At 32.8% G+C, this 71,399-nt stretch overlaps 8 protein-coding genes and 1 long non-coding RNA gene across 10 annotated transcripts; 5 read left to right on the forward strand and 4 right to left on the reverse strand.

The window, feature by feature from the left end:
- Window positions 1-8,814: 8,814 nt before the first annotated feature.
- LOC112787461 (uncharacterized) lies at window positions 8,815-13,280 on the reverse strand. Its single transcript, XM_025830369.3, has 7 exons — window positions 12,822-13,280; window positions 11,813-12,191; window positions 11,212-11,363; window positions 10,685-10,780; window positions 9,933-10,189; window positions 9,567-9,787; window positions 8,815-9,424 (listed from the first exon to the last, which is right to left on the reverse strand). Exons 2-7 carry the CDS (start codon window positions 12,164-12,166, stop codon window positions 9,056-9,058), a joined length of 1,449 nt encoding a protein of 482 aa, XP_025686154.1. The 5' UTR covers window positions 12,167-12,191; window positions 12,822-13,280; the 3' UTR covers window positions 8,815-9,055.
- Window positions 13,281-13,404: 124 nt separating this feature from the next.
- On the forward strand, window positions 13,405-14,239 carry LOC112787503 (uncharacterized). Its single transcript, XM_025830372.2, has 3 exons — window positions 13,405-13,551; window positions 13,642-13,804; window positions 13,960-14,239. Exons 1-3 carry the CDS (start codon window positions 13,427-13,429, stop codon window positions 14,095-14,097), a joined length of 426 nt encoding a protein of 141 aa, XP_025686157.1. The 5' UTR covers window positions 13,405-13,426; the 3' UTR covers window positions 14,098-14,239.
- A 364-nt stretch (window positions 14,240-14,603) lies between these two features.
- On the reverse strand, window positions 14,604-18,158 carry LOC112787487 (ubiquitin-conjugating enzyme E2 7). Its single transcript, XM_025830371.3, has 6 exons — window positions 17,917-18,158; window positions 17,672-17,774; window positions 17,056-17,153; window positions 16,886-16,986; window positions 15,707-15,784; window positions 14,604-15,099 (listed from the first exon to the last, which is right to left on the reverse strand). The coding sequence occupies exons 1-6, from the start codon at window positions 17,957-17,959 to the stop codon at window positions 15,022-15,024; spliced, it is 501 nt and encodes a 166-aa protein (XP_025686156.1). The 5' UTR covers window positions 17,960-18,158; the 3' UTR covers window positions 14,604-15,021.
- A 7,595-nt stretch (window positions 18,159-25,753) lies between these two features.
- LOC112787519 (osmotin-like protein) lies at window positions 25,754-26,875 on the reverse strand. Its single transcript, XM_025830373.3, has one exon. The coding sequence runs from the start codon at window positions 26,800-26,802 to the stop codon at window positions 26,029-26,031; it is 774 nt and encodes a 257-aa protein (XP_025686158.1). The 5' UTR covers window positions 26,803-26,875; the 3' UTR covers window positions 25,754-26,028.
- Window positions 26,876-29,262: 2,387 nt separating this feature from the next.
- LOC112787578 (uncharacterized) lies at window positions 29,263-30,105 on the forward strand. The gene is made up of 3 exons (XR_011876630.1): window positions 29,263-29,529; window positions 29,634-29,692; window positions 29,781-30,105. It is a non-coding gene; the product is annotated as an uncharacterized lncRNA (long non-coding RNA).
- Window positions 29,976-35,236, reverse strand: LOC112787552 (inner membrane protein PPF-1, chloroplastic). Of its 2 annotated transcripts, XM_072225758.1 has the most exons (12): window positions 34,624-35,236; window positions 33,893-34,003; window positions 33,567-33,641; window positions 33,377-33,437; window positions 33,051-33,124; window positions 32,840-32,944; window positions 32,446-32,553; window positions 32,260-32,363; window positions 31,771-31,920; window positions 31,515-31,638; window positions 30,670-30,782; window positions 29,976-30,484 (listed from the first exon to the last, which is right to left on the reverse strand). In XM_072225758.1, the coding sequence occupies exons 1-11, from the start codon at window positions 34,954-34,956 to the stop codon at window positions 30,684-30,686; spliced, it is 1,344 nt and encodes a 447-aa protein (XP_072081859.1). In that variant the 5' UTR covers window positions 34,957-35,236; the 3' UTR covers window positions 29,976-30,484; window positions 30,670-30,683. The 2 variants fall into 2 exon arrangements, with proteins under 2 accessions (XP_072081859.1, XP_025686161.1); XM_025830376.3 differs by lacking the exon at window positions 29,976-30,484 and having other exon boundaries at window positions 30,504-30,782; window positions 34,624-35,195.
- A 5,814-nt stretch (window positions 35,237-41,050) lies between these two features.
- Window positions 41,051-44,148, forward strand: LOC112787536 (heat shock cognate 70 kDa protein 2). Its single transcript, XM_025830375.2, has 2 exons — window positions 41,051-41,634; window positions 42,252-44,148. Exons 1-2 carry the CDS (start codon window positions 41,421-41,423, stop codon window positions 43,985-43,987), a joined length of 1,950 nt encoding a protein of 649 aa, XP_025686160.1. The 5' UTR covers window positions 41,051-41,420; the 3' UTR covers window positions 43,988-44,148.
- A 5,114-nt stretch (window positions 44,149-49,262) lies between these two features.
- Window positions 49,263-50,298, forward strand: LOC112787589 (WUSCHEL-related homeobox 4-like). The gene is made up of 2 exons (XM_025830378.3): window positions 49,263-49,745; window positions 49,830-50,298. Exons 1-2 carry the CDS (start codon window positions 49,481-49,483, stop codon window positions 50,165-50,167), a joined length of 603 nt encoding a protein of 200 aa, XP_025686163.1. The 5' UTR covers window positions 49,263-49,480; the 3' UTR covers window positions 50,168-50,298.
- Window positions 50,299-57,181: 6,883 nt separating this feature from the next.
- Window positions 57,182-58,778, forward strand: LOC112787605 (uncharacterized). The gene has a single exon (XM_025830379.3). The coding sequence runs from the start codon at window positions 57,481-57,483 to the stop codon at window positions 58,414-58,416; it is 936 nt and encodes a 311-aa protein (XP_025686164.1). The 5' UTR covers window positions 57,182-57,480; the 3' UTR covers window positions 58,417-58,778.
- Window positions 58,779-71,399: the final 12,621 nt, after the last annotated feature.

The following is a 71,399-nucleotide window of genomic DNA, read 5'->3' on the forward strand; positions in this document are numbered from 1 at the left end:
TTTTTAAAATGTACAATTTTTTTCTAATAATTAAATATAATAATATAAAATATATACTTTTATTAACATAACAAATTTAATTTATTTTTAATATTTTAACTTGTTACAAATATTTAATTTATAATTTTTTATATATTTCAAGATTAGTAATAAAATATATATAATAATAAATGCATTTTATATTACTATTTTTACTACTATAATAATATAAAATATATATCACTATTAATGTAATAAATTTTAATTATTTTTAATATTTTTTTATTAATCATAAAATATATACAAGTTTTTTAATTAAATATTTTGTAACAAGTTAAAATATTAAAAATAAAATAAAACTATTACAATAATAATAAAAATACATTTTATATTATTTTTTAATTAAATAGATTAAAGTATATATATGTTATTTAATTTTTATAGGAGAAGAAAGTGTCATTTAGACTTTTGATAAAAAAGAAGAAGAGTATTTTATTTCTATTTTATATATAAAAAAGTAGTAATTAAATCAATCATCTATATAAAATATATATCAAAATATAAAATATATACTAAAAATAAATTAAATACCACATGTATTTATACATAAATATAAAGTGACAAATTTGATGATAACGTATTTGTTGTGTGCCTAATATTTTTGTTATATATATATATATATATATTGAAACAAAATTACTAATAATCATTTTTATATTTAAAAAACCAAAATTTAATTTGATAATTAACTAATTATTTATGGTGTTAACATGTAAAAGTTATATTTTATTATAGAAGCGAGTATAATATAATAGGACATAGATATAACGATTTTGTTTTTTTTTTTACACTATAGATGATGAAAATATGGGACACAAGTGGTGCATAATTAAAAAAAAAACATATTATATAATCTAATTAAAATTATTTTATTAATTTAAATATTAAACTGATGATCTCTTAGTTTTAGTATAATATGTTTAGTATCTTATCTAATTTTAAATTTATTATTTATCATATTATTTATATTTGTGGTTCAATAGATACTATCTGTTCTAATCTTTTAAAGTTGCACACGAATCAAGTTGGATCAAATATAACTAAAATCTCTATCCGATCTGTACTTATCTCATCATATAAGATCGCGGCAAGCTGAGACGACGAACAGAGTCGAAGACCGCGCCGATGATGGAGATAACGAACCGAGACGACAGCCCCACCGATGTTGGAGACGACCACTATGCGGAAGGAAGAGACAACGACACAACAATAGAGACGGAAAAGTAGACGTGGTCTCAATAGTCTAAGATGACGACGGTGAAGACACGGTGACGGAAGTGAATGACAATGATGGATGAGGTGAATGGTGGTGATGGATGACAGGAAATGGGACTGGGTCTGGGTGAGACAGGAGAGGAAGAGTAGCGGCGTTTACTTGATAGTCAGGGTTAAGGAATTAGGATTTTCATTTCTTAATTATAGTATTTATATGATGGATGTGGATCCACATATATTATGGCAATATCCATACTATTCGAACGATGACTCTGCAAATCGAATAATATTTATAAAATGTGGATCGAATGCAGATAAATATTGCAGATATGCGAGTATTATCCAATTCATATGTAGTCCTAACTTGTTCAACCGTTTTTTTATTTTAAAAAAATATATTAATAAATTGTAAGAATGAGAATTTAAAATAAAAAAGAATTAATGAGAAAAAATAGAGAGAATCAAGATGGAAAAAATACTGTTATTGATAGAATTAAAAAAAAAAGATACAAATAATTCAATTCATAACTTTTTGATTCTATCACAACTATTCTATTTATAATAAATTTTACTCCTAGTGAAATTTTCCTAATTAGGGTCTTGGGCTCATTTTACTCATTACATAAATATATTAATATCTATTAATGCACTAGTGTATATGTATACATATAATATGCAAATCATGTTCATATTAGGATTTTATGGTGGTCTTTATTTAAAATTGTTATTCAAATTAAATTGCCACTATTCTCTTTAATTTCTTCACTCTTTAAAAGATTTATCAAACAAAATTTCTGTAAACTCCGAAAACAGATTCATTGAGATTTGAGAAAACAATTTAAATGCGGATGTTGTTTGCATTTGCATGCAAATACACAACCGAGAATTTTGTTTACATTTTTGAGATCGACGCATCATGCATGTTGCAATGGAGTCCCTGTATGTGTGAGTGTGAAAACACACTGGGGTTAATGGATTACATCAGCAATCAATTATATTCGTGTTTCTGATGTGAACGATTTGAAAGGTTCCTTGGACGGAGAATGCCACGACACACCATAAATGACTTATTTGGAAACTTCTTCATCACATGCATATTTATTGCTTGTGACATTTCTTTTTCTCATTACCACAAAAAATTAATTACAATCATTAATCACATCAAATACTTTTACTATTGGATTAGGTTAGGTAATTTAGCTAATGATAAGTAACCTTGCTTTTAATTTCGGATGTCTAGTATAGTTGATAAATAACCCATGTACGGGGTAATAAGAGAGTATAAGAAGGCAACCTTTAATTTAATGTTTTTTAATTAAATTAAAAGAATGATCCAACTTTAGTTAACTAATTAAGATAATATACTCTATAACAAGTTGTAGTTTGTTATTAAAACTGAAACCAAGTACACTTTAATTTATTTTATTGAGTCCACCCTTTAATTTGTCTTGTCGTATATTTGGATTCCATGAAATATGAACAATATTAAGCTTTACCTAATTAAGTCAAATCACAACAATATATAATGTTTCACATAAACCTCAAAGTGCGTTCTTGTGCGCGTTATTGGTGCCGTTTAGATCAAACCCCATTTTAATTTGTTACATATTAAGATTTTTTTTCGCCCGGGGGGTGGGGGGGGGGGGGGTAATACAAAGTGACTATCAAAATATAATCTACATCTAGATGCTTCATGCGCATGAATTTGTACATATAACTGGGTTTCGTAATATTCAACATTTTGCTCATTTTAATTTTTATGAGTATAATTACTTTTGCATAGCATTAAGGCCTTATTAGCGGTATGTCATTTTAACTAAAACATTTTGCTCTTTAGACACCAAAATTTCTCAATTTTTATAAACAAGCACTGTCTTAATAATAATAATAATAATAATAATAATAATAATAATAATAATAATAATAATAATAATAATAATAATAATAATAATAATAATAATAACGAAACTGAGCAAAAAAATTGGCTTGCTGATTATTAATTAAGGATAACTTCTCTAATAAAGTGAAGCAAAAATTTTTTTTAATGAAATAGTATAATTGAGCAATATACGAAAAGATTTTATTGTTTAACCAAATTTAGTATATTTGGTAAACGGTAAACCTTCAATAAGTTGGCCAAATTTGACCAAACAGTTTATATATTTAATTTTTTGGATAGACACTTTGATAATTAAGAGCTATAATAATAGACTCAAACCTTAAAAAAATGTGATAACCTCTCGTTTTCCTTAACCTAAAAAAATGCAATTAAGGGTAAAGAATTCATAATGGAATCAAAAGTGGGATTCCCCTGGATCTCCACTTAATTTCTTCCTTCAACATTTGTACTGAAATGTTTCCCTTGAGAAGACTTAAAGTAAGGGTCAAGAAGGGTGACGCAAACATTTAGTGCACTTATCAAATACAGTGCTCCTACATTGCCATATGTCTTAAACAATCTTTTTCTTTTTTGGGTGCAATTTCACAAAGGTAATGTTAGGCAACTAATAACTTTTTTAAATAATATAAAAAATTATTAATCAAATCAAAATACATTATATTTTTAAATTATTTATCTAAATCTTAATATTAAAAAATTATCTACATACTTAATAAAATAAATATCCAATATATTTATTATTCACATTATTTAATATTTTTATTGTCTTGCTATAGTTTCATTTTATAATTATCAGCAAAAGATAAAATTCTAAGGCGTGTCTTTTGAGCTAATTTTTTAGTTATACAGATTCACGACGTGTTATGTCTAATTATAAAAAGTGGCGTATTTCTTATGAATATAAAAATAATTTTTTTTAATCAAAAGCTCATATTTGGTTGAGATACAAAATCTAGGATTTGATTTATAATAAAAAAAATCTTAAATTTGTGGGTGAAAATTTTTTTTATGTAAAATAAATTAGAAAATTTAATTTGTATATTTATTTTTTATGTTAAAGCATAAATATGATCCTCCAATTTTTAAATTCTTTTAATCTCAAATCTAATTTTTAAATTTGTGATGTTTATATAAAAAAAATACAATTTTTACATTATGAAAAAATATTACCTGAACTACCATATAAAAAACAAGAAGCGGTGTCTTTGTGCTTACACTAAGAAGCTTTTTGTGCTGACCGAATAGAGGCCATAACCATGCTCTCAATTCAGTTTTATTAGGTTAAGATCGGTCATATTAAACCATGGTCTGCAGCCGAGATCTTGCACCAATGGCAGCATCATCTATTTCGCTGGGAGCTATACTCGGATTCGAATCTTCCGTGAGAATTATAGAATTCATGTTAGTAGTATACTCATGTAGTGTGTGTGAGTGTGTAATGCATGAGTATAATAGCTTAGAATTGAGAGTTGTTCAATCTACTTGACCAAAAAAAAATCATAGTCTCGTCTTTTTTCGTTCGTAGGAATTTCTTACACTGCGCTTGATTATGAGAATAAGATAAGATAAAATATAAAAAATAAAAATAATTATTTTTATATTTTGTTTATTAATAAATTAAAACAAATGTTTTATTTATTTTTATTTTTTTCGTTCAAAAATTTAAAAAATATATAATTATAAAAAATTAATAAAAATAATAAAAAATAAATTATATCTCTTATTAGTATTTCTATATAAATATTAATTTATTATCTCTAAACATAATATTTTTATCTATGTTTTATTTGTTAAATAAATTTTTGTATTTATATGTCTCGTATCTATATGTAGTTTTTGAAGGGCACTAGGTCATGCCTGACTTGTAATTGGAGTTTTGCAATCTCTCAATTCCGCTATGACGGCAATAATATTTTTAGTTTTCCAATATATACCATGCTAATATTCTAGTCTACAATTACTCATTGTATTAAGGGGGATTGAGAATGAAAGAAAGCTACCAGTTAGTCGTTGCTTCAGAATCGAATGAGATCAGAAGTAGGTATCGGTAAGAACTCGACGATCAATTCAATTTAAAGTCTAAGAAATACAAAAATTAGGGTTAAAAAAAATACATTAAAAATATATAGTCTTTGGTGGTTGAAGATCTGAAGAGAGAATCTCTATCTAATTTTCTCATGATTCATAAAATGTATTATTGATTTGAGCATATGTAAGACTGTACATCTCTAAATAGATTGATTATTTATGAACCTAACCCAATTTTAAAAATTGGCCATAACAATAGGGTATCAAGATAGGAAATACATCAAACTTATAATTAATTTCTATCATATATATGTATTTGACATGCGGAGCAGTGTAATAGTCTTTTTGTAGTATATGTAATTAATAATTTTGAACATTTTAAGTGACAAAAGAGGAGTGCTACACATACAAGTCATTTGGTTTACAAGTCATATAAGTTGGAAGAAACTTAATAAAAAGTACGCTTGTCCATATAGGATTTTCATGGCGTGCTTTGCGTTCCTCTTTCTCCTCCTCCTCTTCGTTCTTCTTCTCCTTTTTCTTCTCCTACTCTTCTTCTTCTTCCTCTATGAAAACAAGTTTCTTGTCAAATTTATTCGATCTCTTTCGTGCGTTCTCTCTTTGCCTTTTCATTAGTTATTTTATCTGCGTTTATCATTGGTATTCTTGCTTTTTTTTTTTTATTTTCATGGTTTCTGAAATCAAGCTTTGAAATCGTTTTGAAGATAATGGAACTTCAGAAATACACCCAAACGATTACAGAAATACACCCAACCGATTACAGAAATACACCCAAAGGATTACAAAAATACACCTAAAGGATTTAAAAAATACACCCAAAATTCGTTGAAGTATACCTTATGCATAATTCAGAATTCTTCTTCTTTCTCCTCCTCATCTTCTGCTTCTTCTTCTTTATTTTCTTATTTCATATTCTCATAATTTTTTTTGGGAGAAAAAAATCAAACAAAGAAGAAAAAAAATACATAATGTTGCAAAATCAAAAGAAGAACAAGGAAAAACATGACGATGAAGATGAAACACTTCAAAAACAGGACTTGTATGAAAAAAACGCTTGTATGTGAAGAATTTATCGTGACGAAAATATTGAGCAAAGTATATCATATCTTAAAAGTTAAAACATAAATAAGTTAAATTATTTTCCTTGTGCAATGCATATTATGGAAATGAGAAAGTATGGGAAAATAATAATGTGTATGAACAATGTGAATAATAAATTAAAAAATGAGATTTTTAATTAATTATTTAATTTTAGAATTTAAAATTTAAAAAATTAAGTTTAGCGATTATGCACATTCATATTATGTATGGTTACATTCAATTTTATCATAATCTTCCAACTTCCGTTTTATCCCCACAACTCACCGCTGTCCCTAGGCCTCGAGATTGTGTCGACACCGCCGCACCCACACATCATACCGTTGCTGCCTGGCCGCAAGTCGCTGTCCATCCATAGTCCTTGAAGTCACAACGTGAATAGCAACCCAAAACTTGCCGCTGCCAGCCCAGCCGTTGTTTCACTTTCTCGCTCTTCGATCCGACGATGTCCAGACTTTATCACAAGCGTCGAGCACAAGCGCCTTCTCCGTCTAACCATTGCTCCGATGACCAGCCATGACGCCTTGTCAATGTATGTTGGTCTCATAGAAGATATTTTTATCAAGACTCTTCATGAGTTGAGCGTAAGGACAGACCTTTTGAATTCCTGGTTGAGATGAGGAAGCTCGCATTCAAGGTTTTCACCGCCATCTTTTTTGGCTTTCATGATCATGATCATGTTGACCTTGACATGGTGGACAACTTGTACACAATCTTAAATCTAGGAATGAAGTCCATGGCCATCAATCTTTCTGGCTTTGCATTTCACAGGGCACTCAAGGTCTCTCTCTCTATAAATTCCTTTTGCCGCTGCACCCACTCCGCCAGCCGTGCCGACGCCACCTGCAGTCACAGCCGCACCTACGCCTTGTCCTCACGTGTCCATTGATAGGTGTTCAGTAGATGATTATTGTAATTCTTACGAGAATAGTTAGTTTATATATATATAAATAGTTAGTTTATATATATATATATATATATATATATATAACAAAGGTTGGATGTTCATTTTATTGTTATTTTAAATAACTACCTAGATGGTTGTTTGTTGGATTTAGATTTATTTCAAATTTTTCAGATGCCGTGAGGTTAGTATCCGACAGGTGAAAGAGTGGCAAATAGTTTGAAGAGAAGAGCGTATTTGGATAAAATATTTTGGTAAATTAGGATTTAAAATAATTAATTATTTAAAATAACCGTGTGAGTTTTTTTATTTAAGTAATTTAGGAAGTATTTGTTATTTTTTTTTCTTGTATTAAGTCAAATTTGTGATTTTTCATTGTGTCTCTAGAATTTAAATGGAAATTTTTTGGTGATGATATACATGCGTTACGATCTCTCCACTAAAAAACTTGTAGATATACTATGCGTCTACCCACCCAGGCCCCAGCCACCACGCAGTCACCAATATCGCCTTTTATGGGATAGATGGCTGACATTGACGAGATTTGACGAGATTTATTAGGTTTTTGATTTTTTTTTTTTTTTGGGGAAACAAAGAATTAGAAACGAATCCTTCAATTTTTTCTAATGATTAATATTGTAATATGTGATCTCTAATCTTATTTTTTTTAAGTGGAATTAAAAAAATAAATAAATAATATTATATAATACAAAATCAGTTTTAACAACATCTCTTAATAAAAAATTTAAAGAATTCATTCGTGTTCCAATATGGCCATATGTGTAATGTGTTGGAAATAATAATAATAACACATAAGGGCTGTGGGATCCTACGTAAGAAAGTAGTATACTACCATATACCACTGTCTGTACGTACTACATAAAATACTACAACTCTTCAACTCGTGTGTTATATTACTTATATCTTTAATCTTTCGGTTAGCTTCGCCGCTCTAGATCAGGTTCAATTTCTTATAATTAGTTTTCAAAAGGTGGCACTGGCAGCGTGCACCTAACATTCTTTTCTGCAAAGTGAATGCTACCTCGGCGCCTATCGATCACATAGTGCTAAGTGCTAACATATTTTAGGGTCGTCCTTGAACAATACTTGTTAAGTAAGGAATATTATACTGTTTGTTAATTAAACAAATCTTAATTCTCAATTTATTATATTTTATATCAATTATCGACCTACACTTGTACTTTTTTCCAAGCACATTAACATTCGTCCATATTTTGTCACCTTATGTATACTCTTGTAAAAGATTAACGACATGTTAATGAATACTCTAATATAAGGCGAGGAAAATGTATTGTTATACCAAAGATGAGTTGTCTCATATATATAGGCATACAAACATACGAGTTTTCATCTCCAAAGAGAATGAAGTGTTATAAAAACAAATTACTTTCAGATTTGAGATCATGAGAAGATATCCAAAACCCTCTTACGGAAGGAAGAATCTTAAACGCGTCTTACAATTTTTCAGTTGAAATAATTATTTCTCATCCATTAATATAAACTCCTTTAAATTACTAACAATACCGAATACCATTGATATGAAGGAATGGCTGTACAGGTTAAAGATAACTACAGTATACCATGCAAATAACACCTTAATGCAATCTAGTATATTCAAAATCCTTTTCACCAGTGAAAACAAAGAATCCATTTTTCTACTATAACGTGGAACCTTTGATATTATTCTAAAAGAAAAAACACAAAAATGTGTTATATAAGGAACTAGTACAAGCTTAATTGGAGATATTTCTATCTGAAGACTCCACCTTTTATTTCAAAAAACACTTGGTTCTCTAAAGATTTTATTCATCTAGATGAATGAAGGCAATTTAGACCAAACGATTTTCAGGAGTGTATATTCCAGCAGAAATAGCTACCAAAACCCAAAATACTAGAATGCTTATGATGGCTGTTTTCAACAACTGGTCATATTTATTGTTCTGCTGCTCATCCAAGTCACTATTGGATGATGAATGCAGTGATGAAGAATCCTCATTGTCACTGATATTTATCTCCCTATGTATGCTGCTGGTTCCAGTTGCACCAGGTTGGAGCACATTCCTCTTGCCAATTCTACAACATACAATGCAAGTGCAGGACCCTCCAAGGTATGCTGGTAGTGTCGGCAGATTATCCCGAAGAAATTTCTGATGAATCTCTCCTATTTTCAACTTTTTCCTGGTAGTTGACTTTAAAACCTATATTCATTTAGGAAAATCAGCTAATTCACAAAGATGATTATACAAAATGTACCATAAGAGAATTTACAGAGGCTATTTCTGGAGCTAAAAAATTGTACTCAAGCAAACAATCTTTCGTTGAAATGTAAGGGCAGTTTACCGAAATAAATGTCTGGGCAATGACTCGAACGACAGATGGTAGTCGTATGACAAACAAACCACCAAGTCGATTAGGAAAGTGATCTTGCAGAAGGGAAGAACAAGATCTCAAGGTTTTCATGGGAATTCTCAACGGAGATAGCCCTTCACAGTCCACCAATACTGTAATCTGAGGGTTGTGCGCACTGACCAAGTGCAAGACTCCATATTCAACCTGTGATACTGAGATAAAGACAATGCAAGTGATTAAACTGAAGCATGAAAGCAATACACCTAGAGAACCAAACTTGTTATACAGAAGGAATTCGCAAATGTAAGAGAAGAAGGAGGAAGGTATTTTTGGAAAAAGAAAACAATCAAAACATACTAACTGCCTGAGCAAATTGAGGTCTATCACGAGACACCAATGATCTACAAGCTAGGCCAAGCCTTACAATAAGGCAAGGTCTTTGCATCACATCAAACCCATGCCAGAACACCAAACTTGACCAACTCTCTAGCTCTTCTTCTGACAAAATTTTGTAACTCCCCCGCCATTGAATTGTCTTCTTGATTGCTGTAAAGAAGCTTGAAACGTCATTATTACAAGCTGAGTAAAATCTGTGGAGCTCATCGTCATCGATTCTGCATAAACACTACTAAATCATGGTCTGCTGCAACATGAGACACCAAGAAATATGCTATTGCTATTAAGGCAACTCTGGCCAGGATTTCAGAACTTGTGTCAAGAAAATCAATTTAAAACCAAAATGACAACTAACAATTGCCTTAAAGCTACCAACTATATAAATGGAATATCTAATACTTCACTATTGTAGAAGTATGAACTTCAAAAAGTAAGTGATGAATATCAAAACTGAGTACACCAGACTTAATTTTCTATACATTTTTTTAACATACTCAACACTTTGAAAAGAGACAAAATGCATGCTGAGAAATTAATAATTTGTCCTGCTCCTTTTCCCTCAAGACAGGAGAAAGGGGCAGATCTACTCCGCCACAATAAATCACAGAATGACTGTAACTGCATGAACATCCAATAACCAGGTTTGAAATGGAATTATGGAAACATCTTGACATATTGTTGGAACTACGCAGATCATAGTAATCATCAAATACCTTTCTGGCAAACTAATCCCTTGAATTTCCAACTCTTGCTTGAGCTGAATCAACCATTTCTCATATTCTAAAACTTCAGGATCGCTCTCGCTATGACTGCAAAAAGATAAAAAAAAAAAAAACTAACTTAAGTACTCAAGAAACGAAATGTATAACATTAAGAACAGAGAAGTAGCATGGCAAAGCCGGTGAATCAGAAGTGCCTCCAAGAGTTGGTTTGGTTTTTGTATAACTTATTTGTGAAGGTACACAAAAAAACTGCAATTTATCAATTCCCCAACAGATTAATGTCAGAGAACCATACATCTTCTAAGTAAATAGTAAATACCAACATCTAAGTTTGATAACCCTCTAGCAAGAATAAGCCAAATAGTTAATAATAAGTCAATGAGCAAATATATCCACTCACCACAATTCTTAAATGGAAAATACATATATTAGCAATGCAGCCATGAAACGGGATTAAATAGCACCGATTAGCACAATTCTTAAATATAAAATACATATTAGTGATCCAAATCATATACCCTATACTTGAATTGGCTGGGACTGAAGACAGATCTGCAGATGCTTCTGAATCATGGGGATCAGTAATATACTCTGGTGTCCCATCACTACATTGTGATTCGTCTGTAAAAACAGTTGCAATGGAAAGGACTAATAATGGTCTTGATAGTACCTGGTTGCAGAGATACTTATTAGTTACTTACTCTTGTGAATATAGTAAAACTTGTAAGTTAAGGGAAGAGGTAAGACAACTTCACATGAAAAAGCAAATCAAAAATACTAAATCAGTTTGATCTAAGGTAACCATAATAGTCAAAGGGGCCCGAGGAAATACTGTATGCTATATCTCTGATTGCCAATGGTGAAATAATAATATAAGCATGGATAGATTTCTCAAAACAACAATGTTGATCATTCTTTAAACAAAACAAAAATAATTTAATTTTGATACACCTTCTATGTAAAACAATTTTAAACCGACATTGCACCAAAGCTCATAATACAAGGAAGAATTATTTTTGAGAAATGCATCAAACAAATATGAAAAAATTTCACGAAATGCATCTCAAACAAGATTCCCTAGAAGCACACGGATATAGATGAATTGAGTCAATTACAAACCTGCATACTTCTGACCAAACCCTTGAAGGGTGACCATCTCTGAATCCATTTAAATGGTGGATAGACAAGGATTTGTAGACCCTGTAAACCTCGCCATACACATGGACATCTACTCTTGGATACCCTTCTTACGGCCTCTAGTGCCGCAACTTTGATTAGAAAAAATGTGAGACGGCCTACAGGGCTGCTTCCAAATCCATCACGGGTCAAAGAAAGAAGGTGTTCGGTATTTCTGTGTTCAAAATCTTTGGGGCGAGATGACACCAGAGGCTTTTTGTAAGTTTTCTTCTCACTGATAGCATTGTTCGGTTTAGCAGTCACGCTCAAATTAGAACCTTCCACCCTCTCTCCCATGTAAATCGATGTCAAGTCAATGTCTCTGGAAGGCAGCAGAACCCAACAAAAAAGAAGAAGCAAAAGATTATCTATCATATACAAGATTAAGATCAAATATATCCAAATAAATGTCTTGACAGTTGAAAATGATATCTGTTACTATCAAGCAACCATGAATTATGAATAGCACCTCAATATTTTCAAAAATAAAGCAAATAAATAAAACAAACATAAATAACAGTTTCAAGCACAATCGAAGAGACAACAAGCATGAATTTCACATCAATTTAGCAATATATATATATAACAACTAGCAAGTGCATCATCTTCAACATCTATTCTTTTTTTTTCTATTTAATTACAATAAGGAACATCAAAATGAACATAGAAAAATACCAATAAATCATCATTTTCTCTACACAAGACAATTCTGGCACAACTCGTAAGCTACAAAAGCAACTACAAAAGCAGAAAATCAGTATGATGCCGATTGCTGAGTTATAACATCTGATTTTAAATCTGGCACCAAATTGATATGAGAACGTTACAAATTTGGAAAGAAAAAAGACAAAATAAAAAATAAAAAAACAGAGCAAGGTGTTGATGCAAACAAGGGAGAAAACAGTAAATAATAATAAACATTCTGAATTCGGAATCAGCTGGAAAAATTGACCTGAAAAGTGAAAAGTGGATATGAGCTTCGAAATGGATCGCTGTTGGTGGTAGTTGGGGGATGGAAACAAAATGGTGCTTGTTTCGTTAACTTTCCAAGTTACATCACATTCGCGGATCATTTTAGTTACTGACAATGGAAGAGGAGGAGGTGGACGAGGTGGAGGAGGAAGAGGAATGAGAGGAGGGACCGTAACGTGTTACGTGGACGGTTGAGATCGTTTGATTGAGACGTTAACGTGCATCCAAGCGTTGTTATTTACGGATCCAACTCATCTTCGAGTCTTGGATTTGGCCCACCCATGGACCCTTCCCTTACTACTAATGACATGACACAATTACCGAACTCCTCATTTAATTTGTTTCCTTCCGAATAAGTCATTGTTCTGTATATTTATCAGTTGGGCTTGTGGCCCAATTGAAATGTTTTTGGTGAACAAAAAAGGCCAACTAGGTGCATGAAGAACACGTGGCAGGTGGGGGCAGAGGATGAATTGCCACGTTGATGGAGAGCAATCAGCGACGAAGTTGAAGAAGAGGAAGGAGCGGTTGTAAGCATAAGCATCTAGTGTAATAGGAGGAGATCAAGATCAAGAAGATCGATCAATGGCGTCGAATCTGAGTCCTGCGTTCGCATACACGGTTCTGTACGTGAAAGACGTAGCAAAGTCCGTAGCCTTCTATTCGAAAGCATTCGGCTACACTGTTCGTCGCTTAGACGAGTCACACAGGTATGTGTTGAGTGTTGTAGTGTTGAATTCTATTCATTTTCATGTTCATGTTCATGTTCATGCGATCCACACACACCTTTTTTGAATTAGATGGGGAGAGTTGGAGAGTGGAAACACAACAATAGCATTCACGCCACTGCACCAACACGAGACCGATGATTTGACTGGATCCGTCCAAGCGTCTCGATCCGGCCATGAAAGGCCACCTCTCGAGGTTTGCTTTGTTTACTCTGACGTTGATGCCGCTTTCAAGGTACATACGTATACTACGTGCATTGTGATTTTCATTTTATTTATTATTATTCCAATAAGGAATGGTAGTTAATCTATTTTATTGAACACAAAGCTTTAGACAGTAATAGAAATAGTGAATGAAAGAGTTAGGAAATAATGGAAGTGATGTTGCAGTGGGCGGTGGAGAACGGAGCGGAGGCGGTGAGCAAGCCAGAGGTGAAGGAATGGGGACAGAAGGTTGGGTACGTCAGAGACAGAGACGGCATCGTCATCAGAATGGGTAGTCATGTCAAGCCACCGAAACAGGATTAATTACATCATTCATCAACCTCCATGCCCACCATCACCATATATGATATGCTTTTCATTTAGGACTCTATTGTAATCATAAATACAACCCGTCACTTAAACTTAATTAGCTGCCAATAATAAATGAATTTACTACTTGCTTGTATACTTGTATTCGTAGTCAGGACTCGAGAGAGAAAACCAACTTTAATGACACAGCAATTAACACATTCTCGTAATAAAAAATCGATGCCTTGCAATGCAATCACTAGAACCAAATGCAACCGCAGAATCGCAAGTTTGCACTTAATCGTTCATACTCGAATTAGCAAGAATGGCAAACTTGATTAAATGTACATTTGCTACCTGAGAATGTGTTTAATATATAGAGAGACAACGTTAACATGAAAAATAAAATGGCAACAAATCGGTAAAGATAAAGCCACTAAATTTTGCAGTTTTAATTTTGGTGCAGAGAATTCATTATGCTTACCCAAAATTGTATATGTTAAAAATGTACACATTTAAAATTTTCAAATGATAATAGAACTGATTCTCAATACTCAATATTGCCAGCACCACATATTGACCATGTTTTTAACCAATGCAAAACTCAACCTCTTAGAAATCGCAATCATAATAGTAACATTCAAAAGAGTATACGACCAAACTTGGCACCTAAACTTCAATTTTAATCCAAAAAATAAAAAGGTTATGACTTGAACAAAGTATAATTTCAATCAACTAGTCAAAACACCGGCCAAGACACTTAGAATACAGTTTGTTTTCCAAGTCAGGACTAACAAAGGGCCATGTAGTGAAGAACGACATGGAGCTGAAGAAACAAGGATGTTGATAACTTCCAAGCCAATTCATTACACATTTTAAGTTATATGTCCTTCATGGTTCACAAAAGCAGGCAAGAGGCATGGTTTAGGCCACCACCAATCACAACATTTCTTGTGACTTCCTTACGCATCGACTAACCTTCTTCTTGAAATCATCTCTCCTCTCTCTCCATTCCTTCTGCAAAATATTAGATCACGACTTAAAACAGACTAAAAAGGGCATTCAGATTATCAAGGATGACCAGCACAAGAGGCCAACCAACATTAATAAAGACAATATAAGAATGCATGATTGGAAAAATTACAGAACCGGATGTTAAACCATGAGTACAATATGTAAATAAAGACAATAAAAGTAACAATTCTCAAATTTGTCACTCTTATGCTTCGTAGTTAAAACATAAAAATGCTTGATTTTCCTCATTTTTATGCCCGTTTAGTAGCTTGTTGGAATCAACAATACCTGCCAAACCACCATTCTTTTTCAATACCCCCCCCCCCCTCTTTTTCTTTCACTTCAATTAGTAGCCATACACAACATTTGCATGATGTAAATCCAATACAGCAGAATCTAACACTACTGTTAAATAGGAGAAAATAACTACTAAAACAAACAGATCATATAGGAGAGGATCCAAACCATCTAATGACATAAGACTTGCATTCTAACATAGAAAATAGACTACAAAGGCAATCCAATATTTATTAAACAAAACTCTAATGAGAGAAGGGAGAAGGTATTAATAAAACACTGCAAAAGGTAAAACAACAGCGGTCAAACTTACGGCAGCTTCAACGTTTGCTGGAGATTCATCATTGGGGCTCGAAAGCATTGATATAATACTCAGCACTATACTCTCTACCTGCAAAATAACAAAAAAAAAAAATATTCTTAAGTGGGGATTTGAGATAGTTTCACAAATACATAAAATCATTGATTGTAGACAAGATGTGGCATAACAATTCTAAGAAAGTCCATCAAATTTATGAATTGCAAACCAACCTATGTTTTCACTTTAAAGCTATAAAATCCATCACAAACTTAAAATCGAACTACTAACTTGCATTTCAATCTAACCACATTGAAAAACTGACTACACTTGTAAAACATGAAAAGTCTGGATTTGTAATCTAGTAGTTTGACAAATCCCTTATTGTTTAGCAGTGTAAAGTATCAATAACTCCATCTTTCCATTACTAGTTGATCAGCCCAAATGCAATGGTGATAATGCAAATTCAAACAAACAAAACATCCACAACATGACATATAATATAGAGAAGAAAAACAGGTAAATCTAACTAAAATACCACAGCATAAGATTAGCTTCTTTAGGAGAACACAAGGTGGTGGTGTAGTGCTATTAAGTTAAACAATGCTGGGTTTCAATATTATAGCTGTTATAGTGTTATATGAGGTTTACTAATTGTGGAAATTTGAGCTTTACAATGCTTGTTGTATTTTCAACTTCAGGCTCCACTTTTCTTGATAAGAAATGTAAGATATCAACATTATCTACCTATTCTTTTAAGGGGGTAACAAGAGAAGTGGGGACAAGAGAAGGAAAGATACAACGGCAAAGATCTCCATACTACCACAACTTATTAAACCAACTTTAAATGAAACGCAGATATTACACGAGAATATTGATATTCAAAACCCCTTTATAGTATGCATATCATGCATAGGGCCAAACCACAAGAAGAAAAATGAGTAAGACAACTGCTTCATATGATTAAAAAAAAAAAGCAGGAGTTGGGAGATACCAAGGGTTTTTTTTTTTTGAAAGAGATACTAAAGTTTTAACCAGAAAAATCTAAAACGATATTTAATTGGTCATATCAAAGCCAAGCTATAATTTTAATGACGAAAGCTCGAACTCTCATTAATTCAAAATGAACATCCTCCACTCTTGCCAAAGCAAATTAAAACAACTATGCTAAAAGGTGTTTATATTCTCACATACCGTATGAACAGGATTCCAGCGCTCACTTGCAAGCTCATAACCATTTGGATCGTCACCGGGAGGGTGAAGAATTGATATGCAAACTCGACCATCAGGATATACTGCAAATTATACAGCAAGCTTCAGTCTCATGTAGTTCAAATCAAAACGATACCACAAGTAAAACTAACCATTTGGGTGCCATATCTCGGAAGTGAATTTCACTGTTGGTGGGCTGTTTGGGTAATTGGATGGAAAGCTCATGATGGCATTGAAAAATCCCCCCTCACTGTCAAACAATGCAAAACAGCAGCAGTGTCAGTAAAATCCCAATGCTAATAAAGAAAGAAAACAAATAATAATCAAATCATGCAATGAATGGAAAGTAGATTGGTTTCAATCAAGGGCATCTTCAATCATTCCAATAATAAAAGAGAGGTATGAAGATAAGCACAATGTTGTGCTATCAAACAACCCAATCATGAAGGAAGGGTCTAAGAATTAGGGCAGGCAAAACACAAGCTCGTTAAATAAAACACCTTTATCAACCAACAGAATGAATGAAGAATCCAAAACAATCAAATTGAATACATGATCTTTAACAAAAGAAAAAGAAGGAAAAAACCCTGCCCTTGACTAAATCCCTCATGAAAACACAGTTCGCAATCCAATAATCAAGAACCAAAATAAAAAACCCAAACTTACAATCGAAAATCACAAATATTTCAAGTAGCAGGGCATCCAATTATCGATTACAACAATCATAGAACAAAATAAAAACATTAAATTTGATTAAAAGGAGCTCACTAGAGAGTATCGGGAGGTCCAATTACGGTTACACTCCATTCAAAGATGTTGCTTTCATCGACCAAACCCGCGGAGAACCCATCAACAGGGTTCTTGCAAAGATCTGCAACCAAAAGGAACAACAAATCAAGACATAGCGGAAAAACCACGCAATAACAAAGCCACCGCGGCATCAATTAAAAAATATATATATATACACACAAAACAATCGAAGATTGTAGAAAAGGGTGGATAGGGTTCTGAACCTTTGAGCTGTTTTTGAAGGAGAAGGCTAGCCTGAGACGCCATCAAAAGAAACGATTAGAGAGAGAGAGAGAGAAGGGTGCCAAAGAAAGGAGTGAGAGAGAGATTGCGAAACAAAACCGAGAACTTGAAAAGCCGACACTTTACGAATATTTATAAGGAGAGCGAACAAGTGGGATTTAGAAGAGAAAATACGCGAGTTCTTGTTATTTTGAGTTTATATAACGATATGATAAGATATTTTGGGTTCGGATTTTCGGGTTTTACGGTTCAAATAATTAGTCTGTTTTTTTCAGTTTCAGGGCCCTTTCTCTTCCTATGCCAGCGGGCCGCTATTTTTCTCTTTTTGTTTCTAAGATTCTGGTTAGTTCCCATAAAAGAAAAGGAAAAAAAATGGTTGAAAAATTTAGTATCTCTATTAGGCATTAGCTCATCTCGAACTTGGATTTTGATATGATTAAATTAGAAGAATTTTTATAATTATTCAATTAGATATATGTTTAAATAAAATTTTAAAAAATAAGATTAAAAATAAAAATATCACTAAATATTGATTTAAAATCGGTCATATCATAGTTATAGGAAATAGTGTTTGATTTTTAGACTATATCAATTATCAAGTGGATCCTTGCAATCAATAATATCTTCACGAACCTATATCATTTGTATATTTTTTTTATTCTCAAAGCTATGATTGTGATACATAGGATCCTCTTTATTTACGGAGACTTGCTACAAATACAAGTTTTTTTGGTATATAATTTTATACAAGTTAGTCTAAATTTAACAAAAACAACTCTCAATTTAAAAAGCGTATAAATATGCACTTTCTCAACTTTGAATAGAGCAAAATAAAAAAAGGTTCTTCTTCAACATCTGTATTCCACGTTTCTTCCTCCTCCGCTTTCTCCTTCTTCTTTACATTCCTCCTCATTTTTCTTCGCATTCCTTCTTCTTCTTCGCGTGTTTCATCCTCATCGTAGTTTTTTTACTATTGTTATTATTGCTGCATTTTTTTCTCCTCATCTTTCTATTGATTTTGCAATATTATGTATTGTTTTATTCTTTATTTAATTTTTTCTCCTAAAAAGAATTATAAGAAAACGAAATAAAAAAATGAGAAAGTAGAAGCAGTAGAAGATGAGGAGGAAAAAGAGGAACAGTTTTAAATTATGCAAAAGTTATCAGAATACAAATTAACCCCAAATATCTTCATACAAATTAACCCCAAATATCTTCGTGTTACACTCAAATTTACTGCAAATACAGAAAAATACTTCCTCTAATGTTGCATTTTTTTTCTTCTTTTTTTCCTTATTTCTTTCTTTCTTTTAGTTAAATGAATGTATGTTCATCTTCTTTCAATTAATTTTACAGCATTATGTATTTTTTTCTTCTTTGTTTGACTTTTTTTTATTCTTATTAAGAGAGTAAAACAAAAAGAAATTTAAGAAGGTAAAACAAAAAGTAAAAGATGAATAAGAAAAAAAGAAGAAGAAGATGGTGATGATGATAAAAAAAAAAGAAGAAGCAGTAGAAGATGAGGAGGAGGAAGATGAAAAGTTTTGAATTATGCAGAACTTATCAAAATAAAAATACATCCAAATATCTTCGTGTTACACCCAAATTTACTGCAAATATAGAAAAATACTTCCTCTAATACTATGTTTTTTTCTTATTTCTTTCTTTATTTTAGTTAAATGAATGTACGTTCATCATCTTTCAAGTAATTTTGCAGCATTATGTGTTTCTTATTCTTCTTTATTTGATTTTTTTTGTTTTTATTCTTGTTAAGAGAGTAACAAGAAGAAGTTTGAGAAGATAAGACAAAAAGGAAAAGATGAATAAGTAAAAAAAAAAGAAGAATATGATGATAAAAAAAAAAGAATAAGCAGTAGAAAATGAAAAGGAAGAAGAGGAAGAGTTTTGAATTACGTAGAACTTATCAGAATAAAAATATACCCAAAATTCTTAAAAATTCACTCAAATGTCTTCGAGTTACACCCAAATATCTTCGTGTTACACATAAATTTACTATAAATACAGAAAAAATTTTCTCTAATGCTACATTTTTTTCTTCTGAATTGAATCACTCAGCCACTTGATTGGATTCAAAACAATAAAAATAGGAAAAAAATTCAAATGAAAAAAGAAAGAGGAAAAGAAGGAGGAATATGTGGTATTGATGAGAAGAAATTCTAATGAAAAAAGAAAGAGGAAGAGGAGAAAGAATAAGAGGTAGTATTGATGACGACGATAACGAAAAAGAATAATAACAAAGAAGAACGTTAACAGCACAAAGCGTGTAAATATAAATGACTTATAAAGACTTATATAAAAAAACGCTTGTATGTAGAGAATAATTCTTATTTTTATATTTTTATTTTTAGTTATGATTCATAGATAAGATTTCTTAAATAAAATCAACAATAGTAACTTTTGGCAATGTTTAGCTAATATTTTTTTATTATAAATATTTACATTACATCTTATGATTTTTTTTTTAATTTAAGTATCGAAATCTTTTAAAAGTATTCTCATACTCCAAAAACTTGATACGAGCTCTCCAAAGATCTTTGGATCAGAATGTCCAAGCCCATTGTTTAATTTTTTTATTTTAGATAACACTTTGAAATATATAATATTTATTAAAAAAATTTAAAGTCAATAGAAATTTACTAAATATAGTTCAAAGTCATTTTATTTTATATTTTTTAATTATCATTTATTTTATATTTATTAGTTAATGTTAATATAATTAAATAATATTAAATATAATAAATATAAAATTATAAATATTATACGTATAAAATTATGGACATTAATATCTCTCTATCCCTACCAATAAAACTTTTATGAAAAAAAATTATGTTAAACTTCGATCAATTAGTTACATTTTAAATTTACCTCTTACAAATTCAAAATATATATTACATTTTTCATATTTCTAATATAATATTATCGTACAAATGTATTATAACTCAAATAACATAATTTTTTTATATTTATCTAAGATCGTAAATTTAAATTTCTTTATCTTTGATAAAAAAAAATATAATATTATCACGCGTGCTTTCAAAATTAATTATTTACATAAAATTTATATTTCTAAATAATCTTCATCAACTTTAGTATCGGAAATTACATGGATAAAATTTATTTACTGTAACCCGTCCAAAAAGAATTATTGTTATTGCTGTCACAACGTATTGCGACAAGAGCCATGGAAAAAAAAAAAAAAGCATTGAAAATTTTGAGAGTGCCAATTTATTATGAAAAATACAAAAACCTTTAATTTTATAAAACTAATCTTTTAGAGAGTCTGGATATATAAAATTTTAAGAATAAACATTCCGTCTAATGAATCCTTTATTTTTACGAAAAGTAAAGTAATTTTTATTTTAAAAAGATAATAACAGAAATTAATTTTATTAGAATTTTATTTAATTTGAAAAGAGAGACCTCCAAAAAATTGCTTTTAATAATAGAACTAATTATCTGTCATTATAATCTTTTTTTATTCTTGTTATTATAATTTATATTTTTTATTTTTATTATGTAATCATATTTTATCATTATGATTTTTTTTTTTACCATCATTAACACCAATATCAGTATCATTAATATCGCCATTCTCTTCTCTCATTTCTTGTTTGATTCTATCTTTTTTTCTTTAAAATATCTCTGTACTACAATTACTTTTCTTTATATGATATTACTTTCAGGACATATTTTCGAGAAATAAGATTGTTTTGAAGGAGATTTAAATAATCATATTGAAAGAGAAATGATAGGATATGGAAGAATCTATGGAGGTCATAGTTTTGGGATGGTTAATATCGAGGATAAAACTATTTTAGACTTTTCTCAACTTTTGACCTTTTTATCGCCATACATGTTTTAAAAAGAGATACGAACATCTTATAACCTATAGGAATGACATGACAAGCTCTCAAATCGACTTTTTCTTATCGAGGAGAGTCGACAGAAAAATTTGTATCAATTGTAAAATTATTCTAGGAGAGAGTTTAACAACACAATATAAGATGTTCGTCATGGATTTTCGCATTGAGCAAAAGTTGAGAAAAAATATCATACAAAAAGTCAAAAGACAAGGTGGTGACGGATAAAAGGTGGAGAACAAAGAGGCTTCTTAAGACGGGTAAGAGAAGAGGCAAAGTGGGAAGGGATAGAAGCGCGGAGAAAATGTGGAGGAAGATGACAGAAGTTATTAGAAGAACAGTAAAAGAAATTTTGTTGAATTTAGAGGGATAGGACCAAGAGACAATGAGTCCTGGTGGTGGAATACGAGTGCACAAGAAAAGATAAGGACAAAAAGAGAATACTTTAAAGAGTGGTCTTTGTGCTACAATACAGATAATTGAAAAAAATATAAGGCGACTAAGAAAGAGACAAAGTGGCTCTAAATGAAGTAAGAACAATAGCATACGAGGGTCTCTGCCAGTCTTTGGGTACGGAAGAATGAGAAAAAGGTATATATAGAATCACAAAGAGCCGTGAAATAAGAACAAGAGATTTAGATCAGGCTAAGTGCACGCATAAAGGATAAAGACGAAGAAGTTTAGGCTCAAGATAAGAAGATCAATGAAAGGTAGAAGCGCTACTTCTACGAGTTATTTAATGAAGAACATAAGACTCTTCCGAACCTTGGTCGGTTACGCATTAGGGAAGAAGATCAAAACTTCGACTACTATTAAAGGATTTGAGCCTTCGAGGTAAAAGAGGCTCTAAAACAGATGAAAAGTGGTAAGATAGTAGGACTCGGTAATATTCCGATTGAAGTTTGAAAGATCTTGGAGAGAAAGATATCAAATGGTTAACCAAACTTTTTAATAAGATTTTAAAGTCAAAGAAGATATCAAATGAAAGGAAAAAGAGTATCTTGGTACTCATGTATAAGAATAAAGGGGATATACAGAGTTGTGAAAATCACAGAGAGATCAAACTCATGCGCCATACCATGAAGTTATGGGAAAGGGTGATAGAACAGAGGTTGAGACAAGAGACACAAGTAACAGAGAATCAATTTGGTTTTATGTCAGCGCAGATCCACCGCTGAAGCTACATACATGTTAAAAAGGATGATTAAGATGTATCATAGTAATAAAAGGGATCTACACATGATGTTTATTGATTTAGAAAAAGCGTACGATAAGGTGCCAAGGGAGGTCTTATGTAAGATTTTAGAAATGAAGAGAGTAAGGATCTCATATATTTGTGCAATTAAAAACATATATAATAGGGCTACAACTAGTATGAAGATTTAAGCTGGTGTGACAGAGAAATTTTCTATTGGTATATGATTACACCAGGGATTATCCTTAAGTCCATACCTTTTTCACATTAGTCTTGAAAGTACTTACAGAGCATCTCCAAGAGCATGTGCCATGTTGCATGCTTTTTGCCGATGATATCGTCCTTATTGAAGGGTCAAGAGAAGACCTAAATAGAAAGTTGAATTCATGGAGAGAAGCTATATAAGTGTATGATCTGCGTATAAGCCGTAGCAAGACAGAATATATGGAATGTAAGTTCGCACCACTGAAGAAAACCCCAATACAAAGGTGAAGATTGGAGAAAACATCTTACGAAAAGTTAAAAGTTTTAAGTATCTTGGGAGTATCATAGAGGATAATAGAGAGATTGAACATAATGTAAATTATAGGATCCAAGTAGGTTGGTCAAAATGACGAAGTGCGTCTGTTTTTATATGTGAAAAAAAAAGTACCTTTAAAACCTAAAGGTAAATTTTAGCGCACTACAATCAGACCGGCTATGCTTTATGGTACAGAGTATTGGGCGGATAAAAGAGAGCACGAACATAAATTAAATGTGGTAGAGATGAAGATATTGATATGAATGAGTGGTCATACGCGATTGGATAAAATAAGGAACGAAGATATAAGAGAGAGAGTTGGAGTAGCACCTATTGTGAAAAAGATGGTAAAATCGCATCTCAGGTGGTTTGGACATGTGACAAGAAGACCGACAGAATACACAGTCAGGAGGGTGGATGAGATGAAAGATTGACAAGGGGTGAAAGACAGATGAAGACATAGGAAGATCATCCATGAGTTGGTCAAACGAGATCTACATGTAAATTATCTCTCTATAAACATGATATATGATAGAATTCAATAACGCTGTTTGATCCATATAATCGACCACACCTAGTGGGACAAGACTTTATTGTTGTTATTGTTGTTGTTGTGATATTACTTCCAATAATGATCTTTCTCTACTTAACTAACAACGGTGAATTAAATTTTTTAAAAATATACTAATACTTTGTGGGATTTAAAATTGTGCATACCATGACTCAAATAAAAGTTAAGGTCTAAATAAACTAATCCAACTCCATAAGGGATCTAAAAAATCCCAACAAATTCGCACGGGTCAATCCACACGATCTACTCGGAGCACAGGTTCCTCAAACCGTGACCAATCTAACTTACATTGTAAGTAAGACATTCTCAAACCACAACAGATATTCATCCACAGCTCATCCACTACTCAAAACGTGGGATAACTCCCTCAATATTAGAGAGAAAAACACCCACTATCTACAAATGAATGAAATAATAACCAAGTCATCACTTTTAGCTATAAATACCCCGTTAAATTCAGGTATTTCTCAATTCCAATTCCTTTAAAGATGCTTAAAACTTTTGCTAATATAAGTTAAGTATCAGAATTTATTGCAGATTTTTCCACCATCGTCCAGTCCAACACTCAAGGTTGTCGGACAACTTTATCTCTCTATAAACAAGTCTGAGGCTTACTTCGTAGGAGTTTAAATTTCACGTCTAAGTTTATATCACATTGTTTTCAGGTATTCTCTTGCTTGAAACAAAAATCCTAAAAAATTATAAATAAAGCTTTTAGAAAAAGTAATTTTTATTATTATTTGACAACTTTTTAAGTAAAGCAATTGTATTATTCCAAAATAAAAAAATTGAGAATCAAATTGTTCTTTTTATTAGACATAGATCACATTGTTTTTCGTAAAAATAGACAAAAATAAAAATTGAGTCTTTGTTCAAATTTTAAATTCTTATAAAAATTAAAAGAAAATACAAATTATTCAATTAGTATTCAATGTTATGTGAAATGTATAATAAAAATGTCTATACATTAAAAATACAATATAATTATAATGTTAAATTAACTTTAAAATGTTTAAATGATATTTTAATCTCTAATATTTCAAAATATATTCTGACAGCTTCTACATCAAAGTGAAAGGTTCCACTAGAATTTATTGTGCACTTCAGATTGTAACTCGGTTCAATCTTGTTAAGAAAGCGTTTTCTTATTATAATTGGTAGTTTTGCCAACTCAAGACACGAGTATTAGAAGACACCTAAATTGGACACATTGCATTATGTGTAAGATTATTGTGACTTTTCATTTCCCCGAAAAGAAGATAACATAACACCATTGGATTCATCCATATAGCTTATTACTTTTCATCGTTTCATCAATCGGTGGAGGTAGGTCTCACTCATTATCCTGCTAGGACATTACTACTTTGAACTCTCTTTTCTTTTTATCTTTAGAAGAAGATAAGGAAAAAAAATTGCCATTTGCCACTTGTATTAACCTTTTGTCCTTTTCAAAAAAGTTACTAGAATTATAATTTTCTTTGAATTTTGACATCAAAAGCGGAGAAAGCCAAATGAGCAAACACGTGACAGTCTCAGCACTCAGCAGTGCTGCATGCAGCAATTAATAATGCAATTTTGTGTCCACGTAGTATTTTCTATTTCTAATAAAAAATTTTAGTAAAAAATAAAAGGAGTAATAAAAACATGGATATAACATAATATTTTTGAAATTCAAAATATTTCGAATTCTCGATACAAGAGCCAAACAATGTAAAAAGCATTGGTCCGTTTGAAACTGGAGTCTAAGCAGTAAATTTGACAGAAAGTACCAGAAATAGTAACCACTGTACCCTTGATCAGTTCATCACGTGAAGCTCAGGCACAAACTCCATACATAACATTTTTGACTCAAACATTGTTCACACTTCACACCCTAAACAAAGCACTAAACTTGAAAATGAAATACACATAAAAAGACACAATATTCTAATGACAGAAGATGACCTTGAGTTCACGCGGAGAAGAACACTGATGCATGAGAGAAGGTGTGTCGTGTGCGAAGGTAAAAGCCTGAGGGCACGCGTGCTTGAAGAAGGTGGAATACACCGAAGGCTTGCAAGTTTGAGGGTTGTTGAAATGGTTCCGGCAACACAAGTCGTCCGTGTGAAAAGCTTCGCACCCACTCTTGCAAGCAACCACGGGGCCATGACCAGAAGGCACACGGTGTTGCAACGTCACGGGACACGTGGCAACCAGATCGCTCCGACAACCTACGACGGGACAAACGCCTTTTCCCTCGTGAGGCGTGATGGTGAAAGGGACGTTGAAACCGTCCACCACGCTCACGCCGTACGACGAGTAGTCGCCGGCGCCGTGGTGGACCTCGAACTGGGCTAAGGTGGCGGGAGCGGACCCTCCGGCGCCGTTGCACTGGAGGCGGCCGGAGCAGTCGCCGGTGGCGCAGGTGAGGCGGTTACCGGGGTAGGAGGTGCAGCCGGTGCGGGCCCAGACGCGGCCGGACCAGTGGGTGTCCGGGAAGGGGATGGAAGTGTGGGTGAAGTGGTGGAGGGGGAAGCCACCGCCGGCTGCGAGGACGGGGTGGCCGGAGTTAGGTTGGATGGCGGGCCAGACGGTGTAGTTGCAGTTGTTGACGAGAGTGAGGATGAGGGAGTTAGCGGGTGTAAGGAGGAAAGTGGTGGCAAGCATTATTATGAGAAGTGAGTAATGAGTTGAAGAAGAAGAAGAAGAAGAAGGAGCCATTGCTGCTTTTTGTTTGTTTTTGTGGTTGTAAGGAAGACAAAGCAGAGAATGGTGTTTGTGGTGTGTTTGGTTGAAGGTATTTATAGGCACAAAGTGCAATGTTATAAAATTTGAAGCTTTAATAAATGAAAGAGATGTTTGCAAGAAAATAAAAATTAGCCTAAATTAATCTATACATAAATTGTATTATTTTTAAAATAAATATATAATATTAAATAAAATAATTTTAAATTATTATCTTCTTTACATTATTGTAAGGTCAATTATATGGTGCCTATGAATTGATACCTAAATTTTGCCTAACTTATCTTTTGTAGTAAGTTTTGATTTTTTAAAAATTATTTATTGTTATATCTTTTAAGTTAAATATTATTTTTTAACCTTTTTTAATAAATAGACAACATCTTTTAGACAACATAACATTCACTTTATTGTAATTGAAAATACCACTCGGTCACTCACACTCACATTCTCATACAAGTTGTGTTTTCCTACTCTTGTTGTCTGTGTGCTTGATAATTGAGCAATATTAATCGTCTCTTGAATATATTTGTTTATTCCTATTGTATTTATCTATCCTCACCTTGAAAGTACTTTTTATTAATTTAATTTAATTGAACAATATTCTAAACTTGTAGTGAATGGCTTTCTCTGTGCACATTAATATTTGCCGTTTGAAGCAACTTCTGCAAAGGCTGTCAAAACCCACAGACAAGACTCGTCAGTCGTCATCAGCCCAAACAGAAATGCAAAAAACTATGTGAATGCATTACTTATATCTGACTCAATTATTCAAGTTGATCTTATAATTTAAGTGCAGAGTTGGAAAATTAGTTTATAAACTAAACCAACTTCTCCCTTAAATAAAGTTTGTTTTAAGTTAAAATTATTCTGTAAATTTTTATAATTTTTATTCAATTTTCAATATCTCCAAGTTATCGACAAAAAAAGTGGAACATTCTCATAGTAATTGTTTTAGGCTAACAAATTTTATATGTGATATTTTTCATAGACTTTCCATTTTATGGCATTTTCTATATTACTAAGCCTATATTATTTTCACATTTTAATAATTATTTACTACAATTTGATAACCAATAAATGTATAAATAATTTAAACCACAATTTTCTTAAATACTATATTTACCACAGTACTAAACTACTAATCTTATTTAGTACATAGAAAATAGAAAGTGATTGGCCACGACAAAAACGTTGGCCAAGTATTCCAAGAGGGGAAGAGGTAAGAAGCTCTGTTTACGAGGTCCATGTCGTCCAATTTTTAATTTCGACATGTTAACAAAACTTTCAGGACTAACAAAAACAAAATTGATCACATTTTATTCTCATATATCACCAAAATAAAAAAACACTCTTAAAATATTTGTGTACTAAATCTTGAATTGGACCATCTAAAACAATTATGATGATCTTCATTTGAAAAAAAAACAAGTTCTTGTATCTAAGACTCTTAAGTTAATTTCTGGTGAAGGCGAAATCAATATTTTTGGTATCTGGGCAAGAAATTAGATCGGGTTTTTTTCCTTATAATCCATGGTTTATTTTGGCTCATATACAAGTGAATGAAGTGATTTCTTAGCGTTGTTTTTATGGGGCTTCTCTATGCCCAATGAATTGAGTAGCGCAACTTCTTAAATCTTTACTTGGTTATGTTTTTGGATTGCGCAAAAACAGCCTGATTATTTTCATTTGACCCAAAAAGAAACAACTATTAAAAATAAACTTGATTATTTTATCACCAATGAAATTATTTGTTTTTTTTTTCTATTCATCATCATCATCATTACTATTATTATTATTATTATGCATAGAAAAATAGTTATTAATTGAAGAGTATTGGAGAATATCTCCAGAGTTTTTTTTTTTTTTCTAAATTAAGAAGCTCTCCTTAGTTTCAGCTTTATCATTGTAAGTCAAACCAAGTAATAATTGTTCCCCAATCCCCACTAACTACTCTGCCTCCTCTTAAGTCTAACGTTGTAAGTTAAAAGCATAAATTGGTTTATTAATAGCAAATATACAATGCTAAGATATCCAACAATCAACAAGATCAATGAATTTGATGGTGTTCTTAAGTTTTACGAGCCGCGTAGTTGATCGTTTAATTAGAAGACACGCATTTTGGCACGTTTGTTTTGTTCAGCATTAGAGTCTTTCGGTGATTTGATTTAAAATTCTAAATTTAAGCAATCATGCTATATGTTGGAAACATAGAATCTTCGGTTATGGGGGAGAAAAAGTGTCAGAGGAAGTCCTTTAATGATCAATTAATAAATAGGTTCAGGATGGTCATAGATTGGGAAAACACTCGAGGAAAAATAATAGCAGCTACTTTGTCAATGGTAAAATTATGGAAGCAATGATAACAATGAAATGATAGCAAATAAGAAGTCAATTCCATAATGATAAGGATAGTTAGAATGAAGGTGGCAATGGCATAGGATTCCAAGACATGTTGTAACAAACATTCTCACATAAAAATTCAAGTTCGGTCATCATTATATATAACAATAAATGTAGCAGGTAACTGCAACCCCATTAACAGGGAAAACCTTGTCTTCATAAACTCAGATTCAATAGCTAGAAGGAGAAGCATGCCAAAGATGAGAAGACAAATCGTTGTCCTTATTCTCTTTACACTCCTCATGATGCTTTCAGATTCTGCACTGAATCATGTTACTGCTAATGCTCAGGATATTCAGCCAGGTATTTCACATTCTCAAAGCAAATTGGTCTCAATTATTTTGCTCAATGTAAGTTTATATATTTTTTTCCCCTAATCACATTGATCTTTGTTTATACTCACACAGTTCAGTTCAAGCTAAAAACCCTACAGCCTATCCCACGTAGTGAACATATAACTTCATGGGTTAGTAACTAAAATCATTAATCACTAATTTCATGTTATAATTTTACACCTGGCGTTTTACTCAACAATCATGTTAAAAATATCACAGGGTGAAGAAAAGAGGACTCACAGAAAGCACCCATCAGGGCCTAACCCAGTAGGGAATCATCTCCCACCGACTAAACCATAGAGATGGAAATTGGAGCCACTCCTTTGGAATCAGTTTTCAGTAGAGACATCAATGCTCGCTCTTACTTCCGAGTTTCGACTAAGTGGGGATCAAAACATTTATGTACACTGGAAATTTCTTTTAGGAACATTGTGCCTGTAAAATATCCACTAGTGTATGTTGGGAAATAGGCAGTGCCATTAGCACCATCGTACCAGGCACTTCTAGTAGGGATTGGACTCAAGCTATTCTACCTGATTTTACAGCTCTGATCTTTCTATCTGCAGCACTCTTTTCGTCCACTAGTTCTAAACTATACAATCAGTTTCATGTTAAATTTATAATAAAATACGGTCATCCTTCAAATAAGAAGAGCTGCAAATAGAAAACGCATTCTGCTCAATACATTTTATTTGATGGGACGATGAGTACCCATAACACTATTTTTCTTGTACCCATCGGATACTTATCACTCAATCACCATAGGGAGGATGGTATATTATGGTAATAAAGTGATATGTAAACAATCGGTACAAGAAAAGCAAGCCACAAATATTTTGTCCACTGAGAAATGCTGTTATAGTAGCCCATGCCCCATCGTATTAGTTTTGAAGCTCCCACGTTTCCAACAATAAGGTTTTTGTCTGCAAGATAATATTCAAATTCTCAAAAGGCTAGATACATTTGCTTTAGCTAAAACGTGAAACATCACTTAAACAAAACAGATATTTTGCAGGATTAAAATTACATATTCAATTGAATGGCCAATCCAAAAATGGTGCAATGCAATCTATTGAATATACAAGACTAACTATAAGCTACAAACAACCTTATGTGGTCCTTTTATACAGCCCGCTTCCGTTTCGAGCGCTTGCTTCTTCTTTCCCTAGAATCTTTGCCAACTGTAGAAGCATATGCTTCTTCTTGTGCAGCTTCTGATCCCTACATAAACGCGTCATGGGATTGAATAATTTTAGTAAATGAGTACAAATGAAGGTTCCAATCAACACGTATGGATTATAACCAAAGCAGCATTAATAGTTATGGCAGTGAGGGAAAAAATATATAATAAAAAAATGCAAAAATATGGGAAAAGGGGGAGGAAGATGAAGGACTTTACAAAGATTTGGCCGACAAACCCTTCATTTACATCATGCTACACCTAATAACTATCTATGTCATAGAACAAGGACTGCCTCAATTCGCCTGGAAGTAACAACACTTTTGCTAAAGTCTATGATGTAAACATCATGGTCCTTTGTTAGTTGTAAAGCAAGACACTGACACCGACATTCTTCATACCATCTTAGACACGAGTGAAATTAAGGATAGCGTTGTTTTGTGTATAGAGTTTAATTTTGATGCACTGACAATATAAAACATTTTACACAGTCGTGCAATCATATCCGTTCTTTTGGATGATTATTAAAGCAATTAATGTAAAAAGTAGTTATTTTTACTGATGTAACATTACGTAATTAGATGCACGTGTAAAATTATTTTACACTGACAGTGCATCAAAATTACTTGTGTATAATACCAGTTAGCTTATTATGAAGGTTTCTGTAAAAATCATATCAATATGATATTTTTACTTTATTTAATTTGTTCCTCTCCAAAAGATAACTTAACTGCATGAATTTGTGACCAAGAAACTGAATGTTGAATGTTTACCTTGTTACTCTCTTCATCTGAGCCATCATCAGAATCAGTAGTAGATGCCAAAGGTTGAACTTCTTCCACTGGTAGTGCCTTGCTTGACTTTTTCTTTTTGTCCTCTTCTTTTAACTGCCTAAATCTGCAAAGTATGATCTCGTCACAAGAAAATTCCAATAGGAGTAAACACTTAAGCTGCATCTTGTTCCGAAAAAGCGAAAAAGAGAAGAGAAGAGAAGAAAGAGAGAGAGAGAGAGAGAGAGGGGGTTCTGACCTTTCACCAGCTTTAGCTGGCTGGGAAGCTGATCTTTTAGCACGTCCTGCTGTGATAATTCCACCAGCATTTTCATCTACAACAGGTTTTGCACCTCCTAATTTGCGCAACCATACTTGTTGAGCTGTGCTCAGGACATTGTTTGTAAACCTAATAAAGAATTAGAAAATGAACCAGTAATGAAAAATTTTCTTCTGTCTTAGTGCAACAAAAATGTTGTCATAACTCAGAACCATCTAAAAATATAACCCACAAACTGATCATGATAAAGCATTTACTTGATGAATATATTATTCCCTACAGAAAGAAGAATTGCAGCAGACATATTACGATTATGACTTTTAACCAAGTTGGACTTGCATAGAAAAATGATGCAGTTGCCTTCCATGCTATATAACAGCTAAAAAATGTTTCACTTATGGCAAATACGTGAAAAATTAACATTATTAACTAAAAAGAATTCCAAACATATATTTGTGAGAAACTAACCAGTAAATTGTTAGCCCGGATGGAACAGAGAGAGAGAAGTAACCAATCATGAGTGGAAGAAACTTGAAAATAAGAAGTGTATTCTTTTGGGTAGGATCATTCGTCTGTCAAAAGAAGTCATCTAGGCATGCATTGCAAACCAAAAAATAAAAAATAAAAAAAATGACGGAGATTTGATATGTTTACCTGAGGTGGCTTCATGACTTCCATGGAGACGTATTGAGAAACAACAAGAAGAATAGGTAAAACAAGATATGCAGCAGTATCGTGCCAACCCAATGGTGGATGACCATCCTGCACAACAAATGTTTATTATGATAGGAAGAAATAAAATGGAACAAATGGATGTAAAAGATATGATCCTTGGCACATGATGTGGAGAACGCGGAATACCCAAAAACATGATGAATTCCAAATTACTACAATAGCTTTTATCAAAATATGTATTACAGTCATATCCAACTAGGACTACAATGGCTGTAAGGACTGAAATGTGTGCCACTGTCAAACCATAATGTCAAAAAAAATAAACAAATGCAAGCTATCATTTCACCTTTGAAGTGCAAGATAGATTTCTTACCACAAAAGGGAAAAGCCAAGAAATTCCAGCTCCACTTTGTCTAGCAGCTATGGTAGTAGGACCTCCAAGAGATGGGATCCAAAAGAAACCTTCTGTTAACAATCCCTTCATATCAAAGGATTTTCCATAATTAGCAAAAATCACATGTTATGTGGATAATTTGTCTATCAAATATTCTACTCAATTTACAAAGGTTTATAACATTAATTACCTCATTTGCAACATTTGATAAAGCTTGGTAAAGACCAATCCATACTGGAATTGTAGCCAATGTTGGTAAACAACCTACACAAGATGGTGAAATTGCAATTGAAGCAAGAACTGTATGTCAGTATGCATATAGAAAATTTATGAATCATGTGAAAACATTGTTGTCAGTATAACTATCTCTCTTTTAAAATTATATTATTTGAATATTTGGCCATCATATGGTGGTGCAACTGATTCATGATAAGGTAAGTACTATTCATTTCATATGTCAAGGCACCATACCATCAGAACCAAGAAAAAGAGAAGCAAGAGGAAGACAAAAAGCACCTGCCAATGGGTTAACCCCAGCCTGCCTATATAGCCTTGATGTCTCAAGTTGTATTCTTTCCTTAAAAGAAGAAAAACAAAAGGAAATCGTTTAGAAAAACCGTGACATTATGATTTTAAGGTAAAATAAAGCAACATTTACCGGATCATCTCAGATGATTAATAAGTAAGAACCAAAAACATCCCTCACCTGATTGCCGGCATATCTTTCTTGAATGGCCTTAATTTTTGGTTGAAGATTTTGCATAGCGAGTGTTGATTCAACCTAATAATATCAAATAAAATCAACAATTGATTTTATATAATTGAAAGCTCAAATTCATTCATAGTTTGTTTATAATGTTTTGAATAATAAGTATCTTAGTCTATCCTTGAATAACAAAATATTACAATTACTTCAGCATGAAGGAAGCAAACTGTTATACTATTTTAGTTTCCTTTAGGGAAATCACATAATTGAATGGTTTCAAAAATTTGCATTCAATAACCACTATAGACTGTTATAACTTGCCCAACCTGTTGCTTTGTCAAGGGAAGTGTAGCAGCCTTAACCACAACTGTGAGCAATATGATAGCAAATCCATATGCATAAGGTACATGCACAGCAGAAAGACCATCCTTTAACACCTGAAATTTAAAAATGATAGCATGAAATCTGGAACAATAATAAACACGTAAATTTCCAATTATAAGCTGCTAAGTCCAAAGAAATTTTCACTCGACAGAAAGATACGAAGAAATAACATGGAACAAATGTGCTTCCATTCATCACTTGGTTTGAGTTCTACTCCTCCCTTAAAAAATCTCCTCTTACATTTCAACCGTGTAACAAAACCACAGAGGACCAAGCGCATTGTGCAATTGGCGAACAAGGAGCCACTACAGAGCGCAGGAGCACTCCTCTTTTGAACTCCAAGTATAGCTTCCCAACACAGCAACACTTTCCATATAGCATAAAACCAAGGTTCAAGGATCGTCATAGAGTGACCAATCTTTGGAATCGGATATAGAATAGTCAATATTAATCGGTAAATAGTCCTACATAATCTTTAAAATTTCCAATCAAATTCGAAGCTGAAAAGTTACATTAAACACTAAACAAGCATAACAGGCATACTAATAAACACTTAATCAACTCTAACTGAATAATTAACTCAGCTCTGATTCTTAACCAACTCTAACTGAATAACTAACTAACTAACTAACCAACTTTCTTTCTAACAGAGTAGTGAACATTATTATGTTACCTTGAGAACAAACTCCATGGCTTCGGAGATGAATCCGAACCAGCCTCCGTTCTTCTGCACGGTGTCGGCGGCGGCATCGGTGGAAGTCCCGGTGGCGGTGGCAGCAGAGTCGGCGGTAGCGACAGCAGCGTCGGCGAGCGTGTAGAGAAGGCCTTCGGCTCTGGCGACGACTTCGTCGAAGTGGAAAGAGTGGGTGAGGGAGTGGATTGGTGGAATCTGGTGGAGGCTGAAGTTGACTTTGAGTCTGGCAGGGCGGTGGGGGAAGCGGTGGCGATAGAGGGAGGGGAGTGGAGTTCCGATGAAGGAGGGAGAGGAGATGAGTGTCTTAGCCATGGAGGATTATTGATGAGAAGCTTTGAGCTTCTGAGAGACACTACTTTCTCAGCTTCTCATGATAGACTCCGATTTGAGATGAAGAGAAATATTGAGATGAAAGAATATTTCCCAATTATCCGTATTTTAAATAAATAAATAAATAATAATTATTTTATTCTTTATTTTGCGAGCGAAAATGCGAAATGAAATACGCACCAGCAGATCAGCAGAAATCGCAATGGGTAGTGATTGATTTTCTTTTTGTAATTGGGCCAGCCAGTGAATGACACGTACTATCATTAAGGGTTGGTAGATACGTCAACTAATGGTAGTTTTCCTTAGATTTTCCTACGAATTTAAATTTTAAGTTTTTAATATTTTTATATAATATTTTTATTGAAAAAGTATCAATATAATGTTTATTATCAAAATTTTAATTTTGATAAGAAATATGTTCAATATTTGCTCAAGACACGTCAAATACACAAATTTAAACCGACCAGCATATACTAATATTTTTACCCATAATAATATTATGAAAATATAAATTTTTTAAAATTACGATATATTTTATTCTAACAGTATAAATTATACAATAACATAAAAGATTTATAAAATTAAATTACTTTTATAAAAAAAAGTCATAAATTGATAAAAGTTTTTGACTAAAAAGATTAAAGTGTCTGTAGATAAAAAATTAAATAATAAGATTTTTAGTTATTATTTTTATATGAAAAAATCTAATTTTTTATTAATAATTAATTTTAACTTTCGTTATCTAAAATTTAAAACAATTTAACGTGTATATTTTTACATTTAATTAGGTGTTAACTGTTAAGTCTGTTGCAATATAAAAATAATTAATTTTTATACTTACTATTTAAAAATAATATTTTTTCTCTTTATGTATATAAAAATATAATTAGATATTAGTATAAAAAAATTATACTAATAGTTATAAAATTAACTCAAAATTAATTTTTTTTTAAATAATTGAATCTTGATTCTAACTTTTAATTATAACATTATTATTCTCTCAAAATTATATGTAATAAATATTTGAAAGAAGAGAAATGAAAATATAGATTAAAAAGATAAGCGGTGAAAATTTAAAACTAAATAAAAAAACTAAAAAATTATGTATATAATAACAATAATAATAATATTTTTATTCAAATGATATTATTTTGTTAATTTCATTTTCTATATAAGAAAAAGATAGAAAAATAGAGAATGAGAGAAAAGAGAGATAAAGATAAAGATGAAAAATGAGAATGAGAGTGAGGTTGTAAAATTAGTAAGGAGGAGAAAAGAATTCTTTAATTTTTGAGAAAAATATTTAATTTCAATTACAATTAGAGAGTGACATGTGGTTCGAATTATGCATGCATCTTGTACTAAGGTAGTTCTCATACTGATTCGAATTAAGTAAGGAAGCCAGACATAGTAGTTCGAATGAGGTTGCTTCGAACTATACATATATAATTCGAACTTCGTTGTTTCGGATTATGAAACCCCAGACGTGTATAAATATGGTGTGAACGTGAATTCCTCTCATTAGAGTGAAACACAATGGCTAATGAGGAGAGATTTTTATTGTTGGTGCATTATAGATGGTCAATTAAGAAAAAAACACGTTCAGGTGTTAAGTTTACCGATAAGGATCCCCTTAGTATTTTTCTGAAACCTACAACGAGCTTCGCTGACTTCTTGAATTCTATATTACAGAAACTTATGCTGTAAGGTGTGAAACGGGTTGAGAAGTTATTCTACCGCATTTCGATCTCAATGCTACGTGAAGACGTAAAATACGATTCGTTTGTCATAGGGAGTGACGAGGATTTGGAGGTCCTGTTCCATTGTCGTCGCCAGTTTCCCGAGGTCAAGACACCTGAGTTGTTGGCAAAGCTAGCTGATGTGGTCTCTAACTCAGGTAGTTCGAACTGGAATACCTAAATTCCAGGCACGGTAGCCTGTTCTAGTTCAAGACCTATTGGTGCATCTTCACCCGTGCCTGTGGTTGCACCTCAGGACGAGTATGTGGCCTCCTTGTCGTTCGTCGTTGATCTCAATCGCAATGGCAGGGGAGAAATTGGTATCATTGATAGGGCGCCGATTTTATTACAGTGTGGGGCATCGGCTGGTATGGACGATGCATTGCCGGATGATGATGACGCTAATGATGTGGAGCCAGACATCGTTGCTGATGATAGTGGTGATGACATAGCAGCGAGTAATCCATGTGGGGCTAACGGTGGTTTCAGCTCAGGGATTCAACAGTACCCCCGCATTTTTCATCTTTGAACTTGGATGCCATGAGACAGAAGGGAGTTCCTGGGGAACCTTTTGAATTTGGTGCCAGAGATATTTATCGTATCAGAGGCCTATCAGAGTTTAAGGTTAGTCAGCAGTTTCAAAATAAAGAAGAGGTTGTGTTAAGCGTGGAAACGTATAACATCTGACGGGGGTACAGTACAAAGTGGTGGAGTCCGATTATCGCAAGTACCTTGGGAAGTGTATTGAATTTGGCAACGAGTGCACATGGTTGATTAGGATCAGTCTCCGCCAGCGTAGTGATACTTGAGAGGTAAGCCGTGGCACAGATTTACGGAGATTGGGATGAATCATACAACGAGCTGCCGCGATGGGTCTTAGGTGTGCAGCTGACGATGCCTAGTAGTGTTGCAGTGTTGAGGATGTGTCCTGTTCGAGTGGGTGGGTAGGTGGACGACTCGCAAGCCTATTTTTACCGGCTTTTCTGAACATTCACACCGTGTATTGAGGCATTCCGTCATTTCAAGCTATTGGTGAGTATTGACGGACCCACCAGTACAGTAAATACGGGGGTGCGCTGCTCGTTACGATTGCACAAGACGAAAACTCCAACATCCTGCCTGTTGCATTTGCACTCGTGGACGGTAAAAATGATGAGTCATAGTCTTTTTTTTATCCCATCCTTGCCAGCACGTGACTCCGTTGCTGGGTATCCTGGTCATATCAGATAGGCACAACGGTATCAAGGCCGCACTTGAATCTTCCGATGGAGGTTGGCTACCACCTGCTGCATACCGTGCATTCTGTATTCGACACGTGGCCTCAAATTTTGCCCTCACTTTTAAGGGCAAGGATGAACGGAGGCTTCTTGTAAATGCAGCATATGCCAAGACTGAGGTGAAATTCGATTACTGGTTTGATATTCTCCGAACTGAAGATCCTGCCATGTGTGATTGGGCTAACAGGATTGAGTATGTAATGTGGACTCAGCATCAGGATGAGGGTAGGAGATTCGGCCATATGACGACGAATATTTCAGAGTGTGTTAATTCCATACTGAAGGGAATCCGGAACCTTCCGGTGTATTCACTAGTGAAGGCCACTTATGGGAGGTTGGCCGAGCTATTTATTCGCAAGGGGAGAAAGGCAGAGGCCCAGCTGGCCACCGGACAGCAGTTCAGTCAACATCTGGTGAAGGCACAAAGTAAAAGCAAAGTGAAATCAACTAAGGTTCGTAACTTAACCTTACAACTAAATACTCATGAGTCATCAGAATAGATGCGACCCTGTGAAGCAGCGTCGGGGGCGCTGGATCCTCTGGCGTCGGGGGCGTCGGATCCTCTTGCGTCTCTAGGCAAGCGGCACCTCGTCCTCCTCTCTGTCTCTGTCTGTATCATCCTCCTGTGCTGGCTGCGGAGTGGTACAAATGGTCTTGGGCTCCTGGGTCACAATCTGGGGGTGGCCTAGATGGTCTTGCTACAGCCCCAGGCAACGGTGTAGGTAGATGGCGGAGTACCACCCAAACCAAAATACTCATGTGTCGGACCTGACGGAAGCTCGTTTAGGTCCACATCTAGGTGGGCCTGGGTCCCGGTGGCGTGTGATCTCTGATGTGATGCCTCGTCCTCTTGCATGATGACGCTGATCTCCTCCAGGAAGTGTGATCCTCCGAAACGTGTGTGTCTCCGGACGCCAGCGCTCCACGAAGGCACTAATCAGGGGCTCATCCAACCTAAATAATCTCTCGTTCAACCTCGCTAGATGGTATAAGCCGGCCATATGCAATTACGAGATGTACCTCTCGTCCAGGCGCATATCCTACTGCCGTCGTATGCTCGAGATACACCGGTGGGGTTGCAAAAAGAATGTATCAGATTGTCTCTTGGCTCGGAACATATTTACACAACATCGTTCACTAATGCATATCTTAATAAAAAAATACAACTTCTACTCTACCAAAGTATGTTACGTGTTAAGATGGAAAATAATATCATATACACGTCAAACTGGGCCTAATAAAACAATAGTGTCTTAAAAATATTTTATTAACAATAGTATAATTTTAACATAAAAAAGTTATCCCGGATATCAACCAAAAAAAAAAAAATACTTACTCTACATAAGTTTCACCCGCCGTTATCCTTAGTGCTCATACTTTTCTATTAATTTTAAGCCACTAGGTAAAAAAAAAAACACTAACAAACCTACTAATATAACAACTCTATCTAACTTAATCACGGTAAATAATGACGACCACTAAAACAAAAACAAAAGGCAAAAATATAAAAATAACACATTAAATCCTATTTTAAAATGAGAACTGCGCACTAACCTCTTAGTTGTTGACACTAGCTATGTGGGTGACCTCATCCAAATGATATAGTCGGTCCGGGTTATTAACTATCAGTTGAATGTGATGTTGAACACGTTGTTGGAGTTATGCGGAAAGAGTTTTTTCTGAATTTGGTGAGGTAGAGATATGGTGTTTTAGTTCGAATGAACTCAATTCGAACTCTATTTATAGGGTAAAGCTTTGCAATTCGAACGAATTTCCTTCGAATTACAACGTGCAGCAAATTCTGTGGGTAATTCGAATAAACCTGTTTTAAATTATTATCAGTGTGAAAACAGTAGGCTAGTTCGAATAAGCTTAATTCAAACTAGTGTGAGTCACATTTGCATGTAGTTCAAATTAGAATGATTCGAATTACTCATTGAATTAATCTATACATAATTTGAATTACTTTAATAGGGACTAATTTAAATTTAGATGATTCAAATTACTCTTGTTTTTATTAGTTTGAATTAGTTTAATTCAAATTACATTAAAGTATATTTTTAGATGATTCATATCACATTTTTAACATTGATAGAATCATGTAAAATCTTCTTTCATTTGGTTTAATTTAATTTTTTATCCTAAAATTTATTAACCAAAGCACACAAATTTTTTGGATTAGTTTAGACCTAGAGTATGTGTAATCGAATTTAGTTAACTACATTAAAAATATCAAACGATATATTAACGTTGAGACAATGTCACATTATATTATCCATGTAGACATTTTTTTATAGAAAAATATTAGGAGTCAGTAATTTTTGTAATTTGTATTCATTAAATAATTATTAATAATATTTTTAATAGTATAAAATTTCATTCAATAATATGAGATTATTCATTTTTTTTATAGTTACATACTGACTAAAATTTAATAAAATTACTCTTTCTAGATTTTTTTTTATATATATTATATATATTTGAGCGGGGGATCTTGTATTAAGCTTTCTTGTATTGAAATGTTGTTTCAATTCATATATCATTATTCATCCCCAATAGTGTATATCAACAAATTATTTAATGGTTGATGATAAATAGGTCTACATAATATCTAGTAAAAAATAGTACAAACTTTCCAAAGAGAATAGCATTCTACTTTTTCAAGAACAAACTGAATGAATAGGAAAAATCATGGACATATATATATACTACTATTTTTTATTCCTTTCCCCCTGACTGAGACCAGGTCTTGTAGATTAAGTAATACGCAAACTTAAAAGGACAAATTTTAATTGGTTAATTAAACTAACTAATGATATTTCATTTCTGCGGCTAAATCACGTTTCATTTGCTGGATAAAAAAGCTGGTAAAAGAAAAGGAAAAGACTAAGAAAGAAGCGCGAACTCGCTTAGAAATTGGTTAGTTATATAAACGCGCCAACGACGTCGTTGAAGCTCGTCTAATCCATCAATCCAGTGGCCAATGGGGCGCGGCCGCGCGGGATAGAAACCGCCAACACTAACTAAAAAGAATTAAAGAACCGCTATACATCAACGGTCACTAATGCTTTACCTTTAGCGCGTGGAGCTCAAACGCACGCTCCGAAACCGTTGATTCGTGAACCGAAAATTCTCGAATCACCTAGACTTCTGAAGAATCATCCAGTAAACCCCAAAAAAGGAAAAAGTAAAATATTTTTGTTGAAACCCCACACCCAACTCCTGCACATCGGGCGGTCCAATTTTTAGATCCAACGGTTCACACTTAAAGGTCCGAACCTTCGAGAATTCGAATTCTTTTCTTTATAACGAAGACCCTCTTCCCTCTCTGTTTCTCAGTTTAGCTTCCAAACACACGGAAAAAAAACAAAAACTGTAATTCTCGTTTGTGGTTAGCGTTCGGCGTTTGGAATCTATATTGTGTGAGATTATGGCTGGAAAAGGCGAAGGTCCGGCGATTGGAATCGATCTGGGAACGACGTACTCATGCGTCGGTGTTTGGCAGCATGATCGTGTTGAGATCATAGCCAACGATCAGGGTAACAGGACAACACCTTCCTATGTGGCTTTCACTGACACGGAGAGGTTGATCGGAGATGCCGCCAAGAACCAGGTGGCTATGAACCCTACCAACACCGTCTTCGGTGAGTACTCTTCATTTCATTTCTTTCTTTCATGTTGATTCCATCTAGTTTGCTCTGTTACAGTGATTTTGAGCTTTGTAGCGTTCATAATTTGATTTGTTAAAATCAATATTGGTTAGTGCTGTGTTTGTGTTAGTAGTTGTTAATTTTGAGAGGAGCTGGTAACTTATTGTTTATCAAGGTACGAGACAGAAGAAAATTGATGATTTCTTTTCAGCTATAGAATTTTTGTGCCCGCGCATGGATCTATATAATGATAGAAGAATTTTTACTACTATGCGTGAGAAATAGGATTTTAGTATTATTTATCACCTGGCTTGAGTAGAGTATAGTTGAGCTAAGTTATTTCCACACGTGCAGTTAAGTCGTTAGAGTTTGTTATTAGTTAGTTATCAGTTAGTTGGTTATCTCAGAGTTAGTTATTAGCCAGTGTGCATGTATGACAACAATTCTTGCCATTTCTCAGGAATTGAGTCACCATTCCAATTTCTTTTCTCTCTGCTCTCCCTTCTCACAATTCTCACTCACAAAAACCTTTATCATGATTCATGCAATTAAGTTAGGCACCTTCTTAATGGAAAATTGTATTTGCTGATTTGGATTTGCCACGGGTGCAGATGCGAAGCGTTTGATTGGAAGAAGATTTAGCGATGCATCGGTGCAGAGCGACATGAAACTGTGGCCGTTCAAGGTGATTCCAGGTCCTGGCGACAAACCCATGATCGTGGTGAACTACAAGGGCGAGGAAAAGCAATTCTCCGCTGAGGAAATCTCCTCCATGGTTCTCATGAAGATGAAGGAGATTGCAGAAGCTTACCTAGGCTCCACCATCAAGAATGCCGTGGTCACTGTCCCTGCTTACTTCAATGACTCCCAACGTCAGGCTACAAAAGATGCCGGCGTCATCTCTGGCCTCAATGTCATGCGTATCATCAATGAGCCTACTGCTGCCGCCATTGCTTATGGCCTTGACAAGAAAGCTGGAAGCAGCGGCGAGAAGAATGTTTTAATCTTTGATCTTGGTGGCGGTACTTTTGATGTTTCGTTGCTTACAATTGAAGAGGGTATTTTTGAGGTGAAGGCTACAGCTGGAGATACTCACTTGGGTGGTGAGGATTTTGATAACAGGATGGTGAACCATTTTGTCCAAGAGTTCAAGAGAAAGAACAAGAAAGACATTAGTGGGAATGCCAGGGCTCTTAGGAGATTGAGAACTGCTTGTGAGAGGGCAAAGAGGACACTTTCTTCCACTGCCCAAACTACCATTGAGATTGATTCTTTGTATGAGGGTATTGATTTTTACACCACCATCACCCGTGCTAGGTTTGAGGAGCTGAACATGGATCTCTTCAGGAAGTGCATGGAACCTGTTGAGAAGTGTCTGAGGGATGCTAAGATGGATAAGAGTAGCGTCCATGATGTTGTTCTGGTGGGTGGCTCTACTAGAATTCCGAAAGTTCAGCAATTGTTGCAGGACTTCTTCAACGGGAAGGAGCTTTGCAAGAGCATCAACCCAGATGAGGCCGTTGCATATGGTGCTGCCGTTCAGGCTGCCATTCTCAGTGGCGAAGGCAACGAGAAAGTGCAGGATCTCTTGTTGTTGGATGTCACCCCTCTCTCCCTTGGTTTGGAGACTGCAGGAGGTGTCATGACGGTGTTAATTCCCAGGAACACCACCATTCCCACCAAGAAGGAACAGGTGTTCTCAACTTACTCTGATAACCAACCTGGTGTTCTGATTCAGGTTTACGAGGGTGAAAGAACAAGGACCCGTGATAACAATTTGCTTGGCAAGTTTGAGTTGTCTGGTATACCTCCTGCTCCTAGGGGTGTGCCACAGATTAACGTCTGCTTTGACATTGACGCCAATGGCATTTTGAATGTGTCTGCGGAGGACAAGACTACCGGGCAGAAGAATAAGATCACAATCACAAATGACAAGGGTAGGTTATCCAAGGAAGAGATTGAGAAGATGGTGCAGGAAGCAGAGAAGTACAAGGCAGAGGATGAGGAACACAAGAAGAAAGTGGAGGCCAAGAATGCGCTAGAGAATTATGCCTACAACATGAGGAACACTATCAAAGATGACAAGATTGCTTCCAAGCTTTCTGCTGATGACAAGAAGAAAATTGAAGATGCAGTTGAGGAAGCTATCCAGTGGCTCGAAGGAAACCAACTTGCTGAGGCTGATGAGTTTGAGGACAAGATGAAGGAGTTGGAGAACCTTTGCAACCCCATCATTGCTAGGATGTACCAAGGTGCCGGAGGTGAACCTGGTGGGTCTATGGATGAGGATGGTCCTGCCGCGGGCAGCCGAAGCGGTGCCGGCCCCAAAATTGAGGAAGTCGATTAAGCAACAAACACTGCCATGGTGGTCCCGGATTTTGTCAAAAGACTTTTGTTTACATTGATGTTTATGTTTGTGTTTTAAAAATTTGAGACTTACTTTTCTGAAGTCTAGTAGTGTACTATTTACTTTTATTTGATGAATATAATATAGTGTTTTTGGGTTTATCCGAATATGTCCGTGATGTTTCGGTTTTCACAATTTTCTCCAAATTGGGCAAATGCTATGACGTATGAGCGTATATTTCTTGGACTTTTGGTGACAGTTGTGTATGTGACATTGCGAACAAGTATACGATGCTTCAAATACGAATCTAACGCGTATTTTGGGTCTTAATACGATGGCAACTGTTTTGAATAAAGATGCCATTACGAATACAGTAGTGTTTGGTCAACCAAAAGATTTAGGGCTTTTGGTTTTTGGTCATACATCAAGAATCTGGATTTAAATTAGGCTATACCGTTCTCCCATTGGTGCCAAAATATTTGCATGTCCTTCATTGAAGAAAGCTAGTGCTGGACTGTTGATTGAGGTTGGGCTTGGCCCTTTGTGATTTTGGTTGATTGGTTGCTTTTTATTTGTGGACTAAGGTCTTATCTTTTTCTTAAAATTTTTTAAAATTTTAAGAATACATATAAATTTTATTTTTGTTCATATTCTGGTTCAAGTAATAAGTTAAGCCCAAACTAGGCTAAGAGACCCAATCCAAAAAATTGGTTTTCACTGTTTGTCCGAGTTCTTTAGACAGCAAATACTTATGTAAGTGAATAACTCTCTCATAAAATTTTTCACCCACTTTTAGAAGAGATATCTTAATAAATCTAAAATAAAGGGACAGTTATCTATCATTAGAAGTACTTCAACATAGTAGTTAGTGGTTCAACACTCATGTAAAACTAAGTTCTAATATATTCAAAATTTACTTACTCCTTACTAACTTAAGTATCGGAGTGTCTTTGCAGGTATTACCCTTATTTTTTTCACATACCCAACTCGGACGGCGATTTTCAGACGAAAAGCAAGTCGGAGATCACCTTCTTCTAATATTTGGCTTCTCATCCAAGCTCAATCATCCGATTCTAGATAAGTTCCGGAACAGTTTTATTTTAAAAATTTTTGATTTGTGTTAAATATATTTTTAATAGCTAAATTTTTAGAAGGTTTAAGACTAATTTAGTAATGCATGACATTTATGTCAATGTTTTATTTGCTTGTGTTAAAAAGTTTTGTGAAATTGTTAATTTTTTTAAAATTAATTGTAAGGAGTATTTTTGATGTAAATAAAATTTTTTTAAAATAAAATTAAAAATAAAATAAAATTTAAGTGTATTTTTAAAATTTTTGATGAATTTCAGCATCAAGAATTAAAAGTATATGTTATTATTATTATTTTATATAGGCCTTGTTGGTTTCTCTTTCACTTTATCTTACTGTTGGCTCCAAATGTCTCTGCGGGGATCCAACAAGCTCTATTTTTGTTTATTGATTAATCATTATATCCTGGTTTGCCGTTTCTTGATCAGCGAATTACCTTTATCTTTTTCATTTTTCCTGAGACAAGAGATAAAAGTATAATAATGGTCATGTAGTAGTCACTATATCAACAGTTCTGGACGTATAACGACTATTTGACTACACGATCGACTCGCCCGCGAAGGGAACCTTTTTAAATTAGGACTCAGTTCTTGCCAAGAACTTAATTATTTGCAACGGACTCGGGGTGACAGAAGATATCCCATCATGGATTAGTTGTGACTATGAACATTATATGTATTATAAAGAGAAATAATATAATAGTGAAATTATGATTTTTGTTACATGACTAGAAAGCAAAATATATGCATGGGGATGGGTTTGTCGTGTAGGGAGGAAGAGATACATGGTTTTTCCAAACTATGCATCGAGTTCCGTAGGTAGCAGAAGAAAACGGCGAAGGGATTGGTCCATCTCCAAAACCATTCACTCACTCTGCCCCCTCTCTGCTTCTTCTTTGTTTCCCGAGGCGGCGCCACTACTAACATGCACTCCATTAATTACCATTAACAACAAAACAAAACGGCAGCGCTTAAAGCCCCTTCTTCCGCATTCATATCAGGGGTCAACCACGTTGACCGTCTGTCACCGCTAACATATCAGCACGCACCACGCGCCACCTATAATTCTTCCTAGGGTGTGCATGGCCGACTCCGCCCGAAGACCCGGCACGATCCGAACACTTTATAGGCTAATTTGGTGTGATTTTATCGCGTCTAGGATCGGGTAAGGATTTCAAAAATAGACTCGGTCATTATTTCGGTTCGGACCCGGGTCATGACTCGGGTCACCCGAAATTGGTCTGGTGGCCCGATAATTATATATAATTAATATTTTGTGTTATTAGTGATGGATGATGACTATTTTTATATGAAAATTAAGTATTGTAAATTTTAATTTCCTTAGATAATCAACAAGAATCTAACCAATAACAAGTTAATAAATATTTTTATATTAGTTAAATTTTTAATTGATAATTTTAATGTATGTCGTAAAGATATATATTATATTTTTATTTATTATTTAGTATTAAAAAAATACTACTATAAAAATTGTTAAAAATATTATTTTTACGTGTGAGGGAAAAAAAACATTTCTACTAACCTTATGTATTTACTTTTTAGGAGTATTAGGGGCAATAACTTTTGTGTTTTGTAATTATTAATTGGTTTTCAATAATATTTTTAATGGTGTGAAATTATATCCAATAATAAGAAATCACTCACTTTTCTTTTGATAGTTAAATCACTCACTTTACTTTCTGATCCCTATCTGGTGTTCCTATCATCTTAGTTGATAATGAATTGCATTCTTTCAAGTATTCAAGTTTGAAGCTAATTAAGCAGCCTTTATGTAACTGGTTACTTGTAGGGTTCTCTCCTACGGCTTCAATTTTTGTGCGGTGGATGGATATTGCATGCTGGTGTGTAGTATCATATGTTTGATCTTCTCTGATCCTGTATGTATGTTCTGTACTCTATCTGTAGCCATGGTTCTTCTTTTCTTGTTTTCCTTCTTTTAAGGATGGGCCTTTCAGCTTTTCAGCCTACCTACTTAACTTACAAAGAGAACATTCCGCCAACTATATAAAATCAAATCTTAGCAAGTAACCTTTTTCCTAGGTATACACCTTTTTTTTCTTTTTTTTTTTAGAGTATCTTGTGCTATTTTTAATAATCCCAAGTTAAGCAGCGTGGAATTCTATCTTGTTTAAAAAAATGTGAAAATTTAGGTATAATTAATTTTATGTAAAATTAATAAATAAGAATCGTTTAATAATTTGATGAGTCTTAACTATCAATTTTATAAGAAATTATTTTTTATTTGAGTCATCACCTTAAAAAATTATATACGCTAGATTTTTTTTTAATTCAGGATTTATCCCTTGATCATAAAATAAAGCATCATTCGATCTTATTTGAGTAAATACATATCTTATAAAGACATTGTGTTCGAACTTTTCGTTATTTTATATTTTTAAGAATATTATGAGGGCTCCGTTGATAAATAACTCTCAACTAATTATTGAAATTGAAGGCAAGTCAAAGCTTTAGTTATACCTCCCATCGAAACATTTTTAAATTAAAAAAAGAACTTTAGCTTTTGTTTCTTTGTTCCATGTTTACTCTCTATTTTTTTTTCTTCAAGAACTTTTAACCTAATAAAGATTACAGGTTGACATGATTAAGAATTCTACGATATAATCCGCAGGATGTTTCGTAATTCAGTAGACTTATATGGTGATGCTTTTCATGCTGTCCGGACCTCCTTGGACTAGTTACTATCTTTCAATGAACATATACACAAACTATTTTGAATTATATATATCGTAATAATATTTCTTGGGAAGTGAATATTGTTGCGAAAGGCAAAAAGCAATTCACTAAACAGTAAATCACTATAATCGTCACTTTAGACGTCTCTGAATGTTGATTAATTGAAATTAGAAAAAAAAATATATTCATTATCAGCTAATCAGCTAATTAAGCAATAACTTGTATATAGATATATAGATACTGTCATAATAATACATTTTTTTGTTAAAAAAAATTAAGTTGATAAAAAAATATATACATAATTATATTTTTAACACATTTTATTAAATAATTTTTTTTTGAATTTACTTAAATTTTTGTATTAGATTTCTTTCTCTTTTTAATTTGTCTTAAACTATTTTTTTAACGTCTAATAAAAATTAAATTCTAAATTTTTTGGTTATATAAATTCTGATATCATCATGTTATGATACTATTTTTTGTAAGGCTAATAGGAAAAGACACAGATATAAATGATTAGTAATTGTACATGATCTTTCAATTTTTAAATTGATTAAATTGATGATCTCTTCATTTTAAACCATCAACTAAATTTACTCTTCGTTAACTGATCATGTTAATAGAAAACAAAAATGGGAAATTAAATTATGAGGAGCCAATGAAATATTTGTACAATATATACAATAAATATTTATGAAGTATTAGAGATATAACCATTAGTGTTACATTTTTCCATCAGTTTTAGTAACTAATAAATTGACCATTGCCAATATGTTATTTTTTCTGTTTGTATTTATTTGTTGGAGGAGTATGCATAATGCATGCATGCAAGATGACAAAAAATGATCACGCAGGGAACTATTCCAATTTAAATACACAAAAAGCATGCATGAGATATGTTTTTTGATTGAGTCATATCAATTGAAGACAATGAGGAATAATAAACAAGAATATAGATAGGACCACAAGTGAAGGAAGGAAGGAAGGAGCGAGGGTGGTCCTCATCATAGCTCGCTGTAACAAACAATGAAGCCACCAACACACAGTCCATCCAACATGTTTCTCTAATCTTGGCACTTGCCACACATTCTACTATTTCCCTCAATTAAATAATGAGCTGTATTTGTTGGGCGAAACGTGGATGAGAAGACATTATATCTAGCTCAAAATTTTAAAAGTGTTAAATTAATGGACCTTTTATTTTATAAATTTTTCGCTCTTATTTACTTTTTTTGATATAAGACTAATTTTATGTACTGTTCACACTTGCAACATTAAGAGTATTCACCAAGGTAGTGAACGTGATCATGATCATCATCATAGAAACCGTGCACATTATATATATCTATGTTGGTAGTTAGCAAAATCACTTTTTTGATATAGCTGTGTTATGACTTCAATTCCCAAAGCATAGGCATAGCCCTCACTACCTATACTATATAACCTTACAACCCAACCGCCTGTCTTTTCTCAATGACTCTTTTGCCCTTCCTTCACTCTCATTCCCGAGATTATGTTGCACCAGCCGGGGGGGCCTTATGGGAAACACAATTAATAATTGAAAACAAGCCATGTTTTCAGAGATGTTGTGCACCAAAAACAATACGCATGTTAATCCTCTCTTTCAAAACTCTACTAGTATAAATTAACAGAGAAGATCGATCACATTCAGATTCGTAATAAGATTATAATGGAGGACGGAGGGAGTTCAAGGTGGAACCCTACGAAGGAGCAGATAAGCATGTTGGAGAATCTTTATAAGCAGGGAATAAGAACACCAAGCGCTGAAGAGATTCAGCAAATAACAGCGAGGTTGAGAGCCTATGGTCACATCGAAGGCAAGAACGTCTTCTACTGGTTTCAGAATCACAAAGCCAGACAGAGACAGAAGCAGAAGCAACACACTCTCGCTTACTTCAATCGCTCTTTTCTCCATCATCATCATCAACCTGCAGGTCACTCACCTTCTCCTTCTTCTTCATTCTTAATTATTATTTCATATATAAATAAAACAAATTGAATAGCTTTATTTTTTTCAGTTATGTGTGGTCCGTATTGCATGGTAGGTACGATGAGGAGAATCCCCGATAATAATCATAGCGAAGATGAAACAATGTTTGATAAGCAACAAGATAGAACGTTGGATCTTTTCCCTCTTCACCCAACTGGCATATTGGAAGGGAAGAAGGAAACACAAGATAACAACAACAACAACATGATGACCATGATGTGCTCTTTCATGGCGCCTTCTTCTTCATCATCGTCTGATACTACTCATGATGATGGACATGGCTATAGGCACCAACAACAACAACTACCCTTCTTTGATTTCTTCGTCACTTCTGGACATGGACAAGGATCGTTTGAGAGTGGCTAAAATCTTATTAGTCAAACAAACTAACATGCATGCAATGTCGTGTATAATAATTAATGTAGTTTATTGTAGTCAGATTTCATCCACTCTTTTGTTTTTAATTATTAACACTTTTATATATATATTTTAATTAAGTTGGTCGGTGTTATGCATATCGCATCCATTCATTGATCATAACATTTTGTGAGCTAGCTATCACCTTAGCTTGTTGGAAAAGAAGGGCGAGGAATTTTAGATGAGGAATTCCATGACACCATCTATGTTCTTACTGCTACCTACTATTACTTTATTTTATTCATGATTTATAGCTTCACCAACGATGAAATCTTACAATATTTTATAAGCCATGTTATGTGTACACTAAAATTAGTCATTAAAATTAGTCATAATATAAAATATATATTAAAATATAAATATATATTAAAAATAAATTAAATTACACATATATTTATATATAAATATATTAATGACTGATTTTAGTAGCTAATTTTAATTTATAATTAGTATTTTTGATATTTTGTCATTTTATTATCTATAATTTTAAAATATAAACATGTTTCCACCTGTATGCTTAAACTTTTCTTTTATGTTATTCGCAAAAAAAAAAAATCAGTATACGATGGACTATATAAAGATTTACAATCATACTTAAAGCTCAAAATAAACTTTTATGTAAAGAGTTAGTTAATTATTTTTTTCGTTAATTTACATTTTTTCACAAGTATTTTTTATTAATAATAATAACGGCACAAATAAATTTTATATATTTTTCTTAATTTTTTTAAAAGTACACAAATCAACACATTGGAAATGTATAAGAAAGTTCGCAACATATAAGATAAGTATTTACAAATAAAAAAAACGGTCTTATAATAAATTCACACTTTTTTTTTTTCTAAACACAACAAAAATCACTTAAACGATTGCGCATGATGAATCATTCACTTCTTTTTCGTATTTTTTAGTTTATCTTTTTTTTTCGTGTTTTTTCTTTGTTCACATTTATTATTATTATTGCTATATTTTTTTATTCTTCTTCTCCTATTGGTTATTACAGCTACCATTTTTTATTTTTTCTTTTTTTTTAATGTAATTTTTTTATTTCTTTTTTTTTTGTTTTATTCATGATAAAAGGGTGAAACAAGAAGAATTATGAGAAGATGTAGCAAAAAATAGAAGATAAAAAAAAGAAGAATAAAACGATGATGAAAAAGAAGAAGAGGAGAAATAATTTAAATTGTGCAAATTTTACTAGAAAAATAACACCAAAATTTTTTAATCGTAACATAAAAAGTTTCTTAAATTTGACATTGAAAATTTTTTATTATGACACAAGTTCTTGTTAAAAAGACGAAAAGAAAAATTTGAATTGTATAAAAAAACAATATCAAAATTTTTTAATCATAACACATTAATTAAGTTTCTTAATTATTTTTTAATTATGACACACTAAGGTTCTTAATTTTCACAACAAAATTTTTTAACCTTAATAGAAAATTTTTTAACCAATTAAAAGTTATTAGAAATTTGTTTAATTTGTGATCTTTTAAAAATTTATTGTATTATTCACAAATTTTTTTATGTAATTTCCAATTGAATGATTTGGTTTTATTATCAATTGAACTAATAGAGTGGTATTAAATCTCATATATAAGTGGTCTAATTATTTTTGTGTCATTTGTAATAAATTGACATATTTTTTTAGTTTTAAAATACCTTTATTGATTGAGTGAGTTAACATTTTAGATTTGTGGTTTTTTGTTGTTATCATTTATCAGATATTTTGGTATCATTTTCAATAAAATTTTTGTGTCATTAACTAAAAATTCACCTACTACTCTTGTTAACGTTAAATTAATTGTATGATATTAAATTAAGAAAAAGAAGTTGATGATAACGATGAAATGATTAGGAGGAGAAGAAAGAGAAAAAAAATAAAGAAAAGAAGAAATCAAACAAAAAATAAAAAGACGAAGAAGAAAAAAAAAGAGTATGAGAAGAGAAAAATGGAGAAAAAAACGTAAAAAAAGACAGACATATATGGTTAACATTTTTAAAAATAAAAATAGAATACAAAACTTAAAATAATATTTAAGAATAATGTTAAAAAAACTAACTTTTTTGTTAACCGACATAAATTAATTTTTTAAAATAATTTTATATATCTTAAACTTTAAATATTAAATTATTAACCATTTATTATAAATTCTAAATTATAAATCTTAACCTAAATCTTTTAAAAGAATAAAAATTTAAAAATAAAAATTAACTAATAGAATATTAATTAACAAAAAATTAATTCCTTATTCTTTCTCAAAAATAAAATCACTCATAGCATCTATGCCTTAGCTACACTTATCTTGTCTGAAAACTTTTTATTTTCTTAAAATTGCACACTTTTACTTAAGTTGCAAAATTTTAAGCCAAGGAAGTACGCGATGGAAAGATGTATGTTGAAAGTTAATCATACTCATCATAGTCATATAAAGCGTGTTGAATAATGCTAGGGAGATTTTATAATTATATGGTTAATTAGGTTTTTCTACTAAAAGAACATCATAAGCATCGTTATAAAGTACATTCCAAACTTTTTTCAACTATATATTAGTTTATGAATTTAATTATCCCAATGATAGTGACTACACAGGTGACTTGCCATGTTGTTGCTATTAATCCGCTTAAAGTTACTTCAATCTTGCTTGTGATCTTGTGTCCAAAAACACCAGTTCTGAATCCAAAAATTTTCTAGCAAAAAGAATAAAAACAAAAGCAACCCCTAATTTGAGGAAGAACAATAAACTCCTAACTCCTAACCCTATATATGCATGGACAAATGTTAAAATGTTATATATATTTTGGTTTACCCAAATGGTATCCCCCAACCCGATAAGTTAAAGACTAATCTATCGCGGATTTGAGCTCTATTTAAAGGTCTGCTGCTGGCCAATGAGTTGCTGCATGCACAAGGCAGAGTTCAAACTCTCGACATTTGTTTAAGCGGACGAGTGAGCTAACCACTTGATCAGCCCAAGTTGGTTTAAAAAATGTTATATATGTCCCCCCAACTATACACAACATATATAATGCTATATATTGGATGGAGATCGATTCCTTTATGTCCAATCCCATTCCAAACCTTTTCTTTCTTTACAATTGCATATATATGATTGATTGATGATTTAGTAAACAAGCTATGCTATATCTTTAAAAAAAAAAGGTTTAATGGGACTTCTCTTACAAAACAAGTAACTCCTCGAACTTATCTTGCTCCTTAGTATTGCTCTAATATAATGCTCTCTTTTTGTCAGGGTGCTCAGAATAGCTTCAACTTTGAACAGTACCCTATCCTACAACCTCTGGAATTTTTGTTTTTTGAAGCAAATAAAATTGGTTTAAATTTTAAACACTTCAATATTTGTATTTCTTTAAAAATAAAATAAACGAATTAATGGTGATCCACCAAATTAAATTGGTTTGATAGTTGATTTATGGTATATTTAGTTGTGGATTAAAAGGGGAATCATCCCTTATATATATATATATATATATATATATATATAAACTGTATGTGAAAGTTTATGTTTAAGCGTTTGATTGCTCTTAAACTTTTGTAATTTAATCACTATTTTTTCTCCATACATATTTAAGTGATATTTATCTTTCCAACCCATTATTTGTTAGTAGTTGTTACTCATGACTTAATTATATTTAGTTGGATAATTAAACTTAAAGTGGGAAACATAGTTCAGAATTTCTATTTGCGACAATATTAGTTAAATTAATTAGTTTGATTCAAATGCCAAAAAAGTCTTCTAAAGTCAAACCAAAGTAACCAAATACATTGCAACTAATGATCCATTATATCTAGTATTTATCTTCACTGCTAGTTCCTACTTCCTAGTCACATTTCAATAGTATCACTTTCACTAAAACATATTCTGATATTACTACGTTATATTTTATGTACAAATAACATGTTAAAAAAAATTTAGGTCATCTAATCATTTAGATGGTTTTTGAAGTAATAAATTAAAAGTTAGTTATATTTACTGACAATATAGAATTAGTCGTTTGTGCATTTTTTTTATAAAACAATAATAAAACAAATGCTAAGTGATTAAGTTCAATTGGGCAATGATAACCAATTGAGCAGTGATGGATCTAAGGATACACATCAGAGGTTAAACGTCGCAATAAGGGGCCCATTTATCGTACCAAACGGGTCATTCATGTTCCTTTGATTGCACTTGATTTAAATATTTCTCAATCCAAAAATAGACATATTTTAAATGATATTTACTGTTTCAGCCCAGTGCCAATTTGTGTTCGACCACAATTTGTGGGCCCCTATTCAAGCTCTAAGGTTGGGCTTTAAGATAAGATTTTGGGCTTTATTATAGATATTAGGAATTGAATAAATGGTTTGAATTTAATTTTGTGTATATATGTTATATAATAATTTATTTATTAACAGTAAATTCTTAAATAAAGTTTTTATGAATTAAGTTTTGGCTATTAAATTAGAGAATACTGTGAAGAAAAAAAATTAAATAAATAGTTAAATTCGTTTCTAAAATATTATTTGTTCTCTAAATTAGTTTTTATTTTTTTAATTAAATTTATTTTTTAAATATTTTAATTTGATTAAATTAGTCATTTTATCCCTTTTGTTATTTACGGTGTCAAAAATTATTAATATTAATATAATACTGATTATATGCAGTACACACCAAATAGTTCTAATTGGTTGATAATATCATAAGTTTGTAAAATTATATTAAATTAATCTTAAATTGAAAGACTTCCAGGTATTAAAAATTTTTCAATTTAAAATTAAGTTGATATAATTTTATAATTTTATTATATTAGTTTTTAATTAAAACTGTTAGATGTATAATATAATATGATTTATGGTGTCATATAAGTAAATTCTGACGACATGAAAAACATAAATAATAAAAGAAATAATTTAACTAACTTAAAATATCTAAAGAACGAATTTATTTAAAAAAATTTAATAACCAATTTAAAAAGTAAATAATCTTTTAAAAATAAATTTAACCATTCATTTTTTAGTACTACTCAAATATGGCCAAAGTTTAGAACCATTGGTAGAATCTACGTCTCAAAAGGAATTACACAAGGGTTCAAATTTTGAGTAAGCTCGCCAAATAATAAAACCCATAGCAATAATGGTGTGTGAGTGTGTAAGTGTCTGATGGGTAAAAAAAAAAAAAACTATCCAGATAAATTATATACAAAAAAAATGTTACACTACTTGAAAGTTGTAACAGCGACAACGAAAAATTAAAGTTATAAAATATGAAATTAATAGAGATAAAATAATATTAAAATGCTATTATTTTTATTTTCTTTTAATTATTTAATTTTAATAAAATTTAATAATTATACATAACTAAAAAGAGAAATTTAAGATAGCAATATAATCCACATTATTAAATGCAAAAATGTTCAACTTCTCATGTATAGGATAAATTCAATATATTGGAGAATCAAGTAACGAGATCTTATAGATTTGGATATTGATCAAATAGGACGCGATTAAGCAATGAAAAACTCTTATCACAAATCACAAACAATTTTTAATCAAATTTAATTATTATTTCAATTCTTAAAAAAAAAAAAAGAATACAACATGTCTTTTAAAAATGAAAAGTTAGATGCTTTAACCAGCTAAATCTTTGTGGATGACGGCTGTTTTTATTATGTTCTAAGTTCTAACCACATCAGATTGCGTGTGTTTGCGTGTGCTCTGGTGACCCCATTAATTGAATTTGGTATAAAATAACTTTTCCCTTTAACCCGTCCCATAAATCAAGCATCTATTTTATTTTCTTTTATTTGTTTCCTTCCAAATTTTCTTTCCGGATTGGTCAAGTGAAATTGTTGTTTATGTTTTTGGCTTTGATGATAAATCATAGTAACATATGACACCCATGTGAGGTGCTTTCCAACCATTGTCACACACACTTTACCCACAAAAATACATCAAGATATTTGCCATAAATAATCTTCCTATCTCAAAATTTTATGAATTAAACATTAAAAAATTAGTTATTTTACTGGTTTTAATCTTCCTATCTAATTGAATATCTCTGACAATATATGAAACTTATGTCCAAATCTTACATAATTTTATTATGACTAAATTGTTTTCATTAATTAGATATTTTGGGATCTTATTTTTAATTAGTGATAGTGAAATTTCCACAAGATATTATTCATTCTTGATATTTATAACATGACAAAGGTGTTTTATTGGCACCATATTTGTCATTGTAATAAAAATTGAGTTTTTATGTAAAATTAGAAGAATAAATTTAGCACGTGGATTAATAACAAGATTTAAATTGTAAAAACGTTCAATCTAGTAAAAATTTTTTAGATTTGATTAAATCATTAAAGATTATCATACAAAAAAATTCAAGAGTATAAAAACAGGTTCCATTATGAGTAAATAGTTTTATTAGCACCATATAAACCACATCATATTTCTCATTAAATTGAGATTTTACATAAAATTAGAAGAATAAATTTAGCATGTAAAATAATAACAAAATTTAAATTGTAAAAACGTTTTGATTTAGCAAATTTTTTTTAGAATTGATTAATTATTAAAAATTAGAGTAAAATCGTTTTTGGCTCCTGTTCTTTTTGAAAATTAACAAGCCGTCTCCTAATCTTGAAAAAATGATAAATTGGTCCTTGTCTAATTTTTTTGGCTCCTGTCTATTTTTTTCGTTAGACACATCAACCCTTCTGTAGAGGTCGATGTGTCTAACGAAAGAAATAGACAGGGCTGATTTATCTAACAAAAAGGTCGATGTGTCTAACAGAAGAAATAGATAGGGCTAATTTGTTATTTTTTAAACGTCAGGAAACGACTCGTCAATTTTCAAAAAAGACAGAGACCAAAAAGGGTATTTATTCTAAAAATTATAATATAAAAAAATTTAAGAGTATAAAAACAGGTTTGACATCGTTTTCGCAACCTCATTGTTCAAAAGTTGAAACACAAACACAAATTCCATTATAGTTCCTTAGACAATTTAACCTGAGCTGTTTTGTGTTATGTTGAGCTTAGAAGGTAAGACTTTAATTTGCACCTTTACCCAAACCAGTGTTGTGTTGTGTTCCACTACTTGAACTATCTTATGTGTGTGGTTGAGGCTATACTATAAATTACACTCTCTCTTCTTTAGTGTTTCACATAACCGTGAGTTTCATAAATAGAGAGAAAGTATATGCCTTTTGTTAAAAGGATGTGAAGAAAAAAGAAGAAGAAGGGTATCATCATGTCTTTTATTGGGTTAGGTGTTGCTTTAAGCGTTGTGTTTGGTTTCCTCTTGTTGGCTCTTGTTGCTGAACTCTGCTACTTGTTGCTTTGGAAGAAGAAGAAGAAGGAGGAGGAGAATACTGAGGTTGAAGAGCTTGAAAAGGGTGTGCTTTATGGTGTGTGTTGCAGCAACAACAATTCTCTGAGTGTTGTTGTTGCATCTGAAGAAGAAGGGAACAACAAGGGTGAAGCTGATTTGGATTTGGAGAACAAAGATGTGGTTTTGAAGAATAATGGGGTGGAAGAAAGTGTGGAACTTGAGTTGATGAGGCTTCACAATCTGGCTGGTCCACCAAGATTCTTGTTCACAATCAAGGAGGAAACAAAGGAAGATTTGGAATCTGAAGATGGGAAATCAAGGTGTGGTGGTGATGGTAGGAGCAGAAGAGGTTCAAGAACAAGGAGTTTGAGTGATTTGATGGTTGCAATTGACACACCTTTTCTTAATTCAATGGTTTCTTCACCATTGAGGAACTCTTTGGAGAATCTTGAAGGATTCAACAACCCTCTCTTTGAATCATCTTCACCACCATCTTCTTCAGAGTTCAATAACAGGTTTATTAGGCCTTCATCATCACCTCCTCCAAAGTTCAAGTTCTTAAGAGATGCTGAGGAGAAGTTGTATAGAAGATTGATGGAAGAAGCTCAGAGGAAGGCACAACAGAATCAGAATCAGAATCAGAATCTTGTAGCTGAAACTACTGAGGTTAAAGTTAAAGATTCCCCTAATTCAACAACAATGCTTAGTGTCATTAACAACAACAGAGAAAGAGAACAGAAACAGCTTCATCAGAAGAATCTACCACACTTCCCTTCCAGTTCATCACAGATTCTTCCATTGGAATCTTCTCCTACAACACTCACACCAGTTCACAAGCCATCCATGGTACATTAGATTTCCAAATACTAGCCTCTTTTTTTCCGGGATTTTTTCAAGAATGTGATTAATCCATTTTAGAGTGTAGTTTAGACTAATTAATATTCTGAACTTGAATTCTCTCTAGGGTTGTAGTGTGCTGTTATTATTTCACCAACACCCTTGGTAAAAATACTACTAGTCTTTAGTTTTAATTTTTTAATTTTAATTTCCCTCCATATGTTAAGTTAATTGTCTTAATTGACACTGTGGTAATTATGCTTCTCTCTTTTTCTGTTCTCTAATAATTTGTGTACTTTTGAAATGATTGTGATGGACAACAATGTGCTGCAAAATTTGCAAATTAGCATGCTGTTAAAACAGTTAATGATTCATGTGAATGATGGTGGTTTGATCGATGCATTTATTTATGCATATTTAAGGATAGGATATACTAATTAGTAATTACTACTCTTGATATGCACACACTGGTCCTCTGAACCTAACTGTGGCCCTTTGTTTTTTTTTTTTCCAACGCTAAAAATTGAGCATCTCCATTAATTATTGGACACCAATTTCGAACAGTTTCCTTTCAAATTTAAATGTTCATGTGCAAATATCAAACCCTGTCCAAATTTCAAATGACAGTTGTAATATTGAACTTGTCTTATGTACTTATTATTATGTACCAAAGACTTTTAAACGCCATTGCTTATATTAGCAAACAGCAAAGTGGTGTACAGATAAGTACTTTGGAATTTCTTGTAGAATCTCGAAATTTCTGGCTCTGCCAAGACTTTTTTTGCAAAGAATTTCACCTTTTTCTTTGCCTCAAAAGTTGTAGCCCTTTCTTTTTTCGTATATTACTGTGTAAATCTATCTGTCGCTAATTAATGAATTGTTACATATTTACTTGAATAGATTAATAAACTAATTAGTACACTAATTTAAAATAAGGTGAAAATTCATGTACAGTCGACTTCACGTGAAGTTGATAACTGAGAACTGTTAGATGATTTTAATGATTTGACTAAATTTTCATCTAACGACTATCGACTATTAATTTCACGTAAAGTCGACTGCACCTTAGTTTTCACCTTAAAATAATTGTGAGAATACTCAAAACCACTAAGTAAACCTTCATCTAATGTGTGAAAGCATTCAAATTAGAATAATATGTTAATGATTAATGAAGCGTATAAGTGAGAAAGTAGAAAACGGCGCGTGGAGCAAGTGAAGTTTCTACCCCCCACAAACAAGTTATGTCGTTGTTAATCACAAGATTTGGCGGAAAGTTATAACATTAGATCTACAAAGTATAGCTCCACCTTTTTTCAAACTTGAAAGAAAAACAAAATGCAAGGTTACCGAATCCACAATTGTCATTGCATTACAACCTTACACGTAGGTAAAATAGGATAAAAATGAAGCTGATTTTCTAAGTGAGTGCTAGCATAACGTTCATAAGTTTAAGATTTTTCAACAAAATCAAATTAAATTAAAGGTAGCTCTAAATTGAGAAATTGAGCATGATTCCATGTGGTCCTGTATATTGGAGTCAATTTTTATTGGGTCCACCGTATTAACTTGGCTTGGGATTCAAAGTGGCTATTTTGGGTTCAAGGAACCACAAAAACCAAAGGACATAAAAGAAAATTGGCGATAGTTTTTAGAAATAACAAATTTGCTGGGCCAGGTATTTTGTTGTATGTTATTCTCTTGTAATTTTCCCATTTATTCTTTGTTTCCCCACATCTTGTACTTTTGAGATATAATAACTAATAGCTAGTAGAAATGTAGAATGGTCCACTATTCAATCTTGTCTTATTATATATTTTACATGTTCCGTGTTATCCGTTCTAATGTTCATCCTCAAAAATATTAAAATGAATTGCTTTGTATAAAAATTTTACATATAATGAATTAATTTCTATTGAGTAAATTATAAATGGTGTCTAAAAGTTCACGTTACTGATAAAAATAATTCTAGAAAGTATCAACGATGAACAAATTTTCAAAATATTTATAGATGTAACAAAAATATTCTTTTTTAATGAATGACAAATAACTGTTTTATTTAACAAATAATTTGTGTATATATGCTAATGTAATTTGTTAATCAACACTTTGTGGTATACACATAACGTTATTGACAATGTAACTTGTGAATCAATTTGATGCATGATAATCAGGGGCGGAATCAGGTATAAGGAAAGGGGGGCAACGGCCCCCCCTAATTTTAATTTTTTACATGTAAATTATATATAAATTTCAGTTTAGCTTCCCTTAAAATTTTATTTTAGTCTTATTTTATTGTGTAAATATTTTTTGCCCCCTTCTAATATTTTATCTAGCTCCGCTCTTGATGATAATCACTATTAAGTATTAACAACCTTTTAAACCAGTATCTTTTGAAATGACAAAAAGGACCATTATATATAATTCACTATGTATCTTTTAAAATCCAAATTGATTCATTTATAACTTTTTTGGGAGATTATTTCGGGTGTGAACTAATGATTGAAAATTGATAAAATAAGGATATCATGGTAATAGGTTTAATTTAAAATTGTTGCTACATCTCTGTCTTATTACAATATTAAACTTGCATGTGTCAAGGGAAAGAAAAGAAGAATGTTAGGGCCACAGTTGTTAAAATCGATTCGATTGATGGGTTCAACTGAAAACTCAGTAACTTGAACTATAAGTCAATCCAGTCTAATATTTTGACTATTTGAAAAAAAAAATTAAAATTGGATAGAATTGATTAAAATTGCAAGTCAACAATTAATAAAAGAAAGCCTTTTTTTAGATTCAAATTTGAGTGCTCTTGCATCATGTGTGAGTGTATGACTGTCATTAGATCAAGTTGCTTTTCATTATATTGATTATTTTTTTTAAATATATAATATATATAAATTAAATTAAATTTTTAAAATTTATATTTATTAATCATATATTATTTAAATGATTCAACTAGTGATTCATTTATTAAACCAATAAATTAATAAACTAATAATTTAATCGATTCAATTATCAGTTCGGTTCTAACAATTATATACAATTAGGACTTAAAACTTAGAATAGCTTGGAATTCTTTATAGTTTAGATGTCTCTTTTGTATAGACTATATAAAGTAGGCATGTGCAAGATGTATGTCAGCCCATCTTTGATACTAACTAGTAACTACTAAATAGGAGTAGCAGCTAAATTTAATGTCTACTACGATGCATCAATATATGTTAGTTGTTCATCTATTCAGCTTCTTGCATTGCTTGCAGGATATATAGTTTAATTTCATCATTAATAATACCTACTCTCAACCTCCATTCCCATTCCATGCACCTTACTCTGCATCCTCATTAATATTCTCTTGCCCTACTACACATTGCCACTACCCCTTTTCGGGATTATTAAATTCCCAACAACCTATAACTTCTCAACTCTTTATCTATTAATTAGAAAACACAAACAAGTCACTAAACGCATGCATTTCATGCTCTCTTGATGACACTTGAGGTGTATGTAACTATATATCCAAAGCAATAATACGTAATACATATATAATGAAGTAAGGACGCATGTGATGATGATATATTGCATGATTTCAAAGCAAAATTATCATGTCACGCCAAAGGGAATACATATGATTCTGTTCCTCAATCAATCGTGTATGGCAGCACTGTTTTATTTTTATTTTTTTTTATTTGATCCCTAGGTAAGTACATGTATGGGCCTGGTCCAATTGTTTTCTTTTAAAATGGGCTCAGACATTGGATCCCTGGCCCATATATTCACCCTTGATAAGACAGAACGACACGGACCTGCTTGTAAATACGTGTTGGTTAGCCTTTCATCATCGTTGAATTTTAAGACTATAAATCTTGGGCCCAATTTGGGCTCTACACAACGTGACTGCTTGACTTGTCTTCCATCAAGCATAAGTGGTTTTTGTAATATTTGTATTTTATGAAGTTAAGACTTGATTAGAGAAAGAATTATTATGCTCATAAAAAATGAACTTAGAAACCAAAGGAAGTTGTTCAACTTCTCCTCTATAAGCTAAGTGTTGTATACATCATGCATATTCTTTTTGAAAAAAATAAAGGAAGGTTGAAGGTAGTGATAGATAGATAGATATAAGGGAATCAAAATATATTAACGTGAAATATGAATAATGTGCAATTATACATACGGTGGTGGAGAGGTATGGGAAGGCATATGAAATATGTATGTATGGTTGAGAGTGGATGTGTGATTGCTGCATTATTATATACAATTCAAGTGATTGCAGCCCATGAAGCCACATATTGTGGCAAATTCAATTCATGGAACACTGCTACGTAATATACCCCTTTTCCATTTTTCAGTCTCTGTCTCGGAAAGTAATCCACTTATATATTATCCTTACAATATTCTTAAACATATATTTATGTATTTATATATGCATTTTAAAAATAAGATTTTAAATTGAGTCTTGAAATTAAAATATAATTTTATCTTTTAAAAATAAATTTAAATTGATCGAATGTTCAACTTACTCGTCTATTTAAATAAGGGTTAGCAAGTTCGAATTTTGTTTTAGTTAACGATGAGAAAATACTATAAAAAGAAAATTATTAATGTTAAAAATAAATAATTGTAATCCAAGTCAAATAATTAGATGGCTTGAAATGTAGTAAGCACAAAAGTGTGTAATTTATAGCATATAAATGTGATTATGGGAATAATTAAGAATAATATAATTAAGGGAGGAGACAAAAAAAAAGTAGGTAGGGGAATGCTTTTTGACGCCCCCACTTAGTAGAGAAGAGAGGTTGGTCCCATACACTCTGATTTGTATATCTCATGCACGTGCATGGCTCTCTTTCTAGTTTCTAAATTGCAAGAGAGTGAGTGAGAGAGGACAAATGGACTCAGGATTAAGGCTGCAATTTTGGTGGCTTTACAACTATAATTTCGCTAAATTAATTAATAAGTGGTAAGCTTTTTCTCTTTTTCTTCCAGGAAAAATGAGCAAAAAAGCAGGAACCTGTCAAAAACAGATAGGGAATTAGATTCCAACACCACCAACCCCTCTCTCCCCCAACCTTCTTCTTCAACCGTTAATAAAACTTGCATACACTTCCACTTTTCATCAGATAATCCTTTTTTTATCTACTAAATGAATTCATAATAAAATGTGTGGCCAAAACTAAAACTTATATCACATGCAAAACAAATATATTAATGGATCCCGCTGGGGAGACAATGGACTATTTGTACAATATGTACAATGGTTATTGAGTTATGAAATGAACATCTCCTGTACTATTTAGAATAACCATCTGAGTACAAGGGATAATAAACATCTTCTCGAAAAATTAGTTTAATTTTTTGGTTTACCAAAGATCGAACTCTTGACCTTTCGGATCTAACGCTTTAATACCATGTCATGATACCACTCATCCCAAAAGCTTCAGCTGATGGGAAAATATAACACTAATAATTATATCTCTAATACTCCATAAACCTCCATTGTACACATTGTATAAATATTTCATTGGCTCCTCATACTTTTCCTATATTAATAGATCACTGTTTAATTTTTCTCAACATATATATATATATATATATATATATATATATATATATATATATTATATATTATATATATATTATATATATATATATATATATATATATATATATATATATATATATTGAAGGAGAGTTAGAAGACAGCAACTTTTGTGATTTGTAACTATCAAATAGCTATCAATAATAATTTTAATGGTATGAGATTTTATCCAATGGCTCACTTTTCTTTGTTGATTACATACTAGACAAAATTTAATAAAGTTGCTGGCCCTAGACTTTTTTTTTTATTATATTTCTCAAGTCAAGAATTATCGAAACTCCATTTAAGAAGTTGTGGTTAGCCAATAAATTAATACATACGAAAAGTAAAATTCAAACCTCCCAATCTCCCAACACTTATTTAATTACTCAACATATTATTATTAAATTTTGATGAACTACTAAAATTCTGAATGTAATTAATTAATGGCACCTACTCTTATTCAATATCTACAATTAACTCTTATTAAGTGATGTTTACACTACACCATTAGGCCTAACACATCACAAATTAAACGTGTCCACCCTGTCTAAACCTAATTTAGGATCAAATGAGAAATGACTAATAAATTTAAGCTGTATATATATGAAGAGATATTGAGAATGCTAAATACTTTTGAGACGTGACAATATTAATTAAAAATTATATAATATATATGTTTAACAAACTAACGAATTGAATAATATAATTATATTAATGAGGAAATATATTATAGGATGCTTATTTCTAAACTTTTGTTAAAATAATAGCTTAGATGCCTCGATCGGTAGCGTTTTTTTTGCCCCCTTGGAAGGCTCATTTCAAGCAATTATTAGCTTATTTCTTTCTTCTTCTTATTTTTTTTATTTTTAGGATTATTAACTGATCAATATATTTCCTTAATTTTATGTGAACGAATTTCCATCGTATTTGTGTGTAGGTGTGTGCATATATACATTTTTTTAAAAGAAAGAGTTCAATACATATGTAGAGCAATACAAACAAATAAAACATAACAGTTGTATAATTTTTATGTCATTTTTGACATTGCCATCGACAATATGAATTATTTATAACACAATTCTGTGACATATGAAAAGGATTGTTCCACACAATTTCTAACTCCTGTTGTCTTGTTGTGAAAAATGACATCATTTTTGTGTAACCATATAGACCATATCACTAAGAAGAAATCAACTAGTCAATACTTACATACTTCTTTTTTCATTGACACAGATCTCCAACTCTCAAATTACTCTTTTACAGTATCAGGGATAATTCACTTCTGTTCAAATACCAAGGCTCAAGCACACCACACTTACCAAGAGTACTCACGAATAATAAACAGATATTATATATTTTCAGAAAAATATTGTTAGCTTTTGTTTTTAAATTAATCGAGTTGCATCTTTAATTATATATCAATCATGCTACGTGTATATTAAAATTAACTACTAGAATCAGTTATTAGTATAAAATATATATTAAAATATAAAATATACACTAAAAATAAATTAAATAACATATATATTTATTACACAAATACATGATTTTAGTAATTAATTTTAGTATAACAATTTTAATTATACATAGATAGATATTCATGCATGGTCAACATATATCGTATTCATAATTTTTAAATAATGAAGTAATAGTTTGTTTTGCACAAAAAGTTATTATAATTAAGCTCACTACCTTTGCAAAAGAATGACAATTTAAATGCTTTACGTAATTACGTCTACTTGACATTTTAGGGGAGAAATTGAGTGGACGGAATTTCTAATCAGTGATGAGTTGCGTCTAAAGTGATTGCACGATTGAATTTTACAATTATTATAGCAATATTATCCATTCTACTAGGGTTTCGATTTTATTTTCTATTCTTTTTTTCCCTTGCTGATAGTTCCGGTAGCAAAATTCGATCAGTAGAGAGTTTATTACTAAAAGTTAAACAATACGTATAGTAATGTTATTTTAGATTGTAATTTATAAACATGTTATAGATATAATTATTTATATATTTTTTTTATTAACTTAAAGTTTTTATGAAGAATCTATTATGAGTTAGTATCATAATTTTTATGATAAAAAAATATAATTAAAATTCAATTTTTATTGATAAAAAATAGCATAGGAATAAATTAAAGAAAAATAACGTGTATTTGTAACTATAGTATATCTTGATATATATATATATATATATATATATATATATATATATATATATATATACGCGAGTAATAATATTTGTAAGGGTATCCTATGCTATAGTTTAATTCTCTTTTAGTCGCAATCTTTTTAAACCACTTTAAGACATTTTGATTTGAAAGAGACTCGTGATTCAAGTAAACTTCATGCAAAAAACACTCAGTACGTTTACGGATTTTTCTACAATAGATACCAATAAACCAAGCAAACTCAACGGATTGGATGACATACCATAATCCCAAAAATTTTAATATTGAGTTCAATTCGGTCATATTAGTTAATTTTTTAATTTTTTTTATTTTAAATTATAATCGTAAATGTTAAATCTTCTAATAAGAAAAATTAATTAATATTAAATAATTAAAAATTAATTTGTACACTTTTTTTAATATTTATTCACTACTCAAAAAAATAACTTATATCAACGGAACTAAAGAAAGAAAAAAGGACATGAACGGATTTTTCTTGAAAAAAACAAAAGTTGGTCCATGCATCTATATATTTATTTTCATTTTCCATATAATAACTAGTCCTCATTTTATGTACTTTCTCGGTTCCCTTACGTTGGAACCAAAATTGATACTGAAAAATGATTTTCTGCTGCCTCTCTATTAGCTTTATGTGGAATATATATACATACACATCAGTCTAACAAACTAACAAACTAGCTAACAAACTAACAAACCCCTAATCTAATGGAAGAGATTCCTCTCTAAATAAGGCTAACTAACTGCGTGCAGTAAATAAATAACAACAATCTGCTAATACTCCCCCTCAAGTTGGTGAAAAAATGTTAATGATTCCCAACTTGCTGATTAAGTTCTTAAACAAGGTAGGCTGTACAGCTTTTGTTAAAACATCAGCAAGCTGATGTCCTGACTTCACATGCACCAACTTCACGGTACCGTCCTGTACACGTTCTCGAGCAAAATGACAATCCATTTCGATATGCTTGGTACGCTCATGGAAGGTGGGATTCTCTGCAATGTGGATTGCAGCTTTGCTGTCACAGAAAATGAAGGGCGGATTAACTTGTATCTCAAAATCCTGAAGCAGCCGCATAATCCATACAACTTCAGCCGTGACATTGGCAAGTGCTCGATACTCTGCCTCAGCCGTGGACCTCGAAACGGTGTCTTGTTTCTTCGACTTCCATGAGATTAGAGAATCGCCAAGGAAGACGCAATAGCCGGTAGTGGATCGTCTGGTTTCGGTACAGCTTCCCCAATCAGCATCCCCATATGCCTTGATCGATAAAGGGGAAGAAACCGAAAAAAGCAAGCCCTGTCCAGGTGCAGCCTTTAAATACCGCAAAACATGATAGACAGCATCCAAATGGGTAGTGCGAGGAGAAGACATGTATTGGCTCAGCTTGTTCACAGCAAAGCAAATATCCGGTCTTGAAATAGTGAGGTAAAGCAACCTGCCAATCATCCTCCTATATTGCCCCGCATCCTCGAGCAAATCCTCATCAGTGGCAGTAAGTTTTATGTTTGGATCCAAGGGTACAGAGGCAGGTTTACAATCCAAAAAACCAGTGTCTTCAAGCAAAGACAGGGTGTAATTTCGTTGAGACAAACAAATGCCTTCCTTAGATTTTGCTATCTCCAATCCAAGGAAGTACTTTAAGGGGCCAAGCACCTTGAGTTTGAAAAGACCCTGCAAAGTTTGCTGAGTTTGGGCAACCATATCACCAAGTTTACTAGCAACAATGATGTCGTCGACATATACAAGCACCATAACAAGTGAATCACCTGTTCCTTTATGAAATAGAGAATAATCTGATTTGGATTGAGTGAAACCAGCACCAAGTAAAGCAGTGGAGAACTTGGTAAACCATTGCCTCGAAGCCTGTCTCAAGCCATAAATTGACCTGTTTAGTTTGCATACAAGCTTCTCCCCCTGCTCCCCCTTGCTGGCATATCCCTGAGGTAGTTGCATATACACCTCCTCATCAAGATCACCATTCAAGAAGGCATTATTAATGTCTAGCTGCAACAATTTCCAATTCTTCACAGCAGCAACAGCAAGGAGTAAACGAACAGTGGTGAGTTTGGCAACCGGTGAAAAAGTCTCCTTATAGTCTACACCAGCTTGTTGAGTGTTTCCTCTAGCAACCAAACGAGCCTTGCATCTATCAACTGACCCATCTTGCTTGCGCTTCACCTTATACACCCATCGACAACTAATACAATGTTTTCCGATCGGAAGCGGAACTACCTCCCATGTACGGTTATTCTCCATAGCTTGTAATTCCTCAGCCATAGCTTGTTGCCATTGAGGATACTTGGCAGCTTGGTGATAAAATTGGGGTTCATAAAAATCGGAAACTTGCATACAATAATCCTTGTATGCTGGACTCAATCTCTCATAAGAACAAAAATGCACCATCGCCAAAGGATTCACCACATTGTTGCAATGGTAGTCTGTAAGATAGGTAGGTACCCTATGGAGTCGCTGACTTCTTCTCAATGGCTGTGGGTTCTCAGCTCGTGGCTGTGTCACAACAGGGACAGGTGTAGCTGGAGCAACAAGTTGAGGTGTATTAAGGGAAACTTCAATTGGCTTAGGAAGGACATGATCATCAAAAGGATCAGGTAAGGAAGAATAAGTGTTGCCAAGCTTGAAGGGAAAATTCAATTCATGAAAAATCACATCCCTTGAAATAAAGAACTTCCTATTCTTGAGATCATAGAGTTTGTACCCTTTGTAACCTCGTGGGTAGCCAAGAAAAACTGCTGGAATGGCTCTAGGTGAGAACTTGTTCCTAGAGGAAGGTAAAGTCGAAGCATAGGCAAGGCATCCGAACACCTTCAAGTCTTCATATGCAGGTGCCTTATTGTAAAGTAATTGATAAGGGGACTTCCAGCCAAGAGTAGAAGAGGGAGATCTATTGATCAAAAAGGCTGCAGTAGCAATACATTCACCCCAGAAATAAAGTGGGACACCGGATTGATAATACAAGCTCCTTGCTACATTCAAAAGGTGTTGATGCTTCCGTTCCACCACCGAATTTTGTTGTGGTCGCTCAACACAACTGTATTGGTGAAGAGAACCTTTTGATTTTAAGAAATCGGTAAGAGCTAACTCAGGTGCATTGTCAGACCGAATCTTCTTAATCACAGCGCCAAACTGAGTGTGAACCATGGCAAAAAATTCTTTAATGAAGGTCGTAGCATCAGATTTGGCCTTCAACAAATAAATCCAGGTATATCGACTATGATCATCTACCAAAGTGAGAAAATATCGCTCCCCCAAATGCGTAGCAACATGATAAGGACCCCAAGTGTCGCAGTGTATCAATGAGAAGCATTCGGACTCCTGATTATTGTTGGAAACGAATGGCAACCGTTTTTGCTTGGACAAAGGGCATATGTCACAAAGGAAAATTTTATTAGAAGATGAAGAATTACAATTCAAGGGCAAATGTTGCAAAACAGGAAAAGAAAGGTGGCCTAATCTATGGTGCCACAATTTTGCACTTATTGCATTACAGGAATCAGAAATGGCTAACGTATTGGCACAATCTGCACTATTACATGTAGGTGCATTAACATTGACAGCTGGTGTGTGTGTGTAAACATACAATCCATGTTTCAATTCACCTTTCCCAATCATCTTGGAGTTCAGGTGGTCCTGAATCACAAAGCCAACATCAGAAAGGAGAATATAAAGGTGCTGCTTTAACAATAAGGAACTCACTGAAATCAGGTTAATTTTGAATGAAGGCACATACAAAACTTCAGTAAGTGTGAGGGTTTGAGATAATGAAACAGAACCAGAAGCAAGCACAGGTATGCGAGTATGATCAGGGAGAACCACAAATTTATTTGCAAACCAAATTGAAGGTTTGAAATTGTCCAAAGTACAGGTCACATGACAAGTTGCGCCAGAATCTAAGATCCATGATTTAACTCCAAGTGCAGAAATTAAAGCAGCAGAGAAAAGTTTACCTTCCCCTGCGCTTGAAGCTTCAGCAGTGATAATAGGGGGCATTGTGGATGGGACTTGTGTAGATAGGAGTGATATTAATTGTTGATACTGTTGAGAAGTGAGCTGAAGAGGAATGTCCTGACTTGTGTCCACATGATTGACCCGAACTGTGGCTGGACTTTGCTTCTTGTAATTAGGTGGATAACCATGTAACTTGTAGCATTTATCCTTGGTGTGGCCGAGTAAACCGCAGTGAGCACAGAGAGGCTTATCTTTCTTCCCTGGACGGATCTTGGAGTTAAAGTGTGTGTTCTTCACGGCAAAAGCCAGTTGCGTCTCATTGCTTGTTGGAGGAGCAAGAGTCAGTCCTCGTTGCCGCTCTTCTTGAACGATTAGCGAGAAAACTTCAGAGATGCTAGGCAAAGGCTTCATCAAGAGAATTTGGCTCCGAACTTGATGGTACACATCATTCAACCCCATCAAGAAGACAAGAACATATTCCTCATCAGCATGAGCTAAAAATTCACGAGCACCACCACAATTACAGCGTACTGAAGGTCGAAAATGGCATAATTCCTCCCACACACACTTCAGCTTAGTAAAAAACTGAGAGACAGAGAGAGAATCCTGTTTCAGATTGATTAACTCCTTTCGCAGTTCATAGATTCGAGGACCGTTCTTTTGCTGAAATCGGTGACCTAGATCTATCCAAATCTCATGAGCAGAACCAGCAAAAATCAAGCTCGATGCGATCTCCTTGGAGACAGAGTTGAGAATCCAGGTGCTGACGATGTCGTTCAGACGACGCCAGCGGAGCTTGGAAGAGTGAGACGCACCTTCCTCAGGCGGCGGAATCGTGCCGTCAACAAATCCAAGTTTGTTTTTGCCATTGAGCGCCATTTCCATCGATCTCTTCCATGAAGGATAATTGTCACCGGTGAGCACTTGCGAGACCAAGGCAAGGTTCGGTTGATCGGAGGAATGGAGCAGAAAAGGATCGGCTTCATCAATTGCCGCCATTGCAGAAAGAAAATTGAAGGTTGGAGAGAAGGGAGAAGAGAAGAAATAGAAGAAGGTTCGAGAAAGAGGGAGAAGATCAGAGAAGAACGCAGAGAAGTATGAGAAATTCTTCTGATATCATGTTGGAACCAAAATTGATACTGAAAAATGATTTTCTGCTGCCTCTCTATTAGCTTTATGTGGAATATATATACATACACATCAGTCTAACAAACTAACAAACTAGCTAACAAACTAACAAACCCCTAATCTAATGGAAGAG

This window comes from Arachis hypogaea, chromosome 3 (assembly GCF_003086295.3).
Source record: "Arachis hypogaea cultivar Tifrunner chromosome 3, arahy.Tifrunner.gnm2.J5K5, whole genome shotgun sequence".
Classification (NCBI taxonomy): domain Eukaryota; kingdom Viridiplantae; phylum Streptophyta; class Magnoliopsida; order Fabales; family Fabaceae; genus Arachis; species Arachis hypogaea.

Excerpts from the sequence above, each read along its gene's own strand:
- LOC112787519 (XM_025830373.3), bottom strand. The coding sequence starts at position 26,802 with ATGGCTCCTTCTTCTTCTTCTTCTTCTTCAACTCATTACTCACTTCTC.
- LOC112787605 (XM_025830379.3), top strand. The coding sequence starts at position 57,481 with ATGTCTTTTATTGGGTTAGGTGTTGCTTTAAGCGTTGTGTTTGGTTTC.
- LOC112787589 (XM_025830378.3), top strand. The coding sequence starts at position 49,481 with ATGGAGGACGGAGGGAGTTCAAGGTGGAACCCTACGAAGGAGCAGATA. Across the intron at positions 49,746-49,829 it reads TCATCATCATCAACCTGCAG|TTATGTGTGGTCCGTATTGC; the intron begins GTCACTCACCTT and ends TATTTTTTTCAG.
- LOC112787536 (XM_025830375.2), top strand. The coding sequence starts at position 41,421 with ATGGCTGGAAAAGGCGAAGGTCCGGCGATTGGAATCGATCTGGGAACG. Across the intron at positions 41,635-42,251 it reads CCCTACCAACACCGTCTTCG|ATGCGAAGCGTTTGATTGGA; the intron begins GTGAGTACTCTT and ends CCACGGGTGCAG.
- LOC112787503 (XM_025830372.2), top strand. The coding sequence starts at position 13,427 with ATGGCGTCGAATCTGAGTCCTGCGTTCGCATACACGGTTCTGTACGTG. Across the intron at positions 13,552-13,641 it reads CGCTTAGACGAGTCACACAG|ATGGGGAGAGTTGGAGAGTG; the intron begins GTATGTGTTGAG and ends TTTTTGAATTAG. Across the intron at positions 13,805-13,959 it reads ACGTTGATGCCGCTTTCAAG|TGGGCGGTGGAGAACGGAGC; the intron begins GTACATACGTAT and ends GTGATGTTGCAG.
- LOC112787487 (XM_025830371.3), bottom strand. The coding sequence starts at position 17,959 with ATGGCGTCTCAGGCTAGCCTTCTCCTTCAAAAACAGCTCAAAG. Across the intron at positions 17,775-17,916 it reads CCTTCAAAAACAGCTCAAAG|ATCTTTGCAAGAACCCTGTT; the intron begins GTTCAGAACCCT and ends TTTTGGTTGCAG. Across the intron at positions 17,154-17,671 it reads GGACCTCCCGATACTCTCTA|TGAGGGGGGATTTTTCAATG; the intron begins GTGAGCTCCTTT and ends ATTGTTTGACAG.
- LOC112787461 (XM_025830369.3), bottom strand. The coding sequence starts at position 12,166 with ATGGGAGAGAGGGTGGAAGGTTCTAATTTGAGCGTGACTGCTAAACCG. Across the intron at positions 10,190-10,684 it reads GGGATTAGTTTGCCAGAAAG|AATCGATGACGATGAGCTCC; the intron begins GTATTTGATGAT and ends GTGTTTATGCAG. Across the intron at positions 9,788-9,932 it reads TCAATTTGCTCAGGCAGTTA|TATCACAGGTTGAATATGGA; the intron begins GTATGTTTTGAT and ends TCTTTATCTCAG.
- LOC112787552 (XM_072225758.1), bottom strand. The coding sequence starts at position 34,956 with ATGGCTAAGACACTCATCTCCTCTCCCTCCTTCATCGGAACTCCACTC. Across the intron at positions 33,642-33,892 it reads TTCCCTTGACAAAGCAACAG|GTTGAATCAACACTCGCTAT; the intron begins GTTGGGCAAGTT and ends TGATATTATTAG. Across the intron at positions 32,554-32,839 it reads CTTGGCTTTTCCCTTTTGTG|GATGGTCATCCACCATTGGG; the intron begins GTAAGAAATCTA and ends TTTGTTGTGCAG.